This window comes from Falco punctatus (genome assembly GCF_963210335.1).
Source record: "Falco punctatus genome assembly, chromosome: 3".
Lineage (NCBI taxonomy): Eukaryota > Metazoa > Chordata > Aves > Falconiformes > Falconidae > Falco > Falco punctatus.
The window spans coordinates 21,989,059-22,061,147 of NC_137582.1; the positions used below are offsets into that span (position 1 = coordinate 21,989,059).

Consider the following 72,089-nt stretch of genomic DNA (forward strand, 5'->3'; position numbering starts at 1 on the left):
TTTTATTGTACTCTTAAGCAAAACATTTGTGAAGCTGGGCAAGGGTATGTGACGACAAAAAGAATTGGGAGCTTCAATTTACTTGTAGACAAGTGCGCCTTCCCAGAATGATCTGCATCTTATATACACAACTAGTTAGATGTTTGCTGAAGGACATCAACTACAACTTAGTTCTCCCCTTAGCCAAATTGAGAAAAACGTAGTATATTACTGCTTCTGATTTAAGAGACAAAGTAGGGAATGATGTAAGGGTGTGAGAGAGGGATTATCTTGATGACAATCTTGATTTTATAAGTATCACTTTAAAGTAGCACAACCTGCTGTACTAAAGAAATTGTGTTCTTGGTTTAAAAGGGCAATTGTTAGCCTGACTTTGTGCTCACTAAAAACATTTCCCCAATCTTGTTAAATTATTGCACTCATTTCAGATTTTTATGTGCAGCTTACCAGCCCTCGTTTTTTTACATTTCATTCATTTTCCTTGTATTGATGATTAATGGAGGATGTCGAACGTTAGAGTGAGCAGGCATCAGCAAATGCAAGATCATAATTAGTTTAGCTGACGAGGGCCTCTGATAGCACTTGCATCTGGATGGAAAAATTACCCTGTAGGGAACTGGCTGCTCACCAGGTCTTTTTAGTGATACATTGTGAAACACCCGATGAATCAAATGCCCTTTCAATGCCAAGAAAGTGTTCCAGTCTTGAAGCCAAAATTATGTCTGCAGAAAGCTTTCCATTTGAAATGTATCAGAGTACAATTATAACCATTGTATTTTTTTGGCATGAACACCAGTCTTCTACAGTATGGACTAAAGTTAAATAAATTACTTAAATTTTATGAAACCCTGAAATTTTTACTTATAGAGTTAGCAATTTTTAATTTATAATAGAATTCGTTTTCACTCAGGCTGTTTTTCCCTGTACTCATCCATTCTCATCTTAGATGCTGAAGGTTTCTTATTGATTTTTTCCTTTGCAAGAAGAGAACAGAGTTGAAATTCAGATTTTCTTTTCAGCAAAAGATTCCATTTCCTGCTTATTAGTATTTGTGCCTACAAACACAGCCTGACTTTTGTTTAAATGAGAAGTTTAATGAAATCATTACTCCGTAGAAAGAATTTAATGAGCAATACTCATAAACGTGTCTACTTTTAAATATTCCTGGATCATTATGAAAGCTGATGAATGCACAGCTCGGTCTGGTTAAAAATCAATTTGTATTTAGGAAAGTTGTACCGTGCCTTTCTTCGCCTGACTAAAACAAAATAAATCTATCTGTCGATGAGATGGTGTTTTCTGGGATTTTGGGTTCAAAAAGGGTCCCATTAAGAATACTGTACTTTTATTTGGCTGGCAGAGGCTAGTCCTTGTTTACAGTGGGCTGTGGGAAATATACGGTAGCTTATACTGATTTCAGAAGTGGAAAAGACTGGAACTGAATATTATGTATTCAATTAATGAAATATAATCTCTATTAAAGGAATTAGTATGATGCAGATACAAACTGCGAATAATTGAAGTGGTGGTGTTTCAGAATTCTTGTTACTGATCATACTTTAAAATCAAGCAAACTATAACAAAATAATCTGTTATGAAATGTGGTGAACAAACTAGAAGTTTACAGAATGTTCTCTACCAGCTTCCAGAGGGGTTTTTCAGAATTTGCTGTTTAGAAACCATCATTAAATGCACAAAACCTGAAGTTCAAAAAGTTAAAGCTGTTATTCTGAAAAGGCTTTGGTGTTTCACACACCTCATCCATCACTCTAGGGTTAATTATAATGAAAATCAGTGGTGCCTATTAAGCACAATTGAACCTGACCTCATTATGGGCAGTGTGGTTTTATACTGTCATTGTTGCCAGTCTAGAGACAAAACTCCTGTGTTGATTTGTCCTAACTCCGCAGCTCATGTGACTCACCTCTGACCTGTTTTTTTTTCTCTGTGTGTTTTTTTTTTCTCTTTTTTTTTTCTTTTTCTTCCCTATTTCAGAGACGTAGAGGCTCGGGTGTTTTTTGTGCCAATTGCCTGACCACAAAGACCTCTCTCTGGCGAAAGAATGCAAATGGTGGATATGTATGCAATGCGTGTGGCCTCTACCAGAAGCTTCACTCGGTAGGAAGAACTTACTGGTTTGTTCAGAAAAAAAGGGGTTATACAGCTAAGCTGGGCAGCTGTGGTCTTGTCTGGTTGTGTGATTAGTACCACTCCCTGGCCTGCAGTTAATTTCCTAACAGGGTTTTGTAGCATGGTCACTTTGGGATCAGATGTGATTCATTATGAAACAGGCTGAGATGCTGTGGGTAGATGTGTTTGAGATCACCAGTGATGCATTTAATTATTTTGATACAAAATAAGGGGAAAATTATTTCTTTTCTGGGAATTCCATTTAAAGGCATACAATATGTTGGTGATGAAAGCTCTCTAAATTCAAGAGCCCTTGTGTTCATAATAAAGTAAAAAAATAAAAAAGAATCCTTAAAGTTAGACATTACATCTATATCAAAAATAGCCCTTGCTGTGGTTTTTGTTTTCTTTCACTTCTCTTCCCTCCCTTTATGCTTGACAGTAAATTTCTTGGAGATACGGGGTGGTGGTTTTTTTTTTTCTTTTTTCTACAGTTCTTATAGTCTGGCTGGAGGATTCTGAAATAACCCAAGAAGGAAGCTACTCACCTGATGGCACTCATCACTTGGTGAAGGGAAGATTCACCATCCCTCAGGATCAGGCAGGGAATAAGTAATAATCACAGGCTGTCTGTATTGTTTTTCATCTTATTGACACTTGACTTGATCCTGAAAGATGTTGAATGCTCTGGTCCAGGTCCAGGAAGGCCATGCTTAAGTGTTTCCTTGGATCAGTGCCAAAATGCTCAGAATCTTTTAGGTTAAGACCCACTAGTTAAATATTATCCCTGCTATCTTGAATAGAAGCACATGGGAGAGTCAGGTGACCAAGACTTGACTATAATTAATTTTTACAACATTCCCTTGAAGTTAAAAAGTGTTAGTATTTTTCAGAAATAGAAACTGAGGCAGCCTTTGGGAGATTGCCAGGGTAACATAACAATTCAGGCTTAGAGCCCAAATCAGAAATCTATGTTGTGGCTGAGTGCTTATTTTTTAAAACTTTTTTTCAGGGGAAAAAAAAAAAAAAAGCACTTAAGAAACTATATTTCAAATACTACCAAGTGGTTATGCCTATTTCTCTTTAAATTTGAGGACTAAGCTTCTAAATCAATTAGTAGCTTTTGTGAATTTATTTTACCTTTGATCTTGTGGACAGGCTATATAACAACCTTGTTTACTCAAGATCCTGTCCAGCCAACCTACTTAATAAAAAAGAAAAATATTTGAATTTTTAAAAGCAGCAAGACCATCACCAGTCTGAAAGCTTAGCTCTGTTTGCCATGTAACTATTTTTAAGCTCCAGAACAACTGAGCCAGTCAGATAGCATCTGAGCAGGAGAAGATGGACTAATGCATGATCTCTGGCCACCTTCTTGGCCAGGTCTTGCTGAAAGTATCATCTTCTTGGAGATTTCTCAAAGTTCTAGACATAATATCTAATTTAAGGAAATTGATCAGCGGTGAGCATCCAGAAAGATTTTAAAGAGGACAGTTTGGCTTTTAATGTTAATTTGACGTTTGAGTCCAGTAATTTGCAGAACTTCCGTTCACAGCCTCTATTTTCCCTTTTTTAAATACACTTTTCTATCCTGTTACATCTTACCATGATTATTAGCACAAATTATTGAATGGATAAAAACTACAAGCATTGCTTTTGAATTCAAACACATAGATAATTCTTATGAACCAGTAGGAAAAAAATTAGTAAATTAGTGTGCTTCCAACAACAATAATTAGCAATACAATGTCAAGCTTTATTTTACGCATATAGAAAGCAAGAAGCTGACGCTATCTTTTAGCTCCAGTGTTCAAGCGTGGCAATAAGCTGTCACTCAGTGGACATTTGACATTAATATCCTCAATTGAACTTTGACCAAACAAATGCAAAGAATTTAATTAGGCCTCCACTCTGCTGTGGTACAATAACAACTCCATTGTAAGCTGGAGTCTGAAATAATGAAACAAATCTTTCCTTTAGGACACCTTTTAAAATAGTCCCATGCAAAGGGATGCTCTTTAGATTGACTAGAATTAGATTAGATTATGAATTAGATTAGAAAGATGAAGTTTTCTTTTATCTGTCTGCCTGTCTATGTCATCAAGAAAAATTACAGTATGTCATGTATGTTTTTGAATTAAGGAGTCTAGGGTGATGCAATCACTAGGCAAATGTCTGAAACTGTAAAAACCCAAGGGAATAGAACTGTTCCCTTCTGTGAGCCACCCTGTTAAAGTAAATTATGCTGCACAGCTCAGTAAAATTCACCTATAGTAGGTTTGTACATTTCATAGCTCCCTTTTGATTGGATTGTGACTATCTAGAACTACTGTCTTCATTAACTAAAAGCATGTGTAATGCTAAGTGTGTATAATAAGTATGTATAATAATCTCTAAGGTCCCTTTTTTACTTGTGTTTAATAAGAAGAAAAATCTATGGTCTGTCAGATACTACTAGGTGGTAGTGACTGACAAATAGTAGTCACATTTACATTTCTACAATACCCTTGCATAATTTTTCAACGTGTTTTCAGAAATGTTCAATCTATCCAGGGGTCATTTGCATTAAAATTGCAAGGTTTTCCACATTTTTCTCCTCTAATGCAGACAACTATGTTAAGAAATGTGTAATAATATTCCAATGGTCAATTACTAAAATTGTTTTCGTAAAAAAATGCAGTTTATTGCAAACATATACACCAATCTCCCCAGAATCATGAATTTGACCGTTATTATTGTGGTGCTGTTCCTCATTTTTAATAGCTCTAACTTGGTCATGGAAAACTAGATTTTGTTCCATAGTGATTCCTTGGCCACGTCTTTGGCCTCCTTCAGTGAGAAGTTACAGTGTTTTATTTTAGGATTAGACATATGTGATCTTGTAGTGGAGAGATCACTGCAATTTCCCATGGTATCTAGGAAGTCTAATCAAAATAATTTAATGAAATACTTGCTGGATTTTGTGATATATTTTTTTTAAGTTACTGATATATTTGGGGTAGGGAGATTTCCAAGTAATATAGAGATGGAAAAAAATCTTTGTGATGATATTCAATATGTTATATATAACAATTAAGGATCTGACATAAAGCATTTTTAAAGTAACGTTCTGGTAATGTTTCCACTATTTTCTAAACTTAATGCCACACTGAAAATCAAAAAGAGAGCTTAAACTTTTCTGTCTGCCTTAGTTGCAACTGAATGCAGAATATTTCTATCTGCACCTTAGTACTGTGAATAAGTTAAATATTCTAAAGTTAAATAAAAGTAGCTTTACTCCACTGAATAGTCCATTTTAATCAGCTAAAGTTAGTCAGAGGAGTACAGTCATTTGCATGCTGAAGAATTTTTCAGTTGGACCTACAGCCTTTAACTCCTAATGTCATGTAACTTTGAAGAGCCAGAGCTGCAAATAAGTGTGCGAGGTCCTTAATCACAGGTATGAAGATGTTTCTTTTAACTGCTTCCACAATCAGGCTTCATACCTGTAGCATGAAAAGTAAGACTAAAACTTTTTCCAAACTACTGAAAGGTATTCCATAAGCCATATGATAATGGTCTGTAGTGTATAAATAAAAGTTTAATAAGAGCAACATCAACAGTATTATAAGATCTTACACAGCATGTCAGTATGACAGTGTTACAATTGTCATAAAGAGGTGAGGCAATTACACTGAGCTTATTATAAGAGTATATGCTTATGTATATTAATTGGCTATAGATTCTGTAAACTATAAACTTTAATTGCATAGAATATACATAGAAAATATTATACTTTTATGTAACATGACTGCCTCAACTTGGATCTGTTTGAGGAGACCATTTTTCTGCTAAGTTTAAATTTTGCTTATTAAAAATTTAAATCAAAGTGTATCTTCCGTCTGATTCAGAGTTTTAATAGAAAGTAAAATCTTAACAAGCAGCTACAATGCCTAAAATGTAGTTAACCATTAAGAATAAGCTGACCTCAGGAAAATAAATAGGTGAAAGTGGAGAGGAAGATAGCAAGTCAAGAGAGAAACTAGATCTCTACAAGTAAAAGAGTGAGCGCTCTTCCAGCTCTGGATATTTTTATATTAGTTCAATGTTATGAATACATATAAATTATGTTACCGTCAAAGTACAAATTGTTTTGGATATTGACTGTACACCAAAATTTAATCTGCACTTTAAAACAATGTTAAAAAGAACATTTCCAAATAAACATGTAAGTGGAATACTGTGTGGGGCACCTTTCCGTCCTCCAACCAAAATAGGATTATATGTGCATTTGGATGAGACAAATGGCAACTGCCAGTACACCAAACAGAATGACTTTTAGGCAGATTTTGTTGTTCTAACATCTGCATAGTAGAGCAACACATACCAATGTTACAGCACCACCTTTCATTCACATAGCATTGCCTTCCTGTTGAGGGACCTTTCAGACAGGGCTGACTGCTGTCCTTCCTTGTACTATTGGGGTTTTTTTCTTCATGCAACAGTATTTTCAATTCTCATCTAAATATGTCACCTGCCCTGAGCTGGTGTGGAGAAGCAGCAAATGGAAACAGAAGTCCTTACTTGGTTCTTGCCTCTGCCTCTTCCGTGATGCTTTTTTCTTTATAGACCCTTTTTTCCCACCTTCGGGGGATGCCATCTCTCCCTCATGACTTAGTAGCACAACATCAGTAACATTTAGAAAGAAATACAGCAGGAATGAAGGATGGGGAGTTGGTACCAAAGTCCCAGGTAGACCTTTTGGTGCATAGGAATAGTTCTCCTGGGCTTTCTTCTCCATCTTTCTCAGTCCCTTTCCAGCCACTACCTATCTACTCACCCCCGCAGTGGACCTGCTTCTCTTTTGCTAGGTGACAGCATTGGTGGTCAGCAAGCCCTGTATTTGCTTGCAATTTCAAAGGGGAGTGAGTGCCAAGGTAAGTGTTACTCAGTTCTTGTCATGGTGTGATCGATGCAAACCCCTCCCCAGTACCAGCTCTGGTAACCTGGTGCATAGAATAACACTAGTACATAGGGCTGTGCGTCTCCCACCTCATCCCCAGCACTCAGCACCCACTTTCAGCATAGCTACTCCAGAACTTTTCAGGAGTAAGGAGTAATAAACGCTTTGACAGCTTGGATACTTCATACCTTTTTACGTAAACAGGTACAGTATGTCTAAGGCTGTTGACTTAGTTTGATAAAACAAACCAATTCAGAGTTTACTTTTAGCCTGAGGGGCCAGGAACCAGCATTTGGGTGGAAATTTGGTCATTCCCGTAAAACTCTAACAATATAGCTCTTCTGAAAAGAAAAGATAAATTTATGTGAGCGTGGTCTCACGGATTTGTTTAATTTGTCTTTCTTTTTTTTCCTTTTGTTCATTATGTGTGTGTTCCATACAGACTCCCAGGCCTTTAAACATCATTAAGCAGAACAATGGTGAGCAGATCATTAGGAGACGAACAAGAAAGCGCCTTAACCCGGAGGCACTTCAGGCTGAGCAGCTAAACAAACAACAGAGGGGTAGCAGTGAGGAACAAGTCAATGGAAGCCCCTTAGAGAGGAGGTCAGAGGATCATTTACCTGAAGGTCATCAGAGAGAAATACAGCTTCCCAGCCTCAGTAAATATGAGGCCCCAGGTTCATTGACTAAAAGCCATTCTGCTCAGCAGCCAATATTGGTCAGCCAAACTCTGGATATTCACAAAAGGATGCAACCTTTGCACATTCAGATAAAAAGTCCTCAGGAAAGTACTGGAGACCCAGGAAACAGTTCATCGATATCAGAAGGGAAAGGAAGCTCAGAGAGAGGCAGCCCAATAGAAAAATACATGAGACCTGCGAAACACCCAAACTATTCACCACCTGGAAGCCCTATTGAAAAATACCAGTACCCACTTTTTGGACTTCCATTTGTACACAATGACTTTCAGAGTGAAGCTGACTGGCTGAGATTCTGGAGTAAATATAAGCTGTCTGTTCCTGGGAATCCACACTACTTGAGTCATGTGCCTGGCCTACCAAATCCTTGCCAAAACTATGTGCCTTATCCCACCTTTAATCTGCCTCCTCATTTTTCAGCTGTCGGATCAGACAATGACATTCCTCTAGATTTGGCGATAAAGCATTCCAGACCTGGGCCAACTGCAAACGGTGCCTCCAAGGAAAAGAGTAAGGCACCACCAAATGTAAAAAATGAAGGTCCCTTGAATGTAGTAAAAACAGAGAAAGTTGATAGAAGTACTCAAGATGAACTTTCTACCAAGTGTGTGCACTGTGGCATTGTCTTTCTGGATGAAGTGATGTATGCTTTGCATATGAGTTGCCATGGTGACAGTGGACCTTTCCAGTGCAGCATATGCCAGCATCTTTGCACGGACAAGTATGACTTCACAACTCACATCCAGAGGGGCCTACACAGGAACAATGCACAAGCTGAAAAGAATGGAAAACCTAAAGAGTAAACCTTAGCACTTAGCACAATTAAACAGAAATAGGTTTCCTTGATGGGAATTCAATAGCTTGTAATGTCTTGTGAAGACCTATAAAGCACTTCATATAGAGAGCATGCCTTATCCAATATTAATTCCCTTATTCTTTTTTTTCTCTTTTCTTCTCTCTTTTTTTTTTTTTTTTTTTTTTTTTTTTTTTTTTTTTTTTTTTTCCCTCTTAAATGAGTGGGTTACCAAGAAAAAAAGAACAGTTGGTTGGTGGCCAGAAGGGGGAGAAGATAATTATATGGGACATGGCCCACCAAAGCTAGCCAGAATGCAGTGAATCATGGCGAATAACCTTGAGAAAGTTTTACCGGACAATTAATACCTTTGCTGTTGTGTAAGAGACATAACTGGCAAGAGTGCAAAGATGTGTATATGTATATACTGCTGCAGGGGTGTAGTGAACATATGCACATTGTATATAGGAACTAGACTTGTTAAATATACAGATTTAAAAGGTCGTTTTCTTTTCTTTAATTTGGGCTAGTTTCTGCCCTACAACATGCCTTAGGATCACTTTGTCCTCAAAGCTTTGGCAGCAACTTCATCTAGATGTTTCTCAGACTCAGTTGATTTTTAGCTACCATTTTATCACTACATTCTTTCTGGCACACTTTACTCTAGGAAAACCATTTTGTGCAAATGAAGTCTCTAATACAGAAGCCACATTCCGGGTTTAATTTGCATAGAACAAGGTAACCTGCTGTATTTTATTTTAATATATTTTTAATATATTACATTTCTAAACCTTAAAGTCTAAGGTTACTTCTCCACAGGCTTAACATTGCTATACATACCAGTCAATCCCTTCAGTAGACTTATACCAGCTTTTGCTAAGTAGCATTAAATGTCTTCATAGTACTTTTTAATACTTAAAGCTTTTTAAAACTATCCATGAAGGGAAAGCTCCTCAGCATAACTGCTCAGGGAAATAGGGCTAAATAACTAAATATTAAATAATTGGTTAAAGGTGCTGTTAGACGAGCCTCCATGCTTGCTACAAGGGTGTACAAGAACTGACTTTAATCATTTTCATTTTAGTGTCCCAACCAGTAGTTTATTATTTTGCCACAGGGATGTAGAAGATATTACAAGCTACTGGATGCACTGTCAGATTAACTTATTTCATTAAAGAAGTTGGGAGAACAAATAGAAAAAACCTTATTTTTCTAGTAAATATTAATGTATTACATTTCAAATAATGGTGCCTGACATATTGAATAATTATTTTCTACAGTGTACGTATGCAACAAAGATATTCCATCATGCATTAGAGTCAGTTCTGGCTCTGCCTCGCTGTTTACATTTGCAAATGTAGCAAACAAGGTAATGAAGCAACTATTTCTATTGCAGTAGGTATCTTTTTTTTCTGTGTGTGTGCATTAAAGTTGTAAACGATAACATGAAATGAATGAAATTTGTTGATATTAATGGTATGGAAAAACAAGAAGGAAATGAAAATATTTTTATGCCTACTTAGGAAAAAAAGGGTAGCACTATTCATTCCAAGTACTTTTGTATTCTTAAGCTCTTAACTCACATTGTTATGCTTAAAATGATAAACATATATCCTCTTTTTATTGCTTTGTCTGTGTTTCAGAAGAAACATTTCAGAAATTATTTTGATAAGTGCTGTTTGACGATGCAGCGCTGATGTTTTATTGCATTCTGTAGTAGCATTGCACTCCATTTTTACAATATTATGCAGTTGCTTTTTTGTTTTGTTTGGGTTTGTTTCTTTTTCGCAGTGCAGGGTCTTAGTTCCTTATGGTTGGATGGCAGGTGTAGCTCAACTGGTTCATGAATGTTGCAGCGAATGAAGTTTAAAAATGCCTTTCTAATATTATGTTGTCTTTTATTTCTCCATTCATGCATTTTATTTTTTAAAATGTTCTATAAAAATATCTCTGGACTAAGTCCTCACTTGAGATTATATGTAAAGGGTCCTATTCCAATCTCACTTACATGCCACCTTTCTCAGATTTTCATGTAATTGAAACTAAAGCATCATTAAAAAAAAAAAAAAGTTCTTGTATTTAACTCACCTGAATCTCGCCACTCTCCCTTCTAGAATTTGGTGCACTTGTAAGATACTTAACCAGATAGACAGGGAGGTGGAAGATAAAAGGAGAGGTGACAGGAAATGGCTTCTAGGGGTTGGCAAAAGGAAAACCAGGGAGGGACTGGCCTAAACGTTCAGCACTTTGATAGTCTTTTGAAAAATAATGTGCCTAAAGCAGCCGGCAACGAACATCACCATGCATGAGAAGCACTTACACAGTTGATCACCAATGGTCTTGCTGACCTTGGCAGTATTTTAGGTGTTACATTTTCACACAGATGAAACGTTATTGCACAGTTTCTCTGAGTCATTAGGCACAGACGGGCTATTGTTCAGCATTAGGCTTGCATTCCTTCCTGCTCCACCCATTGCTTCTATACTGGTGAGCAGCATATGGAAAGTCCCACTCAATCTGTTCGCAGTTGAGTTCTATAACCCTTTAATAGTGTTCTAGGTTAGCAAAGGATATTGGGCCACATTCTTTTCTTCTATTTTTTAGATGAATCTCCAGCTTGATACCAGTGCCAGACAAAGTCTGGTTATGTTTTTACTATTGTTCTCCAATAATAAGTTCTGACTTGGTTTTTGTGGATTTATTTTTGTTGGGTATTTTTTTGTTTCTTTTTTTTTTTTCTGTGGGGACTTAAATAGATTGCCCTCGTTTTGTTACGTCAGGGTCCAGTGTGTGTCCTTTTCAGCTTTTCCAAGAAACATGTTAGACTTGCGAAGCAGTGATTTTTATCAGCTTCAGAGGTAGCTGCCTGCCGGTTTTCAGTAGATACTGGTTTGACTTACTTCATCTAAGACCCACCAGTTCCTGCAGCTTCTTCACTGATGGAAGCTGCATCTTCATGGCAAAATATTTTAAGGGGGACATGCGCATTGTAAGACTTGAGCACCACCCTGTACTTCATAACACCTCTGGCTAAACTCAGAAGCAAGAGGCCAATAACAGGAAATACACGTATCAGGGTTTGGGGATGAGGAGAAATGAAATCTTATGAGTGCAAAGAACAAGACATATTTTTGAATGTTAGTATTGCGCACCTAGGTGGTGCAAATAAAATTTGAAAAAAATTCATTGTTCTTGCCATGACATATTGAGATGTTCTAAGACTTCTGCTTTGTAAGAAATGGGATTTTGCATAGCCTGTTCTCTTTGATTGGGGTGGGGGGAGCACAGCTTTGTTTCTTAACAAGAGAGGTGACTCTCCCTCTTCCAGACCCCCTCACAATGGTTATTAATCAAAAGAAAAATAAAATCTGACATTGAAAAAGAGTAATCTTGTTTAATAACTGTCAGATGGAAACCAATGTTAGCACACACAAGTAATTACTGCACCCACTGCATTTCGATCAACTTTACAACACTAAAAATTGAACTTTCAAAGAATCATTCTTTGTTCTCAATTTGTCAGTGTCTTCAAGGTGTTTTACTCCTCTTATTAAGGAATGGTAGTTTGAGATCTTAAAATGTGTTACAAATTGGACCACAAAATAAGTAGATGGTACAAAACAAGAGGCTTTGTGGTGCCTGTCATTAAACAGATTGCAGAACAGGAACAATGTTTCCATTAACACCCTGTATAGAAGGAGCTGTCACACAGCATCTTCTTGCAAACCAGACTGTCTCTAAGTGGTCACTTGGTGGCTGCTGCCCCATGATAATGAAGCGGGAGACTAAGGTTTTCCAGAGCACTGCTTGCATCCAGGTTTTAAACTCCAATTGCTTTCCAAAAGAAGTTTTGCACCTAATTGCCACTGTACTGATGAAACTCCCCCTTTAATTTTTCGTGGACCATCCCAAAAGGGGGAGGGAAACTGAGTATTTGCATCTTGGTTTTGCCTAAAAAATAGAGTGTTGCACATTGCAACTATTTTACAGAGGGAGAACACAGAGGCATCTCAAAAAGTCGAAGCACGCTGTGAGTGATAGATTGTTTTTGCAGTTATAGGGGCAGCAGGACAGAAGTGAGTGATGTTAATTGCATACGGTGCTGAAACATAGTGGTTGTGCAACAGGGAGACCTGATTTGGCAGCCATGGATTAGTACCCATTTCAGGGATGGACTTTCAAGTCCATCTTTGGGCTGGACAGTGTTGCTTTGTAGTCACAACTACTTGCTTTATGTGCTAAGGATGTTGTCTACCATCTGCATTTTTTGCCCAGGATGTCTAAATATATTCCCGTTCTTGCTCCTGTATTGATTTTTCTTGGCTGACTTAACATGCTAATTCTTACTACTGGTCAGGAAAAGCCAGAGAGATTAGAAGTTCACTTCTGTTCAGCCAGAAGGGTAGATATATTTCCTTCTGCTTCTGTGGACACAGTTATGCTTGGCAAAGAATAGTGAGCAATTTGTCAGCATATCCCAAATGTGACAGATAAGTGAGAAATCCCTTCTAAACTTTTCTCTAAAGTGAAGATGGCCAAGTAGAATGATTTACATAATTTCCTCACCTCAGAATAGGATTCCTCCCTACACTCTTCCTCACAATTCAATTTCATTTAGCCAGCTCTGGAAAGCTGGCAGTTGGTGAGATGCTACTTACACAGTAGTCACACATACCCCAATTTACCTCTTTTTAAGAGGATAAAAGACAATAATTTAATGGCTGCCAGCCAGATAACTACCGGTTTCATTTAATTTTTGGTTACACTTAGTAAAGTAAAATTCTTAGAATAAACATTGTAACAGCAACCACAATTTTCCATTCCTATCATTTTGGCCTCTGAGCTTTATGTTGAAGGAGAACAGGAGAAAAGGAAACATCTCAAAATGCCATTGTAAATTTAGCTTATAGAATATTCACCAGCAGGAAAAGGAAAAAAAAAAAAAAAAAAGAAAAAAAAAAAAAAAGAGTACTTCATAAAGAATGACTTCATGTTGCTAAAAACCATCATTAAACTTGTAGCCCTGATTTGACTATAGAATGTTGGCTCTTAATGTTTTGTCCTTACAACACATGGATGTGTTTTTTGTTTTGTTTTGGGGTTTTTGTTTTGTTTTTTGGTTTTCATAGTGCATGTTCATTTCTACTCACAAACATGTTCTTGGTGTATTTCTTATGCAAACAATCTTCAGGCAGCAAAGATGTCTGTTACATCTAAACTTGAATAATAAAGTTTTACCACCAGTTATAAAACAGATTCATGTCATTGTTTCTGGGGAGGATGTAATGTCATAGTGTCACTATACCATAGCGGGGTTGGGGAGGAGAACAAGCTAGAGTCGAGCTGCTCTGAGGGCATGACAGGGCCTGACAGCATCTCTGAGTAATGGCTGGTGATTACAGCTGAAAGGCAAAGGCAGCCTTGCCCAAATGGTAAATGCATGAAAAGAGAGGAGCTCCTTCAAAGACAGATTTGCCCTATTTGCAGTTCTTCTCCATTAAGGACTTCAGATGTGATCCAAAACTCATTCAGGATTTAGAGTGAAAGTCTCTTTCAGTGGGGTCTGAACTTTTTTCAGTACTCCAACAGCCTGGCAATATATTACTGGTTTTATTCTGCTTCCCAAAAAAGGACCAAATTTTGGAATAATTTTGAGATATTATGTAAGAAAGGCTGATACTGAAGCGTGATAGGTGCCCCAGGGTTACCAGGTCTGCGTTTCACACAAAGCCCATGGCAGTCTTTAAATAATCCCTGATACTCAGGACTGGGGTTCCACATCATCCACAACTTTTCCAGGAAGTCCTGCTCGCTCCCGTCACACAGGTTATTGACCCAATGGTGACTCAAGAACAGAGAGTGCCACCTACAACGTTGCCACCACCACTTCCTCCAGCAACCTTGGAGGTTTCCTCAGAGATCCCAAATTGGAGTGCTGACCAAATCAGTTCAGCTTGGCATTTCTGTTCCGATGAGCTCACAGCCCAGGGTGGTATGGCTCCCAGCCATCGTTTCCATTAAGCTGTAATTTTCTTTCTCTGTAGGATTTGTCTCATCTCCATGGATGAGATACTGTTCGCTCCCATACAAAATAATGTTTTAAAATAATACAAAATGGTAAAATCTGTTTATAATGTTAGAGTACAATTTTCTAGAGCTTAATTTTAAAAGCACCATGCCTAAAATAACTTCACCCTGCTATTCATTCTTCCAGTGAATTCAGATGAAGACCCTATGCATTTTCAATCTCTTTAATTTCCTGAGATTAATAAAAAATAATAACTGTGGTAAAGAAAAAAGAAGAAAAAAGAAATGCTTTCAGAAGCAGGGAGAAAGAGTTCTGGAGACATCAATTTTATGCTTAAACTTTAACCATTTTGAAAAAGGTGCTACATTCAAAAGCTAGTAAATATACATTGTGTAAGACTACATATGTGTATATATACACTGTATATCTAGGAATGTATATGTAAAGACTATATACATACACAGAGATACATATATATTCACACAGAGGAAAAGTTTATATATCTACAGAGAGAGTTTAAAAATCTAGTATTTTCACCTGATTTAAGAACATCTTTTGAGGATACCAAGATTTAATCCAAATTTATGTTCTTGTTATAAAACTACTCCTGACTAATGCAGTCTGTCTTTAATCAGAGTTAAAATCAGTGTTTAATATTGCACTTTTGTCCCCATATACTGAAGCGAGCTTGTAATTGTAGGAGCTGATGACCTCAAATTTTCCTTTGTGGTTCTGCTGTTTGTATAGCCTACTTACAGAGTTAATGCCTTCCTCTTATAACAGCAGCTCCACATGTAAGCAGCTCATATAAGTGCATGCTGACATTGTTATCAGGTCTTTAGATGCGATTATAAGGTTTAAATTTGTGCCAAGAATCTAGGGACTTCTTGTTCTAACAGCAGTGTCCTTGATTATTTCTGATTTAAGTTTTTACTACTGCCATATCTTGACATAGGTCAGAACTCTGTTGTCCCAGGTACAGCCAGGCTGAGAATACAAAAGACAATACATCTGCTGGTAGCAGGTCCTGACCCTCATCAAAGAAGATTTATAAATGTACAAAGTTAAAAAAAAAAAGTATAGGAATACATTCTGATGCAGAAGAAAATGGACAGAATGAATAAGCAGTGTGCTTCATTATGTACAAAGCGAAGCGCTTTCAATATTACACTATTAATAGAATAAATGGCCTAGTTATCTTACAACCTTATTTATTATAAATCAAACAACATTGTATTTATAAAATTGTGTTGACGGTGGGGATATAAAATCAACAAAACAGCAGAATGTTGGTGTAAATATTCAGTTTATGTGTCCACACTGGAAGAAGTTTAACAGTGATGGGCAATTATGCTGGACAGCTGGGACAGCTGAAACCTGATTGAGGTAGAGTTTGTACTGCCACCAACTTCCTTTGATTTCCCTGAAGAGTCTGACTAATCCTTGTTTGCAGAACAACAACAGTATCGGTGGGTCATTTCTGTAAATGAAAGTGTCTCCTGCACATCCAAAGGAATAAAAGTGTCTTTCACACGTTGTGGTTACAATGTCAGTGAAAGTGTCTGATTCAATTCCAAAAGCTACTATGGAATTGACAGCTTAATGGTGAGATTGAGATGGTGACAGTTCTGTCACCTACTTCCAAACAGCTGCATCAGTGCTGATAGAATGTCAGTGCAGTTGGCCAGAGAAGAAATGCGAACATTTAAAAGAACAGAGAAAAAAAAAAAAAAAAAGAACAAAACCTTCTGTTACAACACTGTGTAAAGATGATGGCTGAAATCTGCCACAGAAAAACTTCAGGTTAACACTTTGTTTTGGAAAGGCAATACAGCTGCTGTGGCCCTACTTCTGAGTGGAATCATTTCTTTTATGATTTGTAGTACAAAAAGCAAAGCCCCAGCATAAAGTTAGCTCTCTTTTCACTATGGCATACTTGTAAGAAAATAAGACAATAAAAGAGGGTAAAAATGGACTAGGAAGGCTTTCTAAATTATCATTTCAAGGAAAGGAACTAGGTATTTTCTTACCACTTATTTTGTAAAGAAAAAGACTTGCAAACCAAAATGAGAATATTTTCTTTTCCTTTTAATGAAAGTAGAGTATTTTCCTCCCTGACAGAATCTGATAAAACAGGAAACAGATTTCAGAATATGAAAGGATAAGATGTGGAAGCCTTTCACAAAGGTAAGGTGATTTTTCAAATGTTCCCTAATGGTGACATTCACATTGCATACTTCAGACACCCAACTGTAAATACACATTACAATCCTCATCTTCCTACAGAGTCAGCCTAATGTTGGGAGCAGGATCTTATTAGATGTTCATAGCCATCCACTGGTGGGGTCCAGACTGGATGATCTCCAGAGATCCCTTTTAGCCTGGATAATTTTGTGATCGATTATAAACAGTCACGAATTCAGTCAGTTTATGTTTCTCCTTTGTGAGTATAGCATATACAGCAGGGAGCAACTGGGAGACAAAGGCCAACAAATACTGAAGCACATTGATAGATGGAAATGGTGGCGCCTATCAAGAGCTGTCTAGTACACAGGCCTTTGAGGTCAGAGCTGGATGCAAGTACAAAACACCCCATTACATACATGGATTTTAACTGGAGCACAAAGATGGAACATCTATTTACATTTCCATAATAATTCACTGCAATAAATCCCTGGTAATTATACATTAACCTCTACAATTAAGCATAATATGCTAGACTGCTGATGCACTGACATCGCTATCATACTCATCAACACAACTCTTTGGCTAACTTCTATATTATCTATAAATCAAGATGGGAATATTCACAGGCATTGGATAATGGCTGTCTGCAAGGTTTATTGGCTAGAGTAGCCCCTGGCACATTTTGGCTTGGGCCAGCCACATGCTTTCGACCAGGTCCCTGTCACAGCGGAGGAGTTATCAGAGAGGAGACCATTCTCAGTTCTGAGGGGAAGGGATATGAATGGGTCTGTGTGGTACCCATTCCCTTGGAAACAATTTTCCAGCAGGAAGCACCAAGAGCCATGGGATACATCCTGAGCCACTTGCCACACTCTTTCGGTGTGTGGGCACATTGTGGGGCAGCAGGTTTGCACACAAAACTATGTGCCAGTGTCCTCAGACCAAAGAATGGCCTTGGCTGCTTTTAATTTACTAGCATTGTCATTGCTGCCATTTACTCTTTCTCCCTGTCTGATGAGGGTGGCAGGAGCAGCTTTAACTGATCTTTCAGTACCTGCAATCTGCTGTATTTGACTAGTAAGCTTTAAAGACAGAAGCACTTTCAGATTCATCTTATATATAGACAACAACTTTAGGAAGGGGGGTGGGGGGGTGGGGGGTGTGTGTGTGTGATATTATTTAGCTCAGTTGTAGACCAAGACATACAATATGTACATAATAGATGTCTGCACTTTATCAAATATATCATATTCCTATTTTCTGTTTTCTTTCATTCTACATATTGTGGGCAAATCTTCAGTTTCTAGTAATACAAATAAAGAGACAACAACAATGAACGTTCCCATGCTTCCAGTTAACAGAACGTGACCATCCATTCCAAGCTGTTATAATTACCAACACTTGTGAGACAACTCAGCTTTTCTTGCACAGCAAAGGGCAAAGATTTTTTTTTTTTAATCCAAAATGTTTCAGTGCTGTTGCAGAAACCTCTTTTCTCAAAAAGGGCTTGTTTCAACACATTTTTAGTGTGCTTTACTTAGAACTTAATAGGTTTTATTTCAACTTGCGTTCTAGGAAGATTTTTGTTTGACAGTAGAAAATTGCTATCTGTGTCTATGATCCACGTTTAAATGAGTACTCTTTCTAGCTCTTTCATGGAAGCCACTTTACAAACAAATCCTGAACTACCTTAATTAGTAAAAAGGAAATCTAGGTGCGACATTTTAACAAATCCATAATTATTTTCTTGGAAGAGGCACTAGATCATTCTCTGACATCACCTAAAAATTTAAAGCCGTAGACTGTTGGGATGTTTTTCATTATGACATTGTACAACACCCTCTTCTCTGTGTGCTAGGCAAGCTAGTATATTGAAAAGCTTTTCATGGCAAATACACAACTGTTCTACATAACTTGTTTCAGATTAAGCAGAACAAAAAATGATAGAGATTAACTTACCTACACAGGCCACCAAGTTTGCACCTAAGCCAGCTTTCTCCATTTCCTGAAGAGAGACTTGCTGCTGGGGAAAAGACATGGAATAACACAGGACAACTGTCTGAATTACGGGTACATGTAAGAGGGCAGACATTTGGCAGCAGAGCAACACCAACACAAAAAAGATAGGAATTTTGGATTGGAGCATGAGGGCTGGAAAAAGTATTAATGGAGCAAGAGTGAAATGTGTGATTATATTAAAAAAAAAAAAATGAACAAAATATAACAGCGTTCAAACATGTACTTAGTAAAGGTTAATCATAACGAGTGCATAAGAGTATTTAATGCGCAAGGATAACAAAGGTCCAGACATTTGGCAGCAGAGCAACACCAACACAAAAAAGATAGGAATTTTGGATTGGAGCATGAGGGCTGGAAAAAGTATTAATGGAGCAAGAGTGAAATGTGTGATTATATTAAAAAAAAAAAATGAACAAAATATAACAGCGTTCAAACATGTACTTAGTAAAGGTTAATCATAACGAGTGCATAAGAGTATTTAATGCGCAAGGATAACAAAAGTCCAGAGATTCTGGGAGATGTTGGATCTCACTGCTATTATACAAGTTATTGTCTAATTGCTGGGAACATGCCATGGAAAAGACAGTGCCTTTTCTCATTCTCTATCAACTGCCTGAGGCCATAATTTCAGGAACACTTTAAGCTGGAGATGTTGCCAAAAGAAGCAGTCCCGCTCCTATCTGCCCTGTGCTGCTCTCTTCCTTCTACTGGCACAAGTATTTGTGTTTCCATGAGATGTACCAGGTCACGAAACTAATTGTCTCCCAGTTGACCCCAAAGAGGTGACTTTTAACGCCCATTGATTCCCCCATCCAGTTCCCAGCACAGTGACAAAAACACCTGTGTCAGCGGTAAGTATATGGTGGCAAAATGAGCAGTCAGTGATATGGAAAAAGGCAGTATGGGGTTTTTCTTGGCAGCTGATGTCAGTCTAAAGTGTTCAGAAACCTATAGTCTGGGGGCCTGTATTAGTCCTGGTTTAGAGCAGATTCTCAGCTGTGCGTCAACACTGAGTTTTGTTGCTTAAGGTCTATATGCAGGGTGGGGATGAGAGGCAAAACCTCAGCTGCAGCACCCTGAAGACCTTCATTTCCCAGTGCTGGTAGCCACCAGACAGATGCCCCTTTGTCTCTCAGTGGCACAACTACCTCCAGTCTGCTTTTCTTCATGCAGAAAGAGTGGTCAAGTGCTCCCATTTTCTTATGCCCAAGTACTTCTTAGTGCAAGTGCCTACTTTGCCCATGCCAGTAGAAAACTGGGGCAAACTGGTTTTATTCATTTCTAATATGGGTAATTGAAAGTTTACCTACTTTTTGCTCTTCATCCTAAACCACATTCTGTATTTATTGCTACACAGCCCTTGTAATCCAGAAAGCTGAACACTGAAACTCCTCACCAAAATAAGCCACTACAATCAAGACCACAAGAAGATACAGGGAACTGGATGGGGAAAGTTTAAAGGGTGCCTCCCTTCTTTCCTGTGGTTGTTAGGCAGACATTTTTTAGTTTGTAGATTTTTTCCTTTGTTCCTTCTGTCTCCCTCCCGGTCTCTCCTTTGATTCCACTCTGCCCCTTACAGCTCGTCATTGACTGCTGCATTATTTGCCTGTATGTTGCCTAAAAAATGCCAATCTTTCTTTGACAATGAAACATCCCCAAATACCCTCCCAGCCTTTGCCTATAGAGCCACTGAAACCTTTGATTTGGATCAAAGTTGCAGGCTGTCTTCAGGGTATTCCTCTTCTCCTTGCTACTTCTAGAACAATTAATGCTAACCTACTAAAACAAAGTTTGTGATTGCTAATTAGACACCTGAGGCTGGAACTCCTCGGCTGTTCATACACTAGGTGACACCAGGCAATTGCACAGATGGAAGAGCTGCAGAGGGAGGGCAGGTGCTTTTATATTGTGCAACAGAGTGAAGACTCAGCATTGTTCTGCATTTTGGCCTTTGAAATAAGAATACAGTTTGGTAACAGCAAACCATGTAGGTTTATCCACCTTCCCAAAGTAATTTGCCTCTGAGGACTCCAACTCTAAACTCCCAAAACTATTTATTGCCTATAATATGGCTATATATGGGTAGGGGATTCATCTAGGACAAGCAAAGCACATACTGCCCCCAGCCACGTATTTTACCCTCTCGCCCTGCAGAGGTAACCGTTGTTACAGCTGGAATAACTGGGTTGGACATATTTTGACATCTTACCTGCCCCAGTTTATGACTTAGCACAACTCTGCAGAGCTTTACAGGAAACGGGAAGGCTTGGGAAGGAGGCCACTGTCAGCTCTCCCTGTTGACGTGGACCTCTGAGAGCGGAGCTGGGAGAGGACTGAGTATGGGTGGATGGGTCTCGGGGGAGTGTGGGGCACAGCACTGCAGCACTCACTCGGATAGATCTGAGGGTGCTGAATTTCTTTTGTCCTCCTGCTGGGTACCTTGTATTGCCCATGGATAATAAATCCACTTTCATTGCATAGACTCGTCCATATCATCTCTCTGTGCCTTGCACAACTCCACCAACACCAGTCTCTGGTTTGTGAACTATTTTCATTGAGTACACAGGGCAGAAAGAAACTGGGGAACAGAGAGGAAGTAGGAAAAACTAAGAACTACAGATCACCAATCTGTTGTAAATGTAAAAATTATAAGACTCCCTGAGGTCCCACTGAAAGCAGAGAAGCAGAAAGGAGAGAAGGAGCTACAGCCAAATATTACAGATCTGTAGCACTACTCCATATATACTTTAAGCACATAGTCTTTAAAAATGAATATAGTTTGAGACTCTACTTCAAAATATATGACAGATCCTGGTTTTATAACAGCCAGACTATCAGTTTTTCTTGAAAACTGGACCTCTTTCTAAGGTATCTGAAGTTGTGGGACTGAAACACATGGAAAATTTTGGCCTAGAATATTTTAAATAACTTCCGTAATTAATATAAAAAGGATCTGGAGACTGGATAAAAAAGACAAAGCAGAGATATACCAAACACACAGCATGCAATCTTGTGTGATTATGTCTGTGAGTTCATGCCAATGAATCTTTAAGGAGTGTGCAAGAAAGATTTATCTGTCCATCTTCTCATAGTGAGAGAAACCATAAGCCCAGCATACTGATTTCTGCTTCTCAGTTTGGATTGCAATAGTTTTGTGTTTTATTTAAAGTGAAATTTTCTGACAGGATTACAGAGTTTATTCATTGGGAGGTCTTCAGAACCCCTTGAAATGTAGCTTTCCATAAAACATTCTAGGTGAGGCATCTAATACTGGTTTTAACAGGATTGAAAAACAGCTTAATCAATTAGAAAAATACATGAAATTTAGGCTTGAAAAATATTAACACTTTAGCCAACATCTCGCAAACCTGTAATTCTTTCACCTATGCTTACAAAATGTGAAGGAAGCTAACACGGTCTCATACTTCCAGCACTATTGCCTCAGCAATACAGAGTTAAACGAGCCAGTTAAATGAACCTACCCGTAGAACCTGAGGATGTAGGGACTATTGCCTAGATGCATAGAAGAGCGTATGGGAATGTGAGATGCAGTAACAAACACTAGGCCCAGAACTTAAGAATATCCCTCTTCCTCACTGCACTACTGAGATAAGAGAAATGGAATATTTAACACCTTGATTTTTTTAATCTTTCCCAACCCTTCCTACTTCCACTGTCTGGATACCTGCTAGAGTCACAGTCCACTCTTATTTTATTAACCCAAAGAACTGATGTCATTTAGTGACTCAAGATAATTTCATGTAGGTTATGGGTTTCCTTAGAGATTTCTTGTTTTAAGTATCGATTATTCCCAATCCTTTTTAATTCATAAAGCCTGGCCAGAACACAGCACAAAGGAAACACATCTGCCAATAATGGCCAAAGAGAAATTAGACCATAAGCCTTTGCCAAAAAGCAGACAGAAATTAACACTCCTGCCTTTCTCTCTCTCTCTTTTTTTTTTTTTTTTTTTTTCACCTTGTAGTTCCCTCTGGAATTTGCAATTTTCTGACTGGTCTCTCCTTGTTATGCATACCTTCCCTCTTGTTAGTTTAGAGATGGAACTAGTAATTTCCCAGCTCTACTAATGTACTCCTACCTTCAGAAAGCCAGGATCTGAACAGCCATTGTAAGAATGCTTTTATAACTTATTATTATATGAGTATATAGTTATAAAAGCATCTTGTTTTCTTGTAATGTTATAGCTGTCAGTATGGGAATGTAAGTGAAATAGATATGTGACATGAAGATATAAAGATACATGAAATTACTTAGATCAACAGAAAGATTGTTTTTCATATTATGTTCCATTATCTAGATTTAATTCAGGCAAGCTTTTTGAGCTAAATACTGAAATCAGAAGTAAGGGCTATGTAAGTCCCTATGTGTATATGCATTTGTTCAGGTACATGAATTCATTCTGGTATATTCACTTTAAGATCTGCTACAGGAATATTATTATTCTTTAAATCTGAACAAGTGTTTGCAACTTCTTTATCCTGCTTCTTGTTTCCATACTCTTCCACTGAAAAATAATTTTTCCTTTTTATTATTTCTCCCTGCAGAATATTAACAATATTCTCCAAGTCTGATGTCTCTAATATATTCAGATTATTTAAGACTAGAATACAGTGATCTTCCAACCTAGGTAACCTTGTACCAGTTAATTTTTTTTCCATCATTGCTTTGCTAGCTAACAGAATTAGACACTAATAAAAGCACTCAAAATTACCTATGCAAGCATTATTAATATATCACCTATCACTAAGTTTTAGAGTTCTCCAAAACTTGAAAGCACATTTTAGTTTAACCTGAAATTATGTAAAACACTAACATGATTAAAATTATATGCAACTGCCTGATTTTTTTGGTCAGTGCTTTAAGTTATTCAGTTTAGCCTTCCTTATTGCCTGCATTTCAGTGCTGCCATCTTGGGCAGATCAGTCCTAGCAGTGAGCTCTGGTTTCATCTTGCAGTTCCATCTGTTAACTTTGATCTGTGTCATACAGAGTATTTTCCACATGGCAAATACAATTATCTGTCAGATTAATATTGAAGAAAAACATACATATGATATATGCCCTAATGCATCTTGTATGTCTGTCCCATACACAAGAGTGAAGCAAAAGTCTCTGCAAGTTTGAGTAAATACAGATCTTCATTTGCTGGGTCATGAAATAGTCCCACCTTTTTTGATGCATCTTATTTTTGCCAAGGGAATGGTGTAAAAAAAATGTTTCTGTAAACACAGGCTTTGCCAGGCTTTTTACTGTACACATTCTCAAGTCCTTGTATGCTGGTTGAGTCCATTATTTTAAACCGATGATTCCAGGAGAAGGAAGTAAAAAGTTGTGTCCTACAAATATAACATTATGTATTACTTCATAAGACTAAAACTGGAATAATGCTAGAATAGGAATACATCTTGCCGATTAAAAAAAAGACTGCTTTTCTAGATCAGGAGAAGTTAGATTTCCCCAAAGATTTACAAATCAGGGAATCAAACTTCCCTGAACAGCACTGAATTGGGCCTGGCTGAGCCCCACTGCAGCCCACATAGTGCTGTGCTTGTATTGGTAGCTAGAAACGGGGTGACAACACACCAGTGTTTTGACTGGTGCTGAGCAGTGCTCACACAGCACCAAGGCTGCTTCTCCAACCTGCCTGCTGCCCCTAGTAGGCTGGGGGTGGTCAAGATGTTGGGAGGGCACATGGCCAGGAAAGCTGACCCAAAGTGACCAGTGGGATGGATAGTCCATACCATGTGACATCTGCTCAGATAAAAGGTAAGAGAAAGGACAAGGGGGGCAGCATTTTTTTTTTTTTTTAACAACATTTGCTTTCCAGAGTAAACACTATGCATACTGAAGCCCTGCTTCCTGGGAAGTAGAGAATAACACCTTTTGTTTTCATGTAAGCGATTTTTGCTATTGCTTCATTAAACTGCCTTTATCTTGACCCACAAGGGGTTTTTATTCCACCTTATTTTCTCCCTTTCCTGTTCTGCTGAGGAGAGGAGTGATACTACAGCTTGATGAGCTTCTGGCACCCAGCCAAGGTCAACCCACCACAAGTACACAGCTAGTCTGAGAAACACCCTTTCTATTTAGTTTCATCAGAAAGCATTTGGGTTTTGTTTTAACCAATGAAAATGCAAACCTGAGACTCAGGAATAGAGATTTCTTAACCCTGTCCTATCACAGCACTATCCAAACTACCCAGCTGCAACAAGGCTTTTATCTTCATACACCAGGTTAACTTCAATAAGTAGTTCCTTGCACTGGCATCTCCACCAATCCCCCACAAGGTTTCAAAGGTTCATCTACTGTCCATGCTGTTTCTCCATCTTCTTCAGGCCAGTCCACCCACTTCTCACCTCTGCTGTGTCTATAGTCTTCCTTCTCTGGGCTCCTCCACCCTCCCTCTGCTTCATCCATATCTCTCATCATCCAGAACTCCTCTTCATACTGTCCTACTTTTCTATACCCCTTAGAGCTATTTAACTACCTAGCAGGAAACAGCCACAGCTGCACATTATCCACATCAACCAACTCACCACCCCTGAAGCCAGCCCACAGCTGTATATTATCAATGTTAGTTAACCCAGCTTCATTCCTGTGTAATTCCTCTACACTCTCCCTAATATTCCAATCTAATGAAGGTAAATCTGGGTTATCCAGACATTTTATTGGTGATAATTGTTACCTTTCACTCAAATTTCATATAATTATCATAAATTTAGTATTATCTATGGGACTGTCCATGCAATGGATTGAACTGAATTTTATCACATTTTCAGTGGAATTAGCCATGTTAAGTATATGAACACAATTTTAAAGACTCAGAGTTTAAAGCCCATCAAATGAAGCAAGTTGATACATCAATTGATTATCATCACTCAGACAATGTTCACTTAGATTATCTTTTTTTCCTGGCTTATTATCTTTCTAAAAAGAAGCCTAAATGGGAAAAACTTCGCCTGTAGCAAAGATTGGGTCAAACAAGCTTCATAACATACCTCATTGTCACCTGGATAGGAAAGGATCCTAAGATTCCAAGTACTTCATCCACTTCAGATACAACGTTCTACCACAACTATTACAAGGGTAATTGTAGCTAAAGTGTCTTTTTAATTTCTTGAACATTTTCCTATATAGTCTCAACTGATAAGAAAGAAATCCTTCCCTTTTTGAACTTAAAAATACAATGGATTTTTTGCTGTGTGTTGCTCTATAATTTCCATGATTTGATTTGAGTCATATGTAAGAGCTAAAATATGTGTCCAAATAGATATGAAATTGATTAAGGTGATTTGGGATGAAAGATGCAATAGAAATGTCAAATATTGCTACTATTCACTTCATTAGTGGTGGAACTAGCAAAGACTGTCTGCAGTCACCTTCTCATTTAAGACATTTGATTGTTTTCTTAGTTATTTTGAAAAAAGATAAATGACATCACCCTGGCTTAGCTGGAAGTTGTCTAACTCTTTGGTTTGAGTTGCAAATCTCATTCTTATGTTTTTCTGGGGACATTAAGTATGTTGTGAGTACATGTGAAACTCCTGTGTGCATTAAAAAAAAAAAAAAAAGTAGCTGACATTCATATAGTTCATTGTAACTCCCTAGAGCACCAACTATAAACGGTTAATAGTTCATTGACTGCATCACTCTAATTATGGGTAATTTCCCCTCTCTTTTCAAAATAGCTGTCATTGGTTTGTTTCTTAGAAATCTATTTTGTCTATTTATCAGCAATTTCAAAATTTCTTAAAATTTTTGTGGCAAGCAATTCCACCTAGCATATCAGCATATTTCATTATAAAATTGGCTGCTTATTGCAGTTATTCTTTGCCTAATATTTGTTTAGTACCTACAGCATGTTCAGTTCTGACAAAAAACTCCACATAAAGACAGTCAATTTTCTGAAGTACTTCAACTCTAAAAGCCAAGCACAAAGTAGAGGGATGCATTGAGAACTCCAGAAGCAAAGATGGCTTCTGGACAAGAGGATTACTTGAGAAGGTAAGCCTGAGTGGCAGAAATGGGGTCCAGGATTCAGCTTTTTAAATTGCAATCAATCCTTTTGTGAGCATTGCAAGGAAAAATCTTGGCCCTCTTGAAGTCAAAGGCAAAACTTCAATTGCTTTTAGTACAGTTCCTTCTGCTGTGGAATTTAAGGGACTTAGAGGGAGGAATAGTAATATTGGAGTGACTGGAATGTGGTGGACTTCCCAGAAAATGGATCATGGATAGTTCATCATCTTCTGAAATGTAAGATGCTGTTGACTATGTCTGGATACAGATTACTAGTCTAGGCAGGCCCTTTGATCCGCACATGTCTATAAAATACTTTCTGCCTCCACAGCAACTTCTAATCACATTTTCCAAGTCTTGTAATCTAGCCAAAACAATAACAGTAAATCATTGATATTCAGATATTAAGCTGGTATCACAATAGACAGGCAATTCTCCTGAAAGATCTAACTCATTATATAGGCTGACAAGGATTTGATCAGTGCTTTTATTATGCCTAATGTAGTTTCTGCATTTGAAAGAAATGGTTGTAGGAATCTTTGAAAGATTTGAAACCACTGAATAAAAGCTCAAAGACATTTTTTTCCCTCGTCTGCTTTCACTACCTTCTTAATCAATGCTTTCCATTTGTCACTGCTAATGGCATTATCCCTGACACCTTCTCCTGTGATTTTTTCCCCCTGCTTAAAAGCTTTCACTTCTATTTCTGTTATTTAGCCTTCGTTTTCCTTGTTCTGCTGACAACTGACTTTCTTTCATAGTCTTTTCTCTGGGTTTTTCTGGTTGTATAACTGTTTCAAAGCACCAAGTGTCAGCTCAGTAGTTATGCAGTTCCAAGGTGGATCGGGGAGGGATCTGCCACGTTTTAGTGCAACTGTCTCTTCCCTGACAGTTACAGTCCAGTCTTCAGCATTTGAGTAGATGCAACGAACATCAGCGTTTTTTCAAAGTTATTCAGAAAGATCCCATCTTTCAAACAAGTCCTAGGACTGTCTGCTGACCTCTCCACAAGTTCTGCCATGGCTTTCAAATAATTATTGTTCCTTAAATATTTTTTCCTCCTCTGTTTTTATCCTGTTAAGTGAAAAGCAGGTTGAAAGGATCTTGTATTTATATTCCCCAAATTCCAGTTTTTGCTCCTTTAAATTTACCTTTACATTGTTTGGGGTTTGTCTTTTAGAAATAAAATACAAATTCCTGCCTCTACTACAATGAAATTTAAAAAATGCAAGAAATACTGTTTTATAAACCAAGATATACCAACATAGCCTCATACTTTTGCCCTGATGAAGCTTTCTTTCAACCAGAAGATGTTTCCTTTAATTCCTGTCGCTGATCAACTTATAGGTAATGCAGCTCAATACCAGTATATCTAACCAAATTAAATAAAATCTTTACCTCATGATGATGTCATTTGAAACCAGTTTTGCTACTCTGGAGAAGAACAAAGGTTATCAGACTGAGCAAATCGGAACAGCTTTCTCCTTAGGACCAGGGAGATTTATCAATGTCGTCATCAGAATTCTGACTTTTTCTCTTCTTCCATCTCTATCTATTTATCCTCTATCTGCAGACCATAAGGTTCAGGTCGGAGACAGCTGTTTTCCTGAGGGCTACTGTGGGGTTAATGTACACTGGGGTCTGTTGCCCTCTACTGGGCTGAGTGTCATACCTGTTTTACTTCCCACCTACTTGGTAAGTCACTGGAGAGGATTCTGTAAAGCTTGATCTGCAAATTGCTGCATCTTTCTGGAAGTCACTCACCTCCTTGTTAAGAGTAAAGGAGACCTTCAGTAACTACCAGTGCCTGGCATTTGGTACAAGTTGAATGAATTTCTCCAACCTGAGGTTGCAGATTATCTCGGAAATGTTGGGGACCAAGAACTTCAATGTGAATGCAGTTGTGTTGAGATTGTGAAGTTCAGTGGGAGAATTTCTCCATTCTTGAGACATGGTCTATTTGGTCATATATGCAACTAGGAGAAAAATGTCTCATGGCTTTCTCAGGTTAATTTCCAACCAGATGTTACTGATGTAAATTTGAATTCTTTGAAGTGGTTTTAAAGCACTGTAATTGATCTTCAGCTGGCAAATGTGCATGAGATGTTCTGCTTAGGTTGCAGTTGCAATCCTATTATATGGGGAGTTCAGAACTCACTGCAAAGCCCATGCTATATATCAATTATTTTAATTTCTCAATTCAGCAGAAAGGATTATAAAAGGCTTGTTTCTTCCCTGCTGATATAATGAGTGATATATCAAAGATTTAGCATTTCATTAGTTGTAAAAGTGTTCTGTATCCAGTTGCCTCTCTTCAAGGTAATTCCAGGATAAACTGAAGAGGAGGGACTGTCTAGCAGCTCCAATTGACTGCACTATGGGCTTAATGAAATATGAAGAAGGAGAGGGAGAGGTTAGAAATCAATTATTCATATGCTCCATGTTCTCAAAGTCTACATGAGTTTTGGGCTCAAATCACACCTTTTAGTGAGATAGACCTAGCCAAACTTGACTGAGGACTTCAAAGGAATGGCCAGAAGAGCAATCTTTGAGAGTTTTCTCTGGACCTTCTAGTTCATGACTTTCTGAACAGCAAAAATATTATATAGTAAAATTATATTTATCTTCCTTAGAAAAAACATGGTTGTTCTCAAGGTTTTTGTGGTGAGTTGACCTTGGCTGGCTGCCAGACACACACAGAGCCAATTCTCTCACTCTCCTATCTCAAGAGTATGAGGGGAGAAATTAAGGTCAAAAAGCTCATGGGTTGAGATAAAGACAGGGACATCGCTTACCATTTGCCATCAAGAGCAAAACAGACTCAACTTGGTGAAAATTAATTTAATTTATTGTCAATTAATATATATTGGGGGGGAACACACATAACAAATTAAAACACCACCTTCCCCCCACTCCCCACCCCACATCTTTCTAGGCTCAGCTTCACTCCTTTGTTCACAACTCTTCTACCACCTCTCTCCCACCCTGAGCAGTGCAGAGGAGTGAGACATTTTTAATTTTATTTTTTTTCATTCCGTCTGTACAGTCCTTCTCTGCTGCTCTGTCCTTCTCACACTTTTCCCCTGCTCCAGCATGGGATTCTCCATGGTCAGCAGTATCGATATCTGCTCCAGTGTGATCATCCATGGACTGCAAGGGGACAACCTGCCTCACCATGGTTTTCTCCACAGGCTGAGGGGGGAATCTCTGCTCTGGTACCTCGAGCTTCTCCTGCCTCCTTGTTTTTGAGTGTTGTTTCTCACTCTTTTTCCTTACTCTTCCACACTGCCATGAACCATTTTGCCCTTTCTGAAATCTGTTTTCCCAGAGGTGCCACCACCTTGGCTGACCGGCTGTGTCCTGCAGTGGGTCTATTGGAACTGGCTGGATCTGGCTGTGTTCAGTACCCCTGGCTGCTTCCCACAGAGGCCACCCCTGGGGTCACCTGTCACCTACACCTTGCCACGGACACCCAATACAGCTGTACAAACATCAATTACCTAAATCTTTCTCCGGAAGGCAGGAAAACTGATCTTTCAAAACCTGTTACAGTGAGGATTGCAGACCGACCTATTCTTTGCCTTATGCGCAGGCCCAGGCCATGTGCTGTCCTCTCGTTCGTTCCAAGCACCACGTTGTAAAGCTGCCCTGGGTGAGGAGCAGGCTGGGTGTTTGCAGTCTTGGCTGGAGAAGGATTCAGCAGGCAGACATCTGAAACCACAGAGCCTGCCTTTTCAGACTGAGACGTTTTAGAAAATGGCAGGCAACGCTAATGGCTTTACTCTAGTGATTTCCTCAGGAGTTGCTTTAGATGATGATGTATCACACTGATCCACATTTTCATTTAATTTAATGGCAAAAATTGACATTTGAAAATGGAAGTATTAGTCTGCAGTCCACAGTGAATGGCTGCAGGAGCTAATGATTGAATGCTTTTCAGAGTGCTTTAAGAGAAATAATCATTATGCCATTTCTGCTGTTATATTATTGCTAACACAGTACCTATAGTATTAATAATCTATTTGTCAAAGAACTTTGAGGACTAATCCTTGTTTTACTAATAAAACTTGCATTATTTACAAGTGAAGCACAGACCGTATGTTCTATATGTTTTATCTTTCCAAGATACAATGTAGGCAACCTTTCCATGAAGTGACTGACATCTAAGAAAGGTGGAGATGTAGTATGTAAAAGGCACTTGGATACTTAGAGAACAACTATGGGAAGATTTTATTTTTATTTACACATTTGTATGTGTTTAGACATTATCATACTGAGTGACACAGAGAGAGGGGTTTTAGGAATGCTTTGAAAAAAGTGCTTGAGGATTATCAGTCTGGAATCACTGCGGACTCAGAGCTTGGAGGTCTGAGTGTGGCACTCTAGTCTTCTTCATAAGAGTGGTTTTATTCTCAGAGAATAAAAGACTTGAGAGCTTATAGATATTTCTATTTATTTCAAGCTTAAATGTTGTATTTTTAGAGTCATGTATTTTATGGCCATGAATGAGTGTCAATAGAAGGTACAAAATGGTCACACTAACCATACAGGTGGTATCTGGTCATTACATGTGTAATTCTGTAAAAGTTGGTCCTTCAAATTAAGTTCTATATAAGAAGAGGTTTAGGATGTAAAGGGAGGATGAATGATATTGATTAGTGTGCAGTTTTGATACTGCCCTTGTCAGTACTGAATTGCCATTTCGTATGATTGTGTTGCCCTCTAGAGGTCGGTCCCCAAGGGAAGTCTAAAAATGGGTCTTTTCCTCCAGTTTACCTAGCAGGCCTCTGTCTTCGGAGAAAGCCGTTCTTAATTACGTCCCTGTTAACACTTGTAACTCAATGAATCAGTGAAGTTCACGTCTATGGTCTCTTCTTTTTAACTACTGATATTTTCTTGCAGCCTAATTTCTCTAGATTTTTATTAAGACTGGGCATCTAGTTTCAGTGGTTGCAAGCCACTGAACAAATCTACTTCAACACAGAAATCAAAGAATGACAGCAGGCCTAAATACCTCTTCTACCAGGGAAGATGGTGTTTAACTTGCCCTGCCAAAGCCTGTTCTTAGAAGAATCAACTCTGCTGTGAAAACAATCAGTAGAAATACTAAAACTATATCTAAACTGGTAAATTAAACTATGCCAGAGAAGGCTTCCTTGACGTAAAACTTCAGTCATCTCTACTTTTCAGGTTTTAGATCAGTCCCTGGAAAAAATGTTGTCTTTGCTAACTTGCGCTCTTCTGAACAATATCTTGGAGTGTTTCAGGAATAATCAGAATCCGGTTTTCTCAATGTTTTCTGTATGTGACCATCTTGTTTTGCAGCTGAAAGGATTTGGTAAGATGGACATTGGCTTTAGCATGCCACCTTCTGCATAAAAGTGGTCCTGGGCAGGTTTAATGCCCTAGTGTAGCCACAGGTGGACTAATTTTGAATTACTTTAGTGAAAACGTTCAGGCTAGAAACACACATTGTTTCATCCCAACAAATTAAAGGAAATGCCTTATTAATGATAATGATGTGTACTTAAGCTCTAAAGTTACCAAGCTATGGACATTCTTTCAGAGTAACCCAGATAGAAGACTTTTAAATAAATCATTCTTCTAGTGTTTCATAAAACTATTGCAAAATGATTCATTTATTTTGGTTACTGTTGTGTGTTTCTTTCTGATTTTTTAACAACTGGAATCAAACAGCTGATCTGAGTGAAGAATCAAAATATATTTTACATGCTAAAGGGAAGAGAAGTGGCTGTGACCTAAACCTGAACAATGAGGACGTTTGATACGGGCAACAGTGCTTACATACTCAGTAACTAGACACTTCCAAAATAAGTTACTTGTTAAATAGAGACACCATTTTGTTCAGTTTTATGAGAATTATGATTCTCTTGCATTTTGTTTTTCATAGAATTTTTCTTTGGAATAGAGAGTGAAGCCAGCCTGACTTAACAGATTAGCTCTGAATTTTCTGTCTTGTTACACTCTCCTTAACCCTCCTTTTGCAAGGAACAGGTGGTGTTGCTGATGTCTACTAATGGATATGAGCTCAGAAGTAAAACAAAGAGCTGCATGTGAAGGATAGGAAATGGAGGGAATATAAGTTAGTACTAAAGCAGAGAAGTATTTTCTTGCTGTAGTCTTCTCTGAGGCTGCTAGTATGGGACCGTCTGTTACAATTTATTTTAAACTAGTTTGGGGTCAAAGCAAACTGTCTGTAACAGAATAATACAGCACTAGAGGAATTGACTTACATGCTATTATGAGTAGGTTAATTAAAAAAAGCCTAACCTGTAGCTTCTTTTTCTGGTGTTATTTTTTTTTAACACATTCAACCATATATACCTTTTTGCATAGAAATATTCCTTTCAATATCAGTCCTATAAAATTATTTGTATTCTTTCATTGAATCACAGAATCAAAGAATCATTTATTTTAGAACACATCTTTGGAGGTCTCTAGTCCAACCCTCCTGATCAAAACAGGAATGACTACAGCAGGTCACTCAGAGTCTTTTCTAGTCATCTATTGGTAGAAAACAATTATTGTTAGCAAAACAGACATTTCCAAACTGAATCAAACTGACGTCAGTCTAGTGTAGTATTCTGTTTCTCACTGTTATTGGCTGCTTTGAAGGACTTACTAAATGCAAAATGTCTGTTTATCATATGACAGATCTGTAAACAATAGAGGCTATCTTAAGCCATGAATTATGTTTGGTTGGTTGGTTTTGAGATAATATTTATTATCAGCTAATGCCAGATTTCATATGAGTTACAACTGTCTTAACAGCTATCAGTCCTGTTATTAACCTAAGTTATAGCTAAGTTTTATACATACACACACATATACATCTAGGGCAGTATAATCACAGCTTGGAGATATGTAGCAAGAAAAAGTACTTCAGCGATTCTTTCTGAACTTACTTTTTTCTGATTTTGTGTAATAATCCTGTAGAAGAAATAGAAGGACTAAGTAACAGACATGTATTGTTTCTTGTACACATTTCTCATTGCTATGTGTAATGTTATCAAATCCCCTTTAAATGTGAAGGCAATACTACATCATTGTATTGACACAATCTTTCCTTATTTCATTGTGCCACATACACCATGTAACCTTAAATATTTGTTTTCCTGATCACAACTGTGCACAGACTGTGTTCTTGCTTTGATGCCCATTTCTCACATATGGGTGACTTTGACCCATGTCAGACGGATAGACAGTTAATTTTCTTGTTGCTTCATTAATTTACTTTTACGGCAAATGTGCATCACCTTGCATTTATCAGTATTGATTTTCATTCCCCTGTACACGTGGCTTCTTTGTCTCACTGGAGTTTTTCAGTGTCTACCCCAGTGTCTACTCCAGACTGGCCTACATAATTATGTGAATATCTTGTTACTCAAAGGTCCTAAACTATCAGGAAAGACAACGGCCTGTTCTGCATTTGTGAGATGGATATCTTCTGAAGTTTGTAGGCCAATTATTTGACCATATTAACTGGCATGGTATCTCTGAAGTTAATGTAATTTGGCCAAAAAAATGTATGCCAGCTGAGTGTCTTCTATGTCTCATGCAGTGAATAGCACCATTAGCACAATTTTAGTGCCTATATTCACATTTTCAGTGGTATAAACCTGTTTCCTTTTCAAACTTTCAAAGTAATATAACTAAAGACAGTTGTTGATGTTCACTGGAAAAGACCTGAAATGTTAGTAGATTGCAAGTGACCACTTTGACATTTCAGTCCAATTCTGTCCGGAAATAATGCTGTATTATTGAAGAATTAATGTGAAGTGTGTGATTTTGGCACCAGAAAGATCAGTGTATAAGGCCAATTAGAGATAAAAGAAGTCACTAAACTTGTTTACACAGCTGGACTTTCAGTCACAGGCTGATCTCCTCCTTTCATGTGCTTCTTTTTCTTTTTTCTTTTGCTTTCTTTTCAGGGTCTGAAATTTAAAGGCACAGAAGAGAAAATTTTTAAAGTAATTTGCCATTACATTAACTTCATTTTCTCCCTGGCGTGTTCAGTGTCCTAATGCACCAGTATAAAATTCTATGACTGCTTTTGGCTAATGGATATGGGAACTGCAGACATTATATAGCAAAGCAGTAGATTCCTAGGGGTTTCTAGGCAAAAGACTGACCTGAAGTATAAAGTTCAGAGCAAAATTTTCCTGCAAATAATGATTAGCTGCCCTCGTTCTTTGAACTCTGTAGTGTAACTTGGGAAGCTGAGGTTTGATCCCAACCCTGATTACTATTTAAAGATGTTATGCTAAATGGACCTGCTTCAGCAACAGCCACTGGCCAAATCACACTTTTCACTGACATGGGACAAGAGTCAAAGCACCTTTCAAAGGCGTAAACCACTTGAATTTAAAATCTTACTCTAAATAAATACAAATTTGTAGTAGCATGAAGCAAAATATTAAGAGGCATCATTGGCATCCCATCAGTCAGACACTCCAGCTGTCAGTAATATGATGAACAGATGCTTTTCGACTAATAATCTGTCTCTGAATATGATTAAACTCTGAAACAACCTGTGTTTTCCAGGGTTCATCTTCAGGTTGGTTCACTGAAGGTAGCCTACCAGATTTCTTAGACATACCCTGACTGAAGTATGGCTGTATGATTTTTATATCTCTGCAGGTGCATTAACTGGGCACGCTTTTTCTGTCCTTGCTCTTTTATCTCTGGGGAACTATTGGTACTGTAAGAGACAGGGCTCTGGACTGGATTGACCTTCAGTTTAAATCAACCCATTCCTGTATCAGCTCCTGACTTTTCACTTTGACAGTAAAGAATCAAGTATTTATTTTCCTCCAGTTAATTTTTTTTTTCATGAGCCAAGAGTTGGTCCCAAAGATATTAGAGTGATATTTGAGTACTCATCATCTCAGACAAGCACCATCAGTTTGTCAGAAGCTGGCCAGGCATCATGCAAGTATTGGCATGGGAAAAAAAAGACCAAGGTAAAGGCAAAATACTATTCTGGAGCTTTCTGTCAGATAAAACTGCACAGTGAGTGACTTCTTGTTTCTTTTCTCTAGTAAAGAAAATTTTTTGTAAAGCTGGACCTATATCCTATGCTTGCTAGTACATGCTCCAGGGAGAAATAATAGGATAAAACTTTGTGTCATATGAGTTTTGCCTTATTACTCAGGTCACGTAGACTGCATCATTCACAGAGTGACTGTTGGGCCATAGTTTCTGTGTGGCTATATGTGTAGTAGTAGCAGAGGGGATGGAGTGTCACAGCAGGGCACATGTCCTTTGTTATATGACAATGGAGCATATGTTGAACTGAGGATGTGAGACACGGATGTGACAGCTCTGGCATGCTCTAGTAAATCCTCTAGCAGCTGTTTCCACCACTAGCACTATTATGTCTCCAGAGCAAAAAAAATTCATTGATGGATGTAGACTGTAGCATGTTAAACTTAAGCTATGATACTTGAGTGTGTTCTTGAAAGAGGTATTTTCCCCCCAACTGCTTTCATAAAAGAAAAAGTGCATATACCACATACAGATGTCAAATTACTGCCAGAAGTGTACCAGCAGGCTCTGCAGCCTCCATTCCCCTTCTAGGTGTTTGGTTGCCTGTGCTCAAGGCTACATCTCACACAGTGCAGCTGTAATGTGGAGGTGTGACATAGGTAGGAGATGCCTTCTTGGGGCCTCCCACTTCACTCAGGAGCTGCATTTGAGCTCAGGCATTTTCCCCTGGTCTTTGCCTGTGCTATACCACAGAGATACCCGTGCCTGGCCATGTCTCTCACTGGTTGTGACCCTTACTTGATGTTCTGGCTGGACCTGGGATCTGCTTGGTCCCTACGGACATGTGTGTGATCTGGACTGTGGTTGATCTTCATCACTGTCAATGGACCTGATCTGCAGGAAAGGGCACTGTGGGGCCACTGCCTGCTGTGACTCCAGGCTGCCAGCTCCCCTGCCCTCGCTGAGCAGCGTGCTCTTGCTGCTCCTGGCATAAACCTTTCCCCCTGTGCTGTCTGGGAACCCACATGCTAGTACTTTCTTCAAAGGTCATATGTTATCTTTACTTTTTCTGTTTACATGTGAATGTGTTCGTGTTTACATTATTGCTTCATGAGCTGTATTTTAGAGGCTCCCAGTATTGAACTCCTGCCTTTCCACTCTTGATTAATTTATTTCTTGTGTTTTGAATTTCCTATGATCTCGATCATGACTGAATAACAGTCTGTGGGCTTAGGCTTGAACTGATTTGCCTCCTTTGCTATTCAAATTTGAATTGTTTTTTACATAGTTAATTTTGGATCTTTCAATAGCCTCTGAGTGTTTTGTTCCAGATCCCATTTAGTGTTTTGCCTTTTATAAAGGACTCTACCTCCTAAAACTGGGGCTTGGATTAAGTCACTTCTCTCTTTTTTCAACTTCTTCTAGCATCCTCTGTTTAAAATCGTGTTACTCATATATTCTATTTTTACGTGGAGTGCAGTTCTCAAATGCCTGCATTACGGCTTCAGTGTTAGCCTTGTCTGGCTGAGTTGACTGAAACTATTAAAAACCTCAAGTGCTTCAGAACAAGCTATCGTCAGAGATAAAGCTTCCTCTTGACATTTTTTTTTTCCTTTTTTTTTTTTTTCTTTTTGGTGGAGGGCGGCTGTGTGTCCATTTTGGTTTCCATTGCTTGCAGATATAAAGTAAAACACTAAGTTTAAACTTCTCCGGTTGTCTTCCACATTTCTAAGGTGTTTCAGCTCTGGTGGAGTTTTTTATGTGCTCAATTCTTCTGCTCGGGGTAGAGTTTTACTTCATGCAGTGGCTGCTGTTCAAATAAAGGACACCTGGGGTCAAAGCTCTATCTAATCACTTCAGCTGATCTCTGCTCAGATCCTTCAAGCTTTTCTTAAAGGTAGTGCTCTACAGAGGTGACAGGACATTGGGTCAGCAACATTTGCAATCCTGTAACAGAAAGCAGTGTTTTGTAATGCAGCAATGTATGTGTAAGTGTAGCAAAATGCCCAAAGTACCTGATGATCAGGACTGTGAGTCTGTGTGAGTAGGAGGGTGATGTGTGAAAAATCAATACAAGCCTATTGTTCTTTCTGTAGAGGGGAGAACAACTCTCAGATGTAATCCATCTGGAGGGTGGGCCTGAGGGGAGCCAAAGAGGTTACTGTAAAGGCATTACAGTTCTTAAGAGCAAGCAGTTAAATGCCAGAGAATGGAGGCAAAGCCCTACTTGTTGAGATCTTCTTGGATGTTTACTTAGCGTTAAAAGGCCATGACAGGTTAAAAAGATGTCTTCCTGGAGCAGGAGCAGACCAAGTGCTATAGCAAAACCCAAACTATATTGCTCTATAGTCAAGAAAGACCAAGTGCCATTACAGTATGCAATTCTCTGTATTCTCTACAACTGCCCAAAGGGATGTTCCATCCAAATGTGCTTTCACGTTCAAACTGAGCTCCCTGTCCATGTACAAATTAACTGGAATGAAGGACGGAAACCACAGTACCCTGCCTTCCCAGAAGCTAGCGGGAAATGCTTTTCACCTTATTGTTTTAAATCACTCCTCCTATTGATTTTTTTCCCCGTTTGACCTACTTAACAGTTAAACATACTTTGTTTAAAGAAAAATATGTATTCTCATAAATCAAATTATTTTTGGACTCTGCATTAAAAAAACAGCGTACTTCCAGAATTTCAGTCTGATTTACTCCTTTCTGCATAAACTGCTGCCCTACATGACCTTTCCTCATCATGTGCCTTTGGGGATGTGTTCCAAACATATTTTCTAACAGCTTCAGCAGCAGTAATAGTAGCATCCAAGCATCAGTTAGCAGTTCTACAATGTAATGTTTTTTATCTTCAAAGCACTTTACAGACATTAGTGAATTAATAATTGAGCATCAGATACTGAGCAGGCATAAATCTAAGGCATTTGTGGATCTCAATGGAATCATATTGAGGATAAAATAATTTTGAAAAGCACTGAAATCCTGGTCATTTGCATGGTCTTGAAAAGAAGAGGTAAATAGATCAACATAACAGATACTCTATGCTGGTAAAAACATAGGAATTTCTCAAACCTGTGGGTGAATTTCAAACAGAAACATCGTAAAATCTGACCGCAGACTGGTACATATCCCAGCAGAAATTTTATTTGGTTAGAGGTTTAAACGTCAGATATTAAATGCTTAGACTCCCTGCAACGTGGGTTGAATCCCAGCAGGGTTGACTCAGCTCTTGATCCTGCAATGCAGAGAAACTGAATTATAATTATTTTCCTCTATGTGACCTGGATGAGACAATGCAAATAAAGGTTCTGCTTGACATGGAACCACACAGGTAGATTAAGAGCCACAGTTTCAGATTCACCTTATTCTAGCTTTTATTTTTGGCAGGAACAAATCTGCAAATGCAGATTAGCTGTGACTATTGTTTTGCACACAGACTCATAGAGCTGGAAAGAATCCAGAAGGCTCCTGTAGTCCATCTTCTTGTGCCAAAGCTGCATAAGCGCTACTCATGTCATTACTGTCAGATGCTTGTCTAAATGGGTCTTAGAGCTTGCCAGAATAGAGCCTTTTTCAAGTAATCCATCCTTGAGATTCACTGTCCTCACTGTTAATAAGTTCTGCTGAGTATCTAATGGAAGTTGTCTTAGCTGCAGTTGAATCTTTCTTTTTTTTTTTTTTTTACCTTGTCCTAGCCTCCACCTCTGTGGAGACTGCTCCCTTCTTTGCATATTTGAAGGTAATTCTCATGCGTCCTTCATATTCTCTTCCTTCAGATTTGGCTGTTTTCCCACAGAGAGTTCTTGAGACTGTGAGATATTGTATTAGGAAAAAAGCAGTGGAAAAGAGTAGGAGCTTACTCTAAACTCATAATAAAGAGCCCTGCTGCTCCAGAAGCAGCCTAGGAAGGAAGTGTGATTCATTATGTCCCTGTTTCTTCTTGAACTTCCAGCTGTTCTCCCTACTCCCTCCTGTACTTGCAGTTTGCAGCTGTACTTAAAGGTTTTTCCCGCCTCCACATGCTGCTGCTAGGCATCTTGCACCTTCTGCCCTATACAAACATAAATAAATAAAAAAAAAATAATCATATTCAGATATGCTCTAATTTGGGGATGGTTATGACTTTTGCAACCTTTTTACATTCAGTTTTATTAAAGTTAGGGATTTGTTGGGTTTTATTTTTCCTCTTATTTTTTTAAAAATCCAATATTAAAAAAAATATTGGATTGTATTAAGTGCAACATCCTCAACAGAGACCTTGGTAGGGAGTAGATTTTGCAGCATTAAAAAGTAATGTAAGTACTTTTTTCTCTACATGTAAGTAATTTCTTTCAAAATGAATGTTAAGAATATATTTACCCCCCTGCCTCTACTCCTACACAGTGAGCAAAAGGTCTACGAGGCATTTGATGATTTTTTTTTAGTAGAATTGCTATAAGTTTATTCAGAATTTCAAGACTTTTGGGGAAAAAAAAGCTATGTTTTTGAAGTCTGTATCCAAGCAGTAAAAAAGGAAATCAGAATTGTTTTCTTTTTAAAAAGAAAAAAAAAAAGATACAAAAATTAACTGGAATTAGTATATACTTAAAATATGAATATGAAAGAAGAAGCCAAAGAAAATAGCTGGTAAATTTCTGGTGAGTATAACACTTAAGGTGTTCACTGGTCTCCTCTCTATTACTTTGCAAGTGTGGCAGTGATCCCAAGTCAGATTTTAAATTTCCTAGCATCCCTTGAGGGATGAACTCCACAGCAGCTCAGATGGTACACCAAGGGGTAAATCCTGAATGCAGGTTCATGTGACCAAAGCTGGGCAGACAGAACAATCTAGAATACTTCATAAAAAAAGCAGCTTCAAAGGGAGAGAGGCTTCATAGGAGCTTGTGCTCAGCCTGCCTTGCCTGGTGAGAAAAAATATGCCAAGTGTTGGGTCCTAAGAAGGGCCGAGGCTTGCAGGTTGATGGGACCTGCTGGTCAAGACACTGAGCACTTGATGCTTCTTTCCTACACACTTGGACCAGAAATCAGAGGAAAAATGTTTGGGCAGGTCATATTTCCAGCTCCCATAGTTTATTTCCAGCAAGTGGTTTATTATGCTTATTTAGACATCAGTTTCACCAAATACCAAGGAAACAAAGGATGACTTGATATCCTCTGTGAGCAGCAAACTAGCAAAATCCACAGTAAGAAGCAGTAGGTAAAGCCCGTTTTGATGACCTTTCTTCTGGTTTTGGAGTCAGGCAGATGTCCATGAAACATATATGTTCAGGTAATTATTTCCCAAGTTGTTCTTTTTTTTCTTTCTTTTTGTTTTTCTTTCGTCATAACAGTTGGAGTTAAAAATACATATATATATATATATATATATATATTTTCCCCCTGGAGAAGAAAAAAGAAAAGAAGATAAAAGCTATGAACTAATCACTGTAGAATTGGTGTACTGTAATACAGAGCTGACCACTCATTTTTCACCACCTTAGTCACCATTAATTTAAACTGTGCATGACATATGAAAGTGAATATACTAAACTTGTATTTTAGTACTATATCCATCGGAATTTTATATGTCATTTAGCAGTTTTAAGACAGCCTATCTTATCAGAAGAATCATGCAGTGCACAAGGAGAAATATCTAAAAGTACATAAACTGTGTAAAACTGAAGATTTTCCTCCCTCAAGGATTAAGCTACTTTGTGTCAAACAAAATAAAAATCTACAAACTGATATTACTGCACATTCTGAGGAGAAAGTCAACATCCACATGTAATCTGTCATAGCTGGCCTCCTAAATAATGGAGGAAATAGTAGACAGTAAATGCAATTTCTCTCTGCATGGTACGTTTCCACTCAAAAGGTAACTTCTAAAAATGGCAGAATAACTTCCTCACCTTGGTGTTAACTATAGAGCATCAGGAAAGTACCTGGAGATTGTTTCCCACTTGGTGGGAATGAAGTGATTACAGAAGAGATAGATGGTTTGGATTTTTTCAATCTGTGGACTAATCTGGAATTTAAAAGAGAGGGTGGCAAAGAAAATATCCAAACCAAAAACTCAAAGGAAAAGATGCAGATGCTTTAACTTTGAAAGTTAGCAAGTAATCCTTATAAAATCCAGCAGTATCAGATACTCTTGCCATACAAGCAGCCTGCCCTAACAAGAGTGAGATACACGTAATGTAGGACCTATCACAGCAAACATATTTTGAGTAAACCAGAACACAGAGATAAATTTCCATTCATCAAGCTGTTGCTAGAATCAGCTTCTCGGTTCATTGAGCTAACCATGGTCTGTCTGTGTCCGCTGTCTCTCCCTGGCTGTCCCTTCCCCACCACAGCATCTTCAGCCCCTTTCTCTTTTTCAAGCCTTAAGCTTTTAGTCTCACACTATCACATTTGCTAATTTATCAAGGTTCAATCTTAACTCTATGAGCAGTGGCAGCCACAATTGCCTGCTTATCTGTTCCTTCCTCAGGCACAAAAATCCCTTCTTCAGCTTTTCTGTACAGTGTCTGCAAATTTTCTCCATCTAGCACTAGCTAAACAATTGGTTGAAAAATGTAACACTCTAAACCTTGTTAAAGACATTGTAGAAAACCTTCCTGCCTCTATCTTCCATCAGTTTCATATGTCATCTAGATTGCGGACTATCTAGGGGAGAGACAGTCTTAATTGCTATACTTCACAAAGAAAAGCATATTAATTTTCAGTCTAAAAATATGATTTCCTGTACATGAGATGCGTGTCACATTTTTTCATATCTGTTTGACACATCATGTTTTGGGTATTAACTTTAAATCAACATATTTTTGAAACTATCCATTTTTTTTTAATATAAATGGTTAATATTATAGGTGGCCTAACTGTAAGCAGCTTCCCTACCAGAAGTCAGTCTGGTTTCCAGTGCCTTTTCCAAACTCATTCTCCATTTTTCATATTACCTGTAAATAGTAAGTGATAATCACATACCATGCTAGATTTGCTCTAGTGGTAGGAATGCAAGGTGGACTACCCAGCTACTAGACAAACACAGTCTGTTCAACATAGGTCTATATGGACAGTAAAGCTGTATCTCACTTCTCCCCCTCTCCGTAATATTGATCCGTGGTATAGAGGGCAGCATAAGCTTTTTTTCAGTGCAGTCTTACAGATCCTGTTTCCATCTTAGTGCATCTATGTGGCAGGCCAAAGTCTGACCTTCCTGCACGCTCTGCTGATTGCAAAGTCTGGATATGGGCTTTTCATGTAGAAAGTCGAATGTGTAGAATAAAAAAAAAAAAAAAAAAAAATTAAAACCACCCGCACCCAAATTTTGAAGCTTAGGAATTGTAGAAACATGCACAAGAATATGAAAATGTATAAAATATGAAAAAATAGGGGACTTTTTTTTTCCTGGGTTGGATGTCTTGTGGAGCAAAATTGATACAATTACATTTATGAATTATAAAATAGTAAAAATCCATGTGGACAAGATAATTTTCCAGTTTTGATATTAATCTGGAATCTAAATTAGAATTTGAATTGGATAGAATCAAAATCCATATCTATTAGCTATTCTCTTGAGGTCAGTTTTAAATGATAAACAGTAGATGGCCTACATTTATTATTTATTATATATTATAAGATTTTCTGTATGACTGGTCAGATTTATAGTATTACCCATTGATTTTAAAAGGAGTTGAATCCATGTTTTAAGTTGTAAGCTACCTGTAATAAAATGACTTTTATTGGTGCAAATTACAGATAATTTAATCCATATGAACTAAGGTATTAATACATTTTATATATATAAATTTAGATGAACATATAAAAGGAATTTTGCAGAAGCAAGAGAAGACAACTTATCAACTCATATAGACAATATTGTATTTCATATTTATTTTTTATTATTTTTGAAAGTGTACATGGACGTAAAAAGCAGGTAAATATGATTTTAAATCAAAATTATATAATTTTATGACAGTTTCTTAAGAATTTGCCTGAAAAAAATGCAAAGTTAAAAAATACATTGGGATTTTTTAATCACTTCCAGCCTGATAAGAGCTCTCATTTCCTTGACAGGCAATAAAAAAAGTTACCACAGTTTGTAGAAGACACTTATTTGGAACTTCTATTTCTCCAGATTCTATGTAGTGCAATGGGTTAAATTTTCTCAATGTGGCCTTTGACTTTTGCACAATGGAGTAAGAACCTTTGCTTTTCTGAAATTGTATTGGCAAGGTGGGAGAGGGAAAGTGGAACCGAGGTGCTTCCCAGTAATTTCTTTCCCAGTATGAGACTGATTAAAACAATCCTCCTTTCTTTTTCAGGCAATTCTTAATTTACCTACTAACGATAATCCCCACTTGACAGGTGAGAAAAACTACAGAGGTATCACAAACCTCTTCTTTGGGATTTTGGAGGTTTTAGGTTAAAAAGTGTGTTTTTATTCTTGGGTTTTGTTGTTTTTGCAGTAAGGGGGAACACAGGAACCAACAGAAATCTGAAATTGTTTCCTGTTGGAGACTTCCAGGCTGGATTTGTTTTCTTTAGGCTGTCTATAGAAGGACAAGTGTAAAAGCGAGAATCTTTCCCTAAGTAATTATTTTCAGGGTGAGTTTTGAAATGATTGCTTAAATCTAATTCAATCTTGTATTGACATTTTTTTGTCAAGATTACAATGAGAGATCAGCTTTCCTAAATGAAACAGAAAGCAGGACTTGAGACACTGTTCTTTCTACTTAGGTTGCTGCCAATTTTGTGCAGTGGTGCTTTGAGTTTTCTGATGAGTAACATGAAAATTGAGTAGTCAGACTAGAACCTTAGCTACTACCTTCAGGCTTCAAGCCTGCAGAAAGTTGTACGGTATATTAGTGACCTCAACAAGATCTAGTTACAATCTGTACAATCTAAAAATGCCTAACTGTGATTGCTCTCCTGTGGGTGCTGCTCATTCATGCTTTTTGTGTGAAGTTTTTACAGAATGTGCTCAAAATAATCTCATCTTATTTAGGGACCTGCTGTGTGTCTTAAATCAATTCATTGTATTTAAATATGCCAAAGTTATTGACACAGCTGAGAATGAAATTGAAAGTGAAGAGCGATACGCCAGTTTTGATGATCGTGATTCTTCTTCCCTGGAAATACTGTAGCTTTTCCACGGATATCAGAAGGAGCTGAAACAGATATCCTATCATTAATAAAAGTAAAATTAAATTGAAAAGCAGAGCAATGAATCAGAATGAAAAAGTCTGTTCAGAATTGCATGTCCCTGCTTCGGACAACTTACATCATACACCTAAGATTTTTAAGAGAAGACACATCCAAAAATTACTAATTTCAGTTCACTCTTCTTCCTTTTTGGTGTAATGGGCACGGTCTTCACTCTTCAGCTAGATGCTGCAATGACAGAGAAGACATGAATACTGGAAGGTCAGTGTTTTTTTTAGGACATACCCATCCTTGCCTCAGGCTCACTGTTTATCTCATAGTCCTTCCCACAGAAACAAAACCTGTAAGTCCTCTCTCAACAATGCCAAGTGAGTGGGCTTGAAGAATACTAGCACAGTGATGGCTAATGTTTTAATGCAGGTTGAAGTGAGATGTCCTAGGGACGGGAACGATACTGTTGATTTTACTCAGCCAACAAGTCCACTGTCTTTACTGTAAATATGGCAAATCAAACTATGAGTTTAAGGGAATGTACTGATGAAGATATTTTCTTCCAAAAAGCCGTTGAAGAAAATGAAATACATACTCTTGTGACTCCAACAACTGCAAGCAACTTAACAAAAGAATTTGTGCAGGAAGTTAGAAGTCCCGTAACAAGAATTTGTAATGTCAGATTAAGGGTGTCAACAAATATTCAGACAATTCTAGTTCAGCTGCCTAACTATGTGGGCAAATGAACCTATCCAGTTAATGTAGAGAGATGATCCTTTCAGAAGGCTATTTACACTAGGCATCTTAGAGTTTTAAATCATTCTTAAGTGGAGTCTATTCTCTGTTGCCTGTAGTGTGCAATTAGGGCTGCTAGATGGCCAAATGCCTAAAGCTGGGTGAAATAAATATCCTAAAGAGAAGAAATAATCTAGAAACCTCAACTCTGATGGATTCATTTCAATAGAATGCATTACTGTTTAACATATTCTGATGATTTGTTCAGGGCATGATGATAGATCGAAGATTGAAATTGCAGTATGTATTTACAGAAGACTGACTGAGGCAGACAAAGTTAGTATCAGCACTTGGTAGGATAAGAGACCATTGAGAAATTGTGAGGTTCTAAAAGATTTGGAATTCAGTATAACACTCAATAAAGTACTTTGTGACAACTTAGGCACCAACCTTGAAAAAAATTAAGCAAACACAGCCCCAAAGCTGACCTTTAAGGAACTCACTTAGTAACCACCATCCCTTTAGACTGTTTCTTGATCTGTCTTCCTTTAGCAAGTTATTTTCCCAGCTTATAACTTCAATAGTCTCCTGCTGGGTGTAACATCAGAAATCTGGCAGAATATTTTTTAGATTTCTAATTCAGTTTCATATAGACTGTATCCTGTCACTGACAGCTGTGTAAAGCAAAAGTTTCTCTAATGAAATCAGCAATCCAACAATGGCTTAAAACATGTGTGAGAGAAGCATCAGATTCTCTCCCGTTCCTTCCCTCCCATGTGTCAACTAAATAAGCTTTCAGGCTTTTGAAATAAATTCAAAGTTCAAATGTTGTGAGAGCTGACAGTGCCAGGATCCTATAGAACACATCTGCCTTTCGCTGTGTCTGTTCAGCATTCATCTGAAGGCAGAATTTAGTCTGTATGCTGAACTGGGACAAACCTACCACACTTACTAGTATCTTTGAGCACCGGAAATACATACTGAAACTGTCAACATAATCTAAATTATGAGAGATAATTTATCTGCTGTAACATTGAATGAAGAGTGTTCTCTCCAGTGCTGAGAATAATTCTCTGCTTTATATACTTGTCTAAATGCTGACCACATGTTGGGCAATGTGTTTGTAGCATTTGCCCTAGTGTTTAATTTTTGAACTGGCATGCATTCACCACTCCAAGTAAGTAAAATAATCCAGGGGAAAAGCACAAAATGCCCATTAAAGAAAACAATTTCAATAACAAGTTGAGCCCCTCGGGGACTAAGCTATTAAAAAAAGCAATCAGAAACTTGGAGGGTGTTTTTTTGTGCTTTTATTTGTATTTAAGACATCTACAGGGCCAAGACACAAAGCCAAAGAATGGGGCATTTGGTTAAAAACCTGAAGAAAAAAAATCACTTATTTGTGAAGTTAACAACTACTGTAGAATAGAAAATGAGCTCTTACCAAAACTGCTAACTATAGAAAAATATTCTTTTGTTTCAGAAATCCCTCTGGGATGACATTCTTTACATATGTTAAATTCTGTTAAGTTATATGATGTTCCACTAATGAATGGGACAAAAGTGGTTAAATAGCAATGAGAGAGCAAGCCAGCCAGGAATCTTTCATTATTTAGAGCTATGCATGAAAGGCCGGTCATCATTTCCATTAAAACTTGCTGTTTTCAGAGGTTTACGCTCAGCTGTAAACATTTTCTCCAAATGACTATTTCAGGGTTTCACTGTGAGTGCACCGTCTGATTTTACTGATTATGTATGACTTAAAGATGTGTGATGTAAAAAGAAGAAAAAAGGGTTAAGTTTGGCTAAGTTAGTGTTATTTAGTTGCATAGTATTACAAGATGTGAATTCCTAACTGAAATGACAAAAGCATAGTCTAATCTGAACATCTAAGAAGAAGGATGACCCTGCAGAGTAATTAGATTGAAGTTCTGGCAGTGTCTGTGGCAAAGGCTTTGTGAGTTATCTGGGGCAAGCTGGTTGACATTTCTGTGTCTCAGTTTCTGATCTTAAAACCTGTTTCTAAAGGAAGTAGTTCATTGATGTTATTAATTGTTGTATAGTGGTATACTGATGTCTTATATTGTTTTCTGTTTTCCCTTCCCTTGTCTTCCTTTCTCTTTCTCTTTCTCTTTCTCTTTCTCTTTCTCTTTCTCTTTCTCTTTCTCTTTCTCTTTCTCTTTCTCTTTCTCTTTCTCTTTCTCTTTCTCTTTCTCTTTCTCTTTCTCTTTCTCTTTCTCTTTCTCTTTCTCTTTCTCTTTCTCTTTCTCTTTCTCTTTCTCTGTCTGTCTCTCTGTCTCTCTCTTTCTGTCTGTCTCTCTGTCTCTCTCTCCCTCTCCGCCCTCCTCTCCAGTAACTTCCCAATAAAAAGGCTTGATTTCCAGTGGTAATGACCAGAAAGATTACTTTATAACACTGCAATACATTGTTTTTGTAGTCTCTTGTGAATGATGAATATGCCCGGCTTCTGGACTAACCTTTTCTGTGGTAAAAATGCTATTTATAAATCAGACTTGATCCTGTCCAAGTTCTGCAATGAGCCTCCTGATTGGTTTTGCAATGTGCTTAGACTCATGTTTTGAATGGATATTCATCCCAACCATTCTTGTTAAAAGGTCTTTGCAGAACCCAGTCTTTCAGATGGTATTAAAAAATTTAATAGCATCTTTCTAAACATACTTAGTTAGGTCTTTTAGCCTATTGTTCTGAGGCAAACCTAAACTTGGGAAAGCAATTAGGAAAACGAGTTCACCTACTTGATTTAGTCCAATGACATAACTATCTGATACTAGGCTTTTGGCATAAGATTCATACTGAATAGCATGAAAGTGATCTGGGACAATTTCAGACCAGAAAGTGTTTTTTTTTTTCCCACTGATTATAGGGAGAGTTTAGTAAGAATAATGTGTAGTATACTTATACTACACTTGAAGGTAAGTGCTGCAAATACCTCTGCAATTTCTTTTCCTAGAAAGAGGTAGATCTCCGTACATTCGTTGTGTTCTTAGTTAAAGAATGACTAACAGATTTGATCCATTCTTTGCCCCTAAAGTGCGACATTGGCAAATAAATTCATCTTTTGGGTATAGGAATGCATATTTTCTATGTATATTGATGAACCATTAAGAAAAAGTAATCTATATAGTACTCTATTAAAGTTGTCCAGCCTTCAAGATCCATGAATGAAATAATTCCTGCTGTATCTAATTTTGCCTGTTGACCTTATTCTGCTACTCATTTGGTCTAGTGGCTGGTGAAAGGTCAGATGAAATGTGAAGATGATGAGCTGTCTGGTGTATCTGTTTTTTTATTCAGCTGTCATGTTCCATCTCCTTTTTACCTGAGGTTTGTATTTTTTATTATAATTACTCCTCAATAATGCAAACACATGCAGAAAGTGGGATAGGGAGGGTTGGAGGTGGGATGTGTACTAATTAATTTGTCAAGCAGTTACTTCAAAAGAGATTGTAATGGGAAAGAGAAGCTCTTCACTCAGACAATGGTCTCCTGTTTTTTCTACACTAGTGCAAGCGTGTTACATAACCTTAGTGTAGTGTAAACAGGAGTGCAACTTGGGAATATGATTTCCTACCTTAATTTTTCACTGATATGGTACATAATTGTGCAAAAGTAAAGGATATCCCCAACATCAAAATCCTTAACCATTTTGAAATTTATTTTAAACTTAAAGTAACTTCTTGAACATGTCAATCTCCACCATCCTCATCCACCCATTTCAGTGTTTGTAGGTAACGTGTGATATCCTCTAGCTATTATATACATTTGCTAGGCTTCAACAGAGACAACCAAAATATCTACAATCATTATTATCCAGTACATATATTGAAATATACTCTAAAATGAAGTTTCCACTAACTCTTATGTATCAGTGAAGCAAAAAACTCTGTAAAATCTATCCTCTAGCAAAGTTGACCAAAGCATACAAACACCAGCCAAGTCAGAACTACTTTTTCATTTTCTTTCTAGCAGTGAAGTATTCTCTGTAGTATCTAAGCAGATTAAGTCACTTGTCTATTAAGTAACTGCTTGTTTACCAGTGATTCAAATGTAAATCTGAATTTCCTACATAGTTGTCTCAGCCTGTTACTGTAGACAATGACTGCAAAGAACAGAAAGATAGTTGGCAAATCAAGAGTAACTTTTATGAACTATTTTCACAGTTTTCTGTACAGGGATCTGTTCTTTGGTGCCATTTTCTTCCCTAATTTAAGTGCAAAGACAGACTGTATTTTCCACCTTGTAATTAATAACACCTACCTTGACTCTTCCAATTGATTGGTAACTATGTTTATGAAGTGATGAATTCTCTGCCTTTCTTCATTATTTTTCATTCTTTGACAAATGGCATTTATGAGTTGAATAGGACCTGTGGATTTTCACAAATTTGTTTGAAATACCCTCTATGTTACTAATTTCATCTTTGTGAATGTTCATCTGAAAAAGTAATGTGCTTTCTATTACTTTACTGAATGACCGACATTTATAAACAAGAACAGTGCCAGAAGCAATCATTAGGACACTTGGTCTCTCACACATAGTATGGGGATGCACAAAAAGTAGTAAGATTATGTCACGGTTTAACCCTAGCTGGTAATTAAGTGCCATGCAGCTGCTTGCTCACTCCCCCCTCACTCAGAGGGATGGGGAGAAGAGTTGGAAAGGAATGTAAAGCTCGAGGGCTGAGATAAGAACAATTTAATAATTGAAATAGAATAGAAATGAAAGAACAATAATAACTACGATGACAATAACAGTTACAATGAAAAGGGGAAGGGAGAGAATAAAATCCAGAGGGAAAGGGAGAAAAACACATGTGATGGAAAACACAACTGCTCACCATCCACTAACCGATGCCCAGCCAATCCTGGAGCAACGATCTGCCTGCTTTGGCCAACCCCCATATATATATACCAGGCATGGTGTCCCATGGTATGGAATACGTCTTTGGCTAGTAATGGTCAGCTGGCCTGGCTGTGTCCCCTCCCTGTTCCTTGTGCCCCTCCAGCCTTTTCACTAACAAGGCCTGAGGAACTGAAAAGTCTCAGACCAAAGCCAAAACACAGCACCCTACTAGCTCCTAAGAAGATAATTAATTCCATCCCAGCTGAAACCAGGACAGATTAGCAGATCCAGAAAGTTTCAGAGTACTACATTTTTTTAACAATCCTTCTACTTGCACAGGGAAAAAACCGAATCCATTTATCTACAGATGTTCTTTACAGGTGTAAAATAGTTGATTTGTTTGTGGCTGAAATGAAAGATGTAGATTGGGTTCATTAGTCTTTTATTCATCTTGTCACACTATTGAGATGACACTTTCATCCTATACTATGTGTGCATTTTTTTGTTCTGTGGGGTAGATCCAGTGCATCCATATGAATATTCTTTTACTCTATAAGCTGAGGATATTGTAGGTCCTCTCTAATCTTTTTGTTCTTACTGGGCATTCTGGCAGTGGTAAAAGCTGTCTCCTGATCCAGACAACCTATTCAAGACAAGCACCTTTCTTTTTCCCCTAGAAGTTGCACAGAATCCCTGTAGGTCATAGAAGTTAAAAGAAGTACTAGTAAAAGTACTGCTAAAAGAAACAATGAAATATTCTAATAATTCAGATAGATCAGTAAATTGTACAGTAATTACACACATATCAAAGAACCATAGAATCATACAATGACTTGGGTTGGAAGGGACCTTTAAATGTCATCTAGTCCAACCCCCTGAAATGAGCAGAGACAACAGAGATCAGAGCCCCATCCAACCTGACCTTACTGTTTTCAGGGATGAGGCATCTACCACATCTCTGGGCAACATGTTCTAGTGTTTCACCACCCTCATTGTAAAAAATGTCTTCCTTACATCTAGTCTAAATCTACCCTTTTTAGTTTAAAACCATTACCCCTTGTCCTATCGCTACAGGACCTACTAAAACCTTTGTCCTAATCTTTCTTATAAGCCCTCTTTAAGTATTGAAAGGCCACAATAAAGTCTCCCTGGAGCCTTCTCTTTTCTGGGATATATCTTCCCAAACGATCTTGGTGTTAAAACCTAATAGGGTCAAAGTCACTGTTTCAGACTTTCCGTAGTCTCAGGAACTGTGATTCCCTTGTTGAATATAAAAATGGCAAAGGCAAGTAGGTTCATCATGTCTGAAGTTCTTATTAATGATTATCTAAACTGCTCTGAGCCTCTGCTCACGAAACCTCTGTGTGCTGGAAGGGTCTCTTCTACATTCTATGGAATATGGATTACCTGTCTATATCCATGTATATGTTACTTGTATATGCTTAAAAACTCTGTTAAAGAGAAGCTAACTTAACACACATGATGTGGAAATACACAGGCAAATAAGGTCCCTGACAAAAGAATCAGTGTATTTTGTATTTAAAATGTTTAAGTTAAAACAACATGGTAACTATCACATGGACTGAACAATGAATGTACCTGTATTAGATGGAAGGACAGACTTCCCACCAAACATGTATTTATGTGTCTTTCAGATCAGTCAACTCTGACATAGGTTATCTTGCTCGTGCCATACATAATGAAACAAACAAACAAAGCAAACAACAATGTAGTTGGTTTGCATGGCAAGGTTTTGGTAGAAGGGGGACTATGGAGAAGCCTTCTGTGAGAAGATGCCAGGAACTTCCCCATGTCCAGTGGAGCCAATGCCAGTTGGACCTGCCACCACTGGCCAAGGCTGAGTGATGGTGGTACCACCTCTGCGGCAGCATACAAAGAAGGGGAAAAAAACACATCTGTGCAACGTAATTGCAGCAGAAGAGAGAGAGACTATGTGAGAGGAACAGCCCTGCCGAGCGCCGGGCCAGCGCAGGAGGCAGGAGGTGCCCCAGGCGCCGGAGCAGAGGTTCCCCCCCAGCCCGTGGTGCAGCCCCCGGTGAGGCAGGCTGTGCCCCTCAGCCCATGGAGGGTGGCGGGGGAGCAGATCCCCACCTGCAGCCCGGGCAGGGCCCCACGCCGGGGCAGTCGGTGAAGAGCTGCAGCCCCTGGGCAGGGCTCCCGTTGGAGAAGCCCACGGGGGACTGTGTCCCGCGGGAGGGACCCCAGGCGGGAGCGGGGCAGGGTGTGAGGAGCCTCCCCCTGAGGGGCAGGGGCGGCAGAGGCAGCGTGAGGGACTGGCCCAGCCCCGTTCCCGCCGCGGGCGGGGAGGCGGGAGAGGAGCCCGGACCTGAAGTTGTGCGCGGAAGAAGGGGGGTGGGATGGGGGGTGAGATTTGGTTTTATATTCTCATTATCCTACTCTGATTTGATTGGTAATAAATTGATTTCCCCAAGCCAGTCTGTTCTGCCCACGGCAGCAGCTGGTGAGTGATCTCTCCCTGCCCTCACCCCGACCCACGCGCCTCCCGTTATACATTCTCTCCCCCTGCCCAGCTGAGGAGGGCAGGGACGGAGCGGCCTTGGTGGGCATGTGGCACCCAGCCGGGGTCAAACCACCATAAACAAAATAACACTTTCAGATAAATTTGGATATAGTTGTGGAACTTTTTATATCGGAAATTCTTGAGTGCTTTTAAGTCAAGATACATAGATAAGTTTGTGGGGTTTAGAGTTTCTCTGGATTATAATGAATCTCTAAATGATCTAGACACATTGCTTCTTGCCTGGAATGACGTCAGCAAAACATGTATCTGCTGTTCTTTAGACAGGAAAAATGGTCATAGAGGAGGTTCCAAAGATAAGACACTTTCTCATTTCATTCCTGCTAAGGAATCTTCCTATTTCATCACAGGAGTCTTTGGGACTCTAGTATGGAAGATAAATTTTGTTGATTCACTTCTTAGCTTCACCTCTTCACTGAGATATAACACTTAATAGACACTGACATTTCTTAGGACTGAGGTACCTGGTCTGATTCACACAAGAAATTTTCACCCATTTTGAGTTAGTGCCTGTTATTTTTAGGCAACTAAAAGCAGACATTGCAGATTCAGGCCTTTGTTGACCTGAGTTTGCATTTTTCTGGCTTAACACTAACTTCTCTGTGTGAGGCATGTGATGAGACTGTGAATAACCCTGACGTGTTGTTATTCTGCCTTGAGGTGCCACTATAGTGCTAGTGGAAGTAAGGACAGCAGTTTCATCTTGAGCAGAAGAAGGAAAAGCAGCATTTTGGATTGTGTGCCATTTCCTTCTTTATTCTTAGCATTATCCTGTAAAAGACATGAAAATGCTGCTTGTTCACTGTATGATTATGTTCACATTAGTAATGACATAGCATGTAAATTATAGATAATGAAGACACTATGCATAGACACAATTTGAAGTAGCCAAGGTTAATTCCTGTCTAAAATAATATGTTCACCTCAAATTTGATCAGCTATATGCAAAATAAGGAAGAAAACCCCTTTAATTACAACATCTTTATAAATTAATTGATGTACCTATTCAGTGACTATATTTTTAATAGAAGTCTCATTTGAAATACCTTCAGGGTGTATATAAAGTGGAAATAGTATCAGAATGTAAAGTTATCTACACTAATCATGTGAACCATTTTGTTTTGTAGTCAACCAGATGCTTCAGAAGACAAAAAGACAAATCAAAAAATTAAATCAATGAGAGAGGAAAGATCCTGTTATGGCTGAGGCAATGGATTGGAATTCAGGAAATTTGATTTCAATTTCTGACTCTGTGACAGGCTTCCTGTGTGACCTTAGGTAAGTCATGTTTCCTCTCCAGATGCTGGTTTCTCACCAGTTTAGAGGAAAGAGCAATGTCCTTCTGAACTCTTTTTTTTTTTTCTCTCCTGTTTTTGTAAGCTACAGTATACACAATGTTACTCTGAAAACTGCATTACATACTTCATACTTCAAATTGTAAGATCTCAGCTTTCAGAGGAATGAAGGATTTTTGGGGCCACTGGTGTCTTGTGGCTTTATTTGCCTTTTGAACACAGCCCCAAGCTAGCACCCACTTTCAAACTCAGCACACTGTTTTATTGTTCTACGTCTGTGCTGTGTCCATCTTTGGGAGATCTCCAGGCAGGTAGGTAGGCAACCTGAACTGGCACTGTCTCTTTGTATAGGTACAAGTAGAGCCCTCTTGCAGCATGGCTTGGCTTGGAGCCATGCCAGTCAAAAGGCCAAACCTTTTCCCATACGCACTGCAGGGCCTTGCAGAAGCTTCCATGTGATGGACGTCACACAGATGTGCCAGCTGTGCTCCTTCATCAGCTGTATAGTAATATGCTGCCTAAATCTTGGTGCCTTGTTTTCTTTGGGAACCTCTAGGCACTGGACTAATACAAAGAATGCTCAGGAAATTATGACAGGACTGATAGAAAAAGAATCCTTACCAGATAGCATTTTCCTCCGTAATGCTTACAAAAACACACATAAAAATTATTTACTTATATAAAATCACTCACTTCTATCAGCTATTGTGACACCTCGTGGTAAATCATTGTTGAGAAATACTTCCCTACAAAAATTAGCAAAAAATGTTTGAATGAAAACTATTGCTTTTTGAAATAAATACAAGCAATTGAATTAATGTTTTATTATAAGGAATTAGTTTATTGTAATGCTGTAATATATCATATATTCTTATCTTTTAGTTATACAAGCACTGAAAATAAATAACTAGTATTTATGAGAATGTATTCATGACTTTCTTTGTATTTTAATTCTGTTTATGTTTTTACTTTAGATTTTGTATTTTCAAAAGACATTTTATTGTACATATGGGACTTTCTTTAAAAACACAAATAAAGCCACAATTCTACAACAGTAAATGTGTTTGAATTGGTATGTCTTAGAACTAAGTGTATTTGTAGCTATGTGCACAAAGCTTTCACAGTCTATCAGCGTGTGTGTACACACAAACATACATATATACATACATCAACTGTTTCAGTAAATATAGGTTTTTATTTCTACCTTTCACTGCAAGCTGTGTTCTTCTCTGTAAATCTGACACTTGCCACATTGCATGTGAATATCACCAAAAAGAGGAATTGAAACCACCAGTATCGCATAACTATGATAAATCAAGATTATTTTCCATTTTAAAAACAAAGCAGGACATTAATTCACACAGTGGAAGATGTTTTTAAATACACAGAAAAGGATATTTTAAAAATTGCTTCTATTCATTCAATTTGCAGGAAAAAAAAATTCCCCTTGTGCGTTTTACACATACAGATATATCAATACCTACGCTTGTTATCTAGCCTCCTTGCTTAGACAGTTGGGGGAAATACCACCCTAAAGATGTGATTTATCTCATCTAAAGTCAACATCTATTTACTTTCTATGTTTCTCTTCGTAATGCAGAATTTCTTCTCATAATGTAGAATATTACCAAGTGTAGATGAGATGGAACTTGATACTTGCAGTTAATGTTTTGCATCTTACTACTTATAATGATTGTTTTAAACCATTTAGGTAGGCAGTGCAACACTGATAGCCATCCACACTTTCCAGACATGTCTTTCTAAGAAGACATTATTTCCAAAGTTAAACAAGGGCTAACACAGTTTTTTAAGTTCAAAGTAATATTCCACTGCTTTTATGGATACCAGGAAGCAATGAATCAGTTTCAGTTACACCACACCAGCTGGGTAACTTGAATCCTTCACACACTTGCTGAAATGTCCTGGCACTGTCCAGTGGAAAGCAAATACATCCTTAGCTTTGTTCAAGCAGCAAGTGCCTTTTGTTTCCTTCATGGCTCAGAAACTATTCTGTATTGCAGCCATTCAAGAGATATGGACAGTCATAAGAAATTAAAGGTCTCTGTTAAAGATTCAGGACTTACATTGTCCTGATTTTGGCTGGGATGGAGTTAAATTTCTTCTTAGTAGCTAGTACAGTGCTGTGTTTTGGCTCTGATGTGAGAACAACGTTGATAGGACACTGATGTTTGTAGTTGTTGCTGGGTGATGTTTATACCAAGTCAAGGACTTTTCAGTTCCTTGGGCACTGCCAGCAAGAGGGCTGGAGGGGCATGGGAAACTGGGAGGGGACACAGCCAGGACAGGTGACCCAACTAGCCAAAGGGATATTCCATACCATGTAACATCATGCCGAGTATATAAACTGGGGGAAGAAGGAAGGTGGGGACATTTGGCATTATGGTGTTTGTCTTCCTGAGTAACCATTATGCGTGATGGAGCCCTGCTTTCCTGGGGATGGCCAAACACCTGCTGCCTGTGGGAAGTGGTGAATGAATTCCTTGCTTTGCTTTGCTTGTATGTGTGGCTTTTGCTTTACCTATTTAATTGTTCTTATCTCAACCCCTGAGTTTCACATTCCTTTCCAATTCTCTTCCCCATCCCTCTGGGTGAGGGGGAATGAGCAAGCGACTGTGTGGTACTTGGTTGCTGGCAGGGTTAAACCATGACAATCATATACTGTAGAATGTAGTAAAGAGTAGAGAAAATTTACTTGCATTCCACATCAACATATCTCTGCTATTTAAATTTTGTTGATTTATAGCATAAACTTTCATGAGGCTGGTGCAAGAATCATCCCCTTAATAATCATTATTTCTCTCTTTCTCTCTTAGTTGTTTTTTTTTTTTTTTTACCTCTAGCCTTCAAGTGAATGAATCATTAAGAGCTCATTACAAATGAAATATTATTTAAACAGACTTATTATGTTTAACTAGAAGTTTTCATAGACACATAGATTACCTTAAGGCCAGAAGGGACCATTACATCAACTAGTTTGACTTGAATAATGCAGACTGTAGAACCACATCAGTTTCTCTTGCAATGAGCTCTGTAAACTATATTTGACTTCAGCTGATCTTCTATGGATGCGTTTTGCCTTAATTTGATAGTACAGAAATGGAGAATCTGCAACTTTTCTTGGTAGTAGTCTTCACAGGATGAATTTTGCCTACTGTTGTATGTATGCTGTTCTTGCAGTCACCGAGCTGTTAAACTCCACCTTCCATTTAATATTCTTCATAAGGATACTTAGAGCTTTGTTAGACTAATTCCTTTGGGGCTGCAATTTCCACGGTTCTTTGCAGCCTAATGTTTAGTTTGCTCATTGAAGAAGAGCACAAACAAAATTAGCTAAGTAAGGTCTGACTCACAGCCATGAAAAAAAAAAAATATTCTACCACTCCCACCCCACCCCTCTTATTTTTTAATAGTAACAATGGCTGAAGGCTGCAGCCTAAAGGTTTGGGCTTTTGTGTAGTTGCTTGAGATCAAAGAAGAAAGATGGCTCTAAAGAAATGCATTTGCACAGCTTTAAGTCAAGTATGGAGAATCAGATTATTATATTCTATAATTATATGAAAGCTAGAAACAGATACTGGCACCCATTCTGTCAGGTATGGTTCTCCCACCTATGAGTACTTCAGTGTCACCAGCATAAATCATACGGAGTTAAGGATCTACTCACAATTCATTTGGTGGATCAGAGAAATGTAGTGTGACGCTTTTGCCTTTACTGCTTCTGAGAGGATTTGGTAGTTTCCTACTAACTTTGACTTTCTAATGATTTTAAGAAATAGACTAAAATTAAAAAGGAAGTAGGAGACAGAATGAAGAATGGAAAATATTTTGAAAGAAGTGCAAAGCATTTGAAAGATAAGTTTTATATGTATGTTTGAAACAAGCTGGTAGAAAACTGGGTATTTTTCCATTCATAAGCTGAGTTCTCTGTCAATATTTCCTTTCATAATGAAGCTTTTTACCCTAATGAAGTGCTAGTTGCTGGAAAATAGTATAGCCTGAGATGAATTAGTAACCTTACCAAATCAGCACTGCAGTGACCACAGTGCTGTAGGTGGTACAGGGACAGAGAAAGGCTTTGAGAATCCCAGCTCCACTGGACTTTATAATTCCCATGAGCTTCAGAACCAGTCAACTCTGGAAACTAAACTACAGTAAGTTTTTTTCAAAATTGCGGTTCTTTTGACCAGCCCCTACGGCTAGTTATTATTCAGATGAATACAAAAATGTGGCAGATTTATTAGCACTCTAAAATCTGTAATGGAATGTTTTAAATTTAAGCCAACTTTTTCAGATTAGAAAAGTCTGTGCATCCTATCCCCCAAGGCCAGGTAAGGCAAGCATAGAACATTATATAAAATAAAAGACCCTAAAATTTTCTGTTTTCAAATTGGTGCAAGAGACACACCTTACTTACAGTTCAATTGTCATGTGTTTAATAGATATGAAGGCCTTTTAGCTTTCTTGCTTGCTTTCTCTTTGTGTGTGTCTCTCTCTTACTGATTTTCTTTCTAGAAGGTACTATAATGCCAAAGTTTGTTAATTAAAAGTCAAATGTTATAATTTTACTACAGAAGTGCAAAGAACTTTGTGTCATAATCAAAGAGAGGTTAGAGGAGCCTTTATGAAGGAGTAGTAAATCATGGGAAAAATTCTCAGTTATTTAGAGAGTGGAGAAAAGACTCCGGGGTCCAGAAAGTTCTCATCCTGTCTGAGATGCTGACTTTATCTTCCCAAACTGAAATTGGATGCTCAAAGAAAGACAATTAAATTAACTTTGTTATTCTAAGACCCACTAAAGGTATCTGGGCTGGAAATCACTGTGTCTCGGTATTCCTCAGTTTCCCATTTCCAATAGAAGAAACCAATGCTTATTATCATGAAATTATTATGAAAGATTATCAGACTAGTAGGTCTATCCATGCAACAGAAGTTAACAAAAGTTTAGGAGCTGAACTCTGAAAGCGCATCTTGCCTTGGTGTGACAGTGATCAGCTTCACTGTAATTGGCTTATTAGCTTGTTTATGAAAAAGGAAATAAAGCAGTATGTAAACATGTTAAAATTAGCATCAGTGTGAAACTTTCCCATATACAACAAGAGACAGATAACAGAAAGCCTGTGTGTTATTTATACCCTTCCTGAGCTTTAATTTTGCTTTGATTCTGGAAAGCTGCATTGCATTTTTATTCCTCTGTCACAAGGCTATTGTGAAGATTAATTATCTAAAGTTTCTAAATGGTTTGGCAATCAATGATAACTATCACCGTAATTTATAATAATTGAACACCTAAAAACTTTTTTTATTAGCAGAAAATTTGAAAGATCAATATTGTCCTAGACTTAGCATAGAATTCCAATCTTCTGGAAAAAAAAACACCCAAAACAACCAAACAACAAAACCACAACCCAAAACCAAACAAAACTGAATCAAATAAAAGAGGATGGTAATCAGAAACTCTGAGTACAAATGTTTTCTCCCTTTAGGGGAAAACTCAGTTCATTCATTTTACATTTTAAACATTCCTTTGCAGTGATGTGAATTCAGAGCAACATCATTGTTCTAGCATACAATCTAAGAAATTAAATGGGCTAGGAGGGAAATACCAGACTACATTATTTTGCATTCTGTGGAAATGCAAAAGCACATATGATAAAATAGGCTTCAGCAGTATGAAGATGGATGCTGAAATAGGGCCCAGAAAACAGATGAGGATGGAATAATTATTTCAGTTTTACTAACATGAAAGCTTAACATAAATTATCCAGAATTGGTTTTAATTAATTATAATCCTTAATTATAATCTTTAATAATTATCTTTCTTTTATTTGGCTGTTTATTGTTTTCTCTCCCTTTTCATTGATTAGGAACCTGAATAAAACTGTATGAATACACTCAGTTGCCTAAATACCTTTTATCAGCACACTAGCCACACTTTGTTTGGGCCTTCATGACTTCTAAAACATGGATGCAGTGCTCTTTGCAGATGGGCAGTTTTGCAGTTTTGTTACCATCAGGGAATTAATATCTTATTTCTGTATGCTGTACTCTCTGAGAACTATGTCTGAATAGGTAACATTTAGAAAAGGAAAATGTTTCACCTGCAGATTTTTTTTCTGCGTGAGCCAAAATTCTTTGTCAAACTTCTCAATCAGTTTATGCTTTTAAATACAAGTGTGAAGAGACAAGTTCAGTACAGAAATCCTGTTAAAAACCAAATTCCAGCCTTAAATAAGTTCTTTAGACAGTTTCTTATAATAGAGAGAGCAAAGAGTTAACTGATTGTGGAATGCTGAATATTTGTAAAGCCCTACTAGAGACATGTTTATTTTTTATATTAGAAGGTTAATCATACCTGCCTAACACCTGGATTCCTGCCTGCCTACCTGCGTAAGCTTTCAGGGGTTTCCTTGGGACTGCCAGCAGAAACTCACTACTTAAGTCTACCTGCCAGAAGAACTCACTGCTTGAGTTTACCAATTCCATACCAGTCACAGCATCCATGAAATTATGTTTTAATGAGCAGAGGAAGACTGATGGCTCTTATCCAGGCTGGTTGTGGGGAAATCAGATAGTGAATTCTGACTCATTTTTTCCAGTTTGGATTACACTTGCAACAGGAAATACGATAATGACAATAATATTACTAGTAACAACAACAACAACTTAATTTAGCCATTTTTCCCTAAGAAGCAGGGAGATATCAATGCACAGTTCTGTGTAGCCACAAGAAAAAGGGAAATCTCAGACCTATAGTTTTCCTCTTGGTGAATGCTGAGATGTGCAGATTAACATCAGCACCAAGTGAATGAGGTTGGACCCTTTCACAGAGACTGTGATGCCTGCAAGAGGGTGGAGGCTATCATGATTTATATGCAGTTATAACCACTAATAAACATGTCTCTTGAACCATCACCACTCTCTTATTCTAAGTGGTTCTTTTAGAGTTTTTACTTCAATTCTTTGAATGATCTTGCCCCAGCTTGTAGCACTTATGTGTAGACAGGTGCGAGGATTTTACCATGCTCACTTTAATTATCATTGTTAATGAATGAAATACTCTAAGCTACCAGTACCCTCTCACTTTGAATGATTCTGCAGTTTTAGTCTAATTGTGTATTTTCAGACAGCATGTCCTAGCTTATACTTACCTATTAGTAAGTACAATTCTTCATCATCATCTGCTAGTTCTTTCTTTTTCCCTTAAAAGCCTAGTTTTGTACCTTGGTTGCAATCTCCTGAGCAGCTTTGACTCCTTTTGAGAGATGAATGGAAATTCAGTTCTTTGAAATCTACACCTTTATAGGTCTTAAACTCCTGTTGGACTTCCTGCTTCTGGCTTTGGATATTACTGCTTTATCTAACTGGCCTACTTGTCTGGAACAATTTGAAACACACCAACATTGAATTTTGCATTATTAATGGAAGATCTTCCTCTTCTCAGTTTTTAGAATTGAGTATTGACATGATACCATAATAAACTTTTGTTTTTTCTTCTAATTATTCTATTTGGATGCTGAAATACAAACACATAGTTATTACAAATTGGAACACAAATGAGGGATAAAATAACTGACATGTCTGAGATCTTTGTCTCAAATTGTTTTCTACTTTTCTTTAGCTAAACTGTTGTGTCAGCACAATGGAAATAGTCTGCCTTTAAAATAAAATCATTATTATGGCATAATAGGTTTTATTCACTTAAAGCACTGTCTATGTGTAAACTGATTTAATCTCTTTACCAATATCCAAGATTTGTCGTGGTAATTAATTTATTTATGAAATTTGTTTTGCACTTAGAAGTATGGCATAAGTAGTAAATAATTCCCTATAAACTGCCTGAAAACAAAACTTTACAAGCCTTTTTTTCTTCTGTGTAAGATTGACCCTATGATGCCCATGGGATTACAGAAAACAGCATTTGAAAGATCCAAGCATAAATGCATGCATTTCAAAGCATTTAATATATCCATATTTTGGTACATAGTAGCATGCAGCTCCTGTTGTTTGTTTCAGAAAAAACCCTGCATTTAAAGGCTTCATATATTATATTCTGTGATAGTATTATATTTTACAGTTTTCAGAGCTAGGATGGAACTTGGAGGTTGATGGTTTGACTGTTTCATTAGATGTGGTGTTAAGACTTCTACAACACTTCTTTCTTATGGTCATGATTTTGGAGTCCATATTTACATGAATAGCTCCTTCAACATGTGACCAGTCCCACTAGTTTCAAGGTATGTACTTAAAAGAGAAGATACAATCCTCCATCTCAAAAATATATTTCTAACTGTAAGTGCAAATATATAAAAAAGCTATACATGAAAGAGCTTTCTTTATCTTTCAGAAATGTAGACTTATGTAAACATTGTTTGTATATATGTGTCCAAAATATAAAGATCATTCTTGTGAATACACACCTCCTGATACTAATACATATTTGTATGGAGATGTCTTTATGAGTATTTTTTTAAGCAAAAGCTTAGAAATACTAAAGACTGCTTCCTTAATTCAAACAAGTAATAATTACCTCATCAGCAAAGTACTGGAGTCCTTCAGTAAGGTTTTTGGATTCAGTTGTCTGGGCATTGCTGACACAATCTGCCCAGTTGACCTGCTGATTTTACATCTTATGTTAGCAGGCCAGTTGAAAGAAGAAGTCAGAAAAGTAACTTAAAGGACCTAAAGATGTAAATTAAGAGGCTGCCCATTTAATAGGGCTTTTCCGCTTTCTACAGGCTTCTCCTTTTTGTCTTCACCATCACTATCAAACCCATGAACTATATATATACACTCACATCTGTCAAAACAGTCTAAAGAAAGAGAAAAAACTCTCCTTCAGTCATTAGTATGAATCTTATTGATTCAATATCCCTTGAGTTTGAAAACTACTTTGAAAGTCAGTTTCCTCATATGTAATGTGGGTGTAATATTCCTTCAATTTTGAAGGTTAATTATTTATTGTTTGCACATTACATTAGAGTTAAACCTTAACATGGATATTATTAGTGTTATTATTGCATAAAAATAATGTCCTGGTTTCAGCTGGGATAGAGTTAATTTTCTTCTTGGTAGTTAGTACAGTGCTGTTTTGGCTATGGTGTGAGAACAACAATAGGACATTGATGTTTTCAGTTGTTGCTGGGTGATGTTTATACCAAGTCAAGGACTTTTCAGTTCCTTGGGCACTGCCAGCAAGAGGGCTGGAGGGGCATGGGAAACTGGGAGGGGACACAGCCAGGATAGGTAACCCAAGCTAGCCAAAGGGATATTCCATACCATGTAACATCACGCCGAGTATATAAACTGGGGGAAGAAGAAGGAAGGTGGGGACATTTGGCATTATGGTGTTTGTCTTCCTGAGTAACCGTTATGCGTGATGGAGCCCTGCTTTCCTGGGGATGGCCAAACACCTGCTGCCTGTGGGAAGCGGTGAATGAATTCCTTGCTTTGCTTTGCTTGTATGTGTGGCTTTTGCTTTACCTATTAAATTGTTCTTATCTCAACCCTTGAGTTTTACATTCCTTTCCGATCCTCCTCTTCTCTATCCCTCTGGGTGAGGGGGGAGAGTGAGCAAGCGGCTGCGTGGTGCTTGGTTGCCAGCCAGGGTTAAACCACGACAAATAAGTATACCTAAGGAGTCACATAGTGTTACCTGAAGTTGTAACAGGTTCACAGGAAAACCGTCACTGCAGATTGCTTGCTCTATTGCATTACATAATCACAGTGAGATTAGACGAGGTTAAAATTAGCATAAGGGGAAAGAAATGAACTGGTCTACTTTTATAAGCTGTTCCTTGACATTCTACTCCATATCCTGAAAAAAATCACAGATTTAGTCAAAGTTTCCAGGACAGTGAATCCAATAAAAAGTATAGTTTTATGAAAAGTTGAACATGTATCTTTTTGCTAATGGCAATTTTTGATTTTTTTTTTTTTAATGAGAAATGCATTTTTCTCCTTACAAAGTTATCACACCTGCTATTTTTCATCAGTTATCCCACCCAAAGTTTTTTGTTTTCCCTATACCTCATGATGTTAATTTTTTGATTTCCTCAGGTTTTACTCTAAATAATTGCTGCTGCTCCCCTTAGTCCCTGCAAACTGGATGAAGAACTCTATGATGTAATTTACATAAGGGCATTGCTTTTTGTATATATAAAGCATTTCCTTTGTACATTATTTTCTGGGGGTCTTTTATTGGATTCATGTGAAAATATGTCCTGGTAATATTTAGCCACATGTACAGTATTTTACTAAAATCTGGATAAATCTGCAGACATTTTTTCTTAGTTAATCCTTTATTTCTTAAGTACTTAGTCTTCTTTGGAGCCGAATTAACATACCTTTTCCAGGAAGCCTAATAACAAATGGGTAAGGTGCTTTTTTTTAAAAAAAGTCTGCATTATATAACTCTAGCTACTTGTAACCCAGGGTTAGATAATATCATTAACTTAAATTCTAAAAGTACATATGTAAAAGAACGATCATCTCTATAGACTTACGTGACAAAATTTATTGCATAGTCCAACGCATAAGTACATATTTTTATCTTTGCCTACAAAAGGAAACAGTCAGTCAGTTCATAGGGACTACAACTGTAAACTCTTGTGTGGACTGGCTGAGGAATACAAGGGCTCTTGCCACACACTCACCCTTTTACAAGAATCCATGTCAATCTTGGCTTTTGGAAACAAGCACCTGACTCTGCAAAACACTGTTCAGCCTGTCCCCCATTAGTGCATTTTTAAGGTCACACACAAAAAAAAACACCCCACCAAGAATCCTTCAGTTTTCTTCTTGTCTCTGTAAAGTCTAATCTTAGCCTGGACTAATTCTTACTTTATGGTGTATCACATTTGTAGTATTTGTAAAGCAAGTAACCAATGTCCCTCTAATTATGAACTTGAATGACTCCTGACAAACCCAGCAACAAACTCAGAAATTTCACAGGCAGCAGCAGGATTAGTTCAAGCTGCTGAAGAAAGATGAGATTAAAGGAGAAAAGTTGTGGGAAGAAATGCAGCAGGAAAGAAGTTCAGTCAAAAAGCATTACTAAATGCAGAAGAGTAGATGAAGGTTGACACTAGAAGTTTCCTGCTGTCATTTTCTCTTCAGAAAATGAAATGGAAGACTGCAGCCTGGATCAGACTCAAACTGCAGAGTTACACATACTGGCATTTTTATAATGGCTTCGTAACTCTCCATCTTGTTCACCTCCCTCCCTTTAGTTTTAAGGGATTTTTACTAGTCTTTATGATGGCATGGGCCAGGATATTCTACTGAGGGCAAACGCTTCATATTAGAAATCTGTACCCCATCGTTTTGAAGCCAGAGATGTACTTCTACCGCAGGTGTTCTTTCTAGGTTTGACGTCCTTTTAAAGCCTGTCTTGTGGTCCCAGCCACTGTACTGAAAATAGCACACTGCAAATAGGAGATTGCTCCTGGTGCCTGTTTGAGTGCTCCTTCATGTTTGAGCTGCCTGGGCTGTGATTGTAAAAGGCATAAGAAGATATATGGATTCATGGGATTCTTAGATAGCCCTATCTTGCTGTGGTCAAAAATGGCTTTTGTAATTAATCTTTGTTATTCACCTATTTAAACTTTTCAGCATTTAACATTGAAATTTATTTATTTTCAATATCAACTTTGCCATCATTATTACTACTATTTTTTTCATCATCCTGGGTCAGCTTCTCTTCTGAAAGACCATTTCTTCCTGATACGCCTGGAAATGAATGACATATGAATATTGGATGCTAAAATGTAACAAGAAATAATGTGCACCTGGATGCAAAGGTAATAAATCCAGATCATCTGGACAGATGAGAAGCAGATGTTAAAGTTCCTGTGGGATTTTTTTTTTTTTTCGGTCAACTAAGGAATATTACAGTCTACTGACTCACTGTAATATGTCCATATTATTTTTGGCTAATTCACTTGATATGTGATGTTGATCTGAACTGATGTTTCCAAACAGATCATTTGCATTGTCGATAATTCAGATGCCAGTGAGCTGTCTTGGTATGCCAGACTGCATATGCTAACATTTAATGCCAGACTGAACTTGCTCTGCTATCCAGCAGGATGAATCACTGCAAGGGAGAATGGGTCCCCAGGTGTATTGTGCCATATGTTTCATGCTGTAGTGAGTAAAGAATCCAAAGTGTTTGACCCACATCTTGCAGTGTAGCTTCTACCATCTTCCTTGGCTTAGGTTCTGGGAACTCCTTTGGTAGTAAATGTGTTGCTTTGGTGTAAATAAATGATACAGCTCTGACTATAGCAAATCCCAGTGGTGCTTCCACTGAAAATGTTGAATTCACCTAGTTGGAAGAATGAGAGGTATGCATTTACAAAACCAAGATAAAGAAAGGATAGCAGAAGCTATAAGATTATATGTGCAAAGATCATCTTGGGGTTCAACATCGCTCAGCATTCCTGCTCAACAAAAATGTTTGTTTAGCTGTCTTGAAAACAAGATAGATTAGTTTTTCACTGTACTCGAATACAAGGAATTAAAAAATTAGTGTATTTCCCTAATGCAGTTTTTCCCTTTTAAGGAGGAACAAAGACAATTTTTGTCTTGAGTGCTTAAATATTCATGTTGCCACATAGGCACACTGATGTCACTGTTAGCTTTACCTGCATTCAAAGTAATTAATTTTCTAAAATTTCCTCTTCATAACAAACTGCTGGTTCCTGCAACAAATAGAAGGTGATAAACAATTATTTACAGCTGATAAACCACTGTGAATTGTTAACTATGAAAAGAATTAAGATAGACTGGTGTAACACAACTGTTTATTCTTTCTCTTGATCACAAATTGGACAAGAATTGGAACAGCTGAAGAGGAGCCCATCTCTAGCCACCACCTGCTTGTTGTAAAATAGCTGTATTCTAATTTTGCACCTTTTTTATTACTTTTATTAACACACAACAAAAAAATACATTAAATAACATTAAGGTTGTGACACAAACCAAAACAATGGAGATAAGTCATCTGAATTGTGTCCTCCTTGAAATTATTTGGATGCACCTTTTTATAACATTTTTTGCCTTCTGTTACATCCTGCTCTCTGTTGCATTTTAACCAGGTATCCAGCAGTGATAGGCACCCATCTCTTCTCTGTCATGGGATATTTTTAAACTTCTTTCTCTTCATTTAATTTTTAATGCATAGAATGATTATATCTTTTAAACTTTCAGCTACTAAATCTAGTCCCAAATAAAGGTATGGTGCTGTATGTCTGAAATTATAAATGTCCTATTGCCTTCAAAACCGGTGGCACTAAGCTGTAGGCAGTCTCTGCTTTGCTCAGTACTCAGTTCTGTCTGGGTAGGCTACTGATTCCTTTTGGAAATTATTTTTCCTGTACTATTTTCTTCCTTCACTGCCTTCAGTGACTAAGAGACTGTCCCTTTGTTTGCAAGGAACCTCCAGAAAGAAGATGCTCAGCTTAATTTCTTCTGGTGCTTTTTGAGAATAATGACATGGCATGGAGTATAATTCTTACTGTATGTCATGTTCTGTAGAACTTGCTGTTATATTGTGCAGTTGGCTTCAACTACGAAAATACAAGAATAAATAACAACTGTCCGATGATTCAGTTCAGGCTGCATTGATTGGGACAACTGATTCCCATGTTTCATATTTTCGTAGCTCATCCGTTTTTTAAATGTTAGTGTAAACACACGGAAACTCTTCCAGACTTCTGTTGCTCCCCACAAGAACGAGCCTAACAGACACTGCTGGCAAGAGTGTCCTGATTGACAGTCCTTCCCCCAGAGATAGCTTGAATTACATTCAACCTTTTCCAGTGACAGAGCCAGAGGAAGTACGTTTAAAATTATCACTGTATTTCACCTTCCAGTATTTTCTCATATGAAGGTTTCTGAAAAAAAATCCTGTTTTCTCAGAAGACTGGATGCTTTCACAGTGATGGCTAGATGCAAGTAAATAAATAAGTGTATTTGTGGAGGGTATTAATCTTTCACTGCAGACAAACCTAAAACGTAGAGTCCTTTTACGTGTCACTCAAGTCCTGAGGGCTTACTTATTAGGGAGCATAACATTTGTACTTGGATTAAGTGGCAGCATATCTTCAGAATATGGCACTTACACTCACCAAGTCTGGCCCAAGAAGTCATACTTGTTTACACAGTGCCTACCTGGAATCCCAGGCAATATTTACTTTAGCTAAATCTAATGCTCTGAATCTGTAAATGCAATCTCAGTTAATATTATGTTCTCTCCTAAAATTGCAGTGTTGATAGAAAAACATTGTGCTGTACAAGCCATTAGCAGATCCTGCCTATGGGGTGGGATACAAATAATAGAGGTAAGCAACTTATCTCGTTATTCTTTGCAGTTGGGAGATACTGCTGGTATTTAGATCCATCTACCCAAGTATAAATCTGAACTGGTAGTTTTCCAAATTCCACGTGTCTAAAATCCAAGGGTTTGTTTAGTACACAGATGCAATTAGATGCCCAAAGCTAATCAAGATTTTCACAGTGCTTTAATATTAAAGAGTTTTAAAATAATCCTGCAAAAGCTGCACTGTTTTTATTAAGCTTCTTTTCTGAACAAGTTTATACTGCTACACTATATCTTTTGTTTGACCTCCAAAAAATGTAGTTTTCTCCTAAGAGTTTCTGCAGCTAGTTATCACCTGCTACCATCATCTCAAACTTTTTACTTCTATCATTTATTTTACATCTATTATCTTTGCAAATAGTTTTCTCTGTTCCTGCAATGTCCTTATTGTCCCTTAACTGCCCTGCTTCTCCTTCCATCCTCACTCTTTTCTATAAAGGCAGTGGCTGATCTGCTTAGCTTTTTTTATAATTTTGGTTCTTTTCTTCATCTCTTCCTCTTTGCTTGATATGCAAAGCCACAATGGGGAGAACTGCTGTGTGACTTTCTAAAGTGTTCCTTACCTATGAACTAGTGCTCATGTAGTTTCCTGGTTTATTTGCTTTCATGACCAAAGTTCCCTTGGCATGTGCTTGTAATTTCTGGTTACTTTTTCAGTTTTTCTTTTTCTCTTCTCTTCATCAACAGAGATCAGATGAAATTAAGACATTTAATAGATTCTTGTTCAGGGCTTCATTCAGGTAGAACCACCTATCCCTGTTAGCTCCATTCTTACATTCACCTTTTGTACTGTTAGGACTGCTTGCACAAAACCTCCTTTTCTGGCCTTGCAAATCTTGTGTGAGATTGGATAGACATGTATAAAGAAAAGCTCTGTGAATATGAATAGTACTAGTGCATGCAGAAGGGGAGAGGAGGAAAGAGGAACACAGGATATACCCTGTATATCTACACTCCACATCTTTCTTGGTTAAATTAAGGCTGTATCTTCCATGGTTTGTTTTTTCTTCTTTTTGTTAATTCTTCTTTCCTTTTCTATCTTCCTTTTAATCTTCTCCCTCAGTTTTCGTAGTGGTTATGCTGACTCTTCAGCAGTCTTCCCTGGCTGTTCCTTTAGGCTTCACTTGAATAGATCCTCATTTCCATTTCTTTCATTCTTGAGCAGAAGAATGAATTTATCAGGGTTTAACCCATTCTCCCATCACTATTGCCCCATCTAACATATATTCCTGTACCATGTTTTATGGTTGTTCTTTCTCCTCCTCATGTTTTTTTCATTTATCTGTATGTATGACATCCATCTCTTTTGAGTGTTTCCTGACTCCTCCAAACTCATCTAGGTACAGGCTTTTCCTCACCTCTTCAGATGATTACCTGCTACTGTATTTAACAAGACACTACTAGAAACATGTATTTTTAGATTATGTCTCTGTCCACTGTCTTCTCCGGTTTCAAATGTCCCCAGCTCCATTTTTCACCTGATCATATTCAAGTTCTGAAGCTGTCTCAAGGCTTCATTACTTAGCCCCTTTGCTATGTCCGTATTTGCTTTTTTATGTTATCCTGTCCCTTGTTATAGTGCTCTGCATGTCTACAGTTTCTACCATAATGGTCTGAACATCTTGCCAGTTTCTATCACAGTCGTGATTCCTCTATGGCCCTCACACATGATTTGAAATGACTGGACTGGGCATCAGATTCCAATCAATGATGCCAACTCACTTTCATTTCCCTTGTCATAATTTACATTTTTTATCTGCCCTGAAACTAGGCTGGACACTCTTTAGGGTAGGAGATTGATGGACCTATTTGAGCATCTAATAGAAAAAGGCCTTGGTGCTCAGTGAAGCTTCTCCTTGCAGTAGCAGAGCGTCAGTACAAATAAATAAGTTTTCATTATCTCAGTGGTACTAATTGCTCTGAATTGTATAAGACAGGCTCAGGGTTTTTTTTTGCCTTTCTTTTGCTGACAGGGAAAATAAACAGGAAAAAATATATCTCCACAGCCCCAGGAAAAAAGCCCAGACAATTTTCCAATTGTTAGCTGGTACTTGCTCTTTCATTAACTAAATGAAATAATGTACTATACATTACATTAAAGGACCTTATCTGGATTTATATACTCAGAGGCTTACTACTTATAACAGTCAGAGATGAATTGCCATTTAAGTAACAGCTTATTCATTAATATATGCACTGAAGTACATAGTCACGTTATGGAAGAGGTCAAACAATTATCATGCTCACTAATAACATCTCATAATGAGCTGGTACTCAATATCCTATTGACCTGTTGTACTCTCTGAAAATTTTTAAGGATGAGAGGTGTGTAAAATCTTAGAACTTTTTTCCCAGAAACATAGTTCCAGAAGATGTGATTAAGTGGTATATCCTCATCTATTTAAAGGAAAAATACTAAGGAGTGTTGTTTATGGTTCTGAAATAAACACACAGGCCAATGAGACCCTTAAGACCACAGCTGAAGGTAGTGCAATAAGTATTAAATGCAGTGAATAGCAGAATAGATTTATGAGACTAATGCTTTTGGTTAAAAATAAATTTCTTTTAATCAGAAGTGAAATAAAGGGATACTTTGTTTTAATTTACATTTAGTATTAAATTAATTGTGGAAATTACTTTCCCCTTATTTGTTTCCAGTCTATGCAGATATGACATCTCCAGGGTTCCTGAGAACTTGCAGTTCTGCAATATTAATCCATAAGCTAGATCAGCCTGCGAGAGATCCAAGGCTCCTGCTGGTAGGCACCAGGCACTGTCTAGAGCAGACTGCTCTTCCTTCTTCCCCTACTGTTGTATAATAAAGTCTTCATTTCTTAGATAGGTTACTGGCTTCAGTGATTTGACAGCTCAAAGCCTGTGATTTCCCATGAAGCTACATATCAGCTGAAGCTGAGCTCAGAAGTGTGAAAAATGAATTCCAGGCTTTTTATTTCTATAGTCAGTGCCAACACACCTATATAAGCACATACACCACAGTGGAGCACCAATAATTTTGATGAGGCAACATCCATTTCCCTTGAGGGATCTGTGGATAAACATAAGATATGTCAGACATCACTTTTGGGCCTCTGGCATTAACTCTTCTGATGTATGAGATCGGACACACTGAAGTTGTGGATTACAACTGGAAAGAATGAGAAGATGTCCTGGTCACCCAGGCCTGGAAGGACTTCAAATTCACATGCTCTGTTTTAAACTGAAACAGGAGACTGACCCCAGTCTTCTTCC

At 37.8% G+C, this 72,089-nt stretch overlaps 1 protein-coding gene and 1 long non-coding RNA gene across 8 annotated transcripts in view; both read left to right on the forward strand.

Moving 5' to 3' along the window:
* TRPS1 (transcriptional repressor GATA binding 1) overlaps window positions 1-13,818 on the forward strand; it is a 220,083-nt gene extending 206,265 nt beyond the window's left edge. For all 7 annotated transcript variants that reach the window (XM_080378899.1, XM_080378905.1, XM_080378904.1 and 4 more), the window contains 2 exons: window positions 1,996-2,118; window positions 7,515-13,818. In XM_080378899.1, the coding sequence (XP_080235025.1) occupies window positions 1,996-2,118; window positions 7,515-8,576 (1,185 nt within the window). In that variant the 3' untranslated portion in view covers window positions 8,577-13,818. The remainder of the gene's footprint in view (window positions 1-1,995; window positions 2,119-7,514) is intronic.
* Window positions 13,819-20,952: 7,134 nt separating this feature from the next.
* On the forward strand, window positions 20,953-54,309 carry LOC308060339. Its single transcript, XR_013926680.1, has 3 exons — window positions 20,953-45,256; window positions 48,969-49,066; window positions 54,272-54,309. It is a non-coding gene; the product is annotated as an uncharacterized lncRNA (long non-coding RNA).
* The last annotated feature ends 17,780 nt before the right edge of the window (window positions 54,310-72,089 follow it).